General features: G+C 44.3%; 2 protein-coding genes across 2 annotated transcripts; one reads left to right on the forward strand and one right to left on the reverse strand.

Annotated features, from left to right (window-relative positions):
* Positions 1-8,650: 8,650 nt before the first annotated feature.
* Positions 8,651-9,748, reverse strand: LOC120042119 (protein phosphatase 1 regulatory subunit 3D-like). Its single transcript, XM_038986978.1, has one exon. It carries the CDS (start codon positions 9,746-9,748, stop codon positions 8,651-8,653), a length of 1,098 nt encoding a protein of 365 aa, XP_038842906.1.
* Positions 9,749-13,305: 3,557 nt separating this feature from the next.
* pdrg1 (p53 and DNA-damage regulated 1) lies at positions 13,306-36,514 on the forward strand. The gene is made up of 5 exons (XM_038986979.1): positions 13,306-13,535; positions 33,026-33,101; positions 33,348-33,422; positions 34,886-34,966; positions 36,228-36,514. Exons 1-5 carry the CDS (start codon positions 13,458-13,460, stop codon positions 36,308-36,310), a joined length of 393 nt encoding a protein of 130 aa, XP_038842907.1. The 5' UTR covers positions 13,306-13,457; the 3' UTR covers positions 36,311-36,514.
* The last annotated feature ends 35,575 nt before the right edge of the window (positions 36,515-72,089 follow it).

Genomic DNA, 72,089 nt, shown 5'->3' on the forward strand with positions numbered 1-72,089 from the left:
CTGGGGCTGGTCCTGGGGCTGGTTGCTGACTGGCTGGTCCTGGGGCTGGCTGCTGATGGGCTGGTCCTGGGGCTGGCTGCTGACGGGCTGGTCCTGGGGCTGGTTGCTGACGGGCTGGTCCTGGGGCTGGTTGCTGACGGGCTGGTCCTGGGGCTGGTCCTGGGGGTGGTTGCTGATGGGCTGTTCCTGGGGCTGGTTGCTGACGGGCTGGTCCTGGGGCTGGTTGCTGATGGGCTGGTCCTGGGGCTGGTTGCTAATGGGCTGGTCCTGGGTCAATCTCATCCTCTTATTCCAACTCACTGTCAGACTCCAAATTGACAGAGACATGATCCTCATATTCGGAAAATTCTTCACCTTCCAAAGTGGAAGACGTTCCTTCCACACCAGCTTCTCTCTCTGCAAAAATGATTTCTAAGGCCCTCTGAGCAGAGATTATTTTTGCCATACTGATTGATTGTGGTAAGGAGCCACACAAGCAAAGCTATTTATTTGTTGTGTCCCTCCCCCAATATGCACCTGGCTGGGGTAAAGTCTGGGAAAATACTGAATTTTTTAACAATGTATCTAAATAATGTATCTAAATAATGTATCGAGATAATGTATCGAGATAATGTATCGAGATAATGTATTGAGATAATGTATCGAGATAATGTATCGAGATAATGTATCGAGATAATGTATCGAGATAATGTATCGAGATAATGTATTAAAATAACATTGTGCAGGTTCCCGCACGACATTGTGTAGTTTCACACACTACAAAGGGTGAAGAGTGCGAGAACAGTGGGAGACAGAAAGACAGGCAGGTGGACCAGAACACCACATATGTAATATAAATGTGTAGGGGGGGTATAAGAGAAAATGTGTTATTTTACATGTTCTTCACAGAAAATGAGCCAAGGACAATGAGTCTCAGGTTGAAAAAATGATTAATTGTATAATTTTTTTATTTTAGTAAACATTGAAAATGGGTCCCACAGACGCAAACATCACACAAGGTTTAACACCTTTTTGGTTACTACATGATTCCATATGTGTTATTTCATAGTTTTGATGTCTTCACTATTATTCTACAATGTAGAAAATAGTAAAAATAAAGAAAAACCCTTGAATGAGTAGGTGTGTGTCTAAACTTTTGACTGGTAGTGTATATGTTACGCTGGTGCCTAGAATTGTCTACTTGTCTGAGCTGGACAGCTGTTACACTGGTGCCTGTGTAACCGATGTGAAATGGCTAGCTAGTTAGCGGTGGTGGGCGCTAATAGCGTTTCAATCGGTGACGTCACTCGCTCTGAGACCTTGAAGTAGTTGTTCCCCTTGCTCTGCAAGGGCTGTGGCTTTTGTGGAGCGATGGGTAACGATGCTTCGAGGGTGGCTGTTGTCGATGTGTACCTGGTTCGAGCCCAGGTAGGGGCGAGGAGAGGGACGGAAGCTATACTGTTACACCTCAGACAAGTCTTCTTGTCTGAGCTGGACAGCTGTTACACTGGTGCCGGAACAAAAAGTGTGACTAGAGGGGGGTGACCTGTGGAGTTCTGAGGTACCGGAACACATGAGACAAAATCCCCTTTATAATAAAGCATCATGCATATCATCACATTTGCGTGGTGGCATAGAACATGACGTTTTTTTGTGGGTGTCGGATAATTAACGAAGAGGCAACTTGAATTAATTATTTTTTATTTAATTTTCACATTGCAAAAAGTGAAAATAATGTTTCATGCCACGTAAAGGTTCCGGAACAAAACAATCCCAAAAATGGAGAGGTGCCGGATCCTGTTCCGGTAGGAACCGGCTACAAAATAGGCTCAAATGAAGCACTGGTGATCCGGCTTCAAGAAGTAGCGCGCCTAGTGTACATATGAACTGTGTTGACTTTCATACACACGCTGCATTCTCAGGTAGTCACAGACAAGCCTCTGAATTGGTTATTATTTGTATCTACCAATATTATATACATATTTAGCCATTTATTTGAGCTTTTATGTTAGTAGCTAAATCGGCGTTATTTTAAGTTCACTACAATGCAACTCCGCACTTCACCACAGGGTGGCGGCATAGTATAATTTATGAGAGTAGAAGCTCAGCTGCTCCATTTGAGAGGAAACAACATGGTGTGGAGAACATCAGGAGGGAGAGGATGGTGATGACGAGGACAGTTTTTTGGTCTTTTACTGATTGTATGTGCGTGTTTTCACGTGCAGGGGATTGCATTCCTCACTTTGTTTGTGCAAGTAGAATTCAGCAAGGGAGAATGTAAATCAAATCAAAGTTTAGTGGTCACATACACGTAGCAGATGTGATTGCGCGTGTAGCGGAATGCTTGTGTTTCTAGCTCCAACAGTGCAGTAGTATCTAAGGGGGGTGCTCCCTCTGTTGTTTCCTGAAGTCCACGATTAGCTCCTTTGTTCGGTTGACATTGAGTGAGAGGTTATTTTCCTGACACCACTCTCCCCGAGCCCTCACCTCCTCCCTGTAGGCTGTCTCGTTGTTGTTTGTAGTCAGGCCTACTACTGTTGTGTCGTCTGCAAACTTGATGATTGAGCTGGAGGCGTACTTGGCCACACAGTCATAGGTGAACAGGGAGTACAGGAGGGGGCTGAGCACGCACACTTGTGGGGCCCCTGTGTTGAGGGTCAGCGAAGTGGAGGTGTTGTTTCCTACCTTCACCACCTGGGGGGGGGCGGCCTGTCAGGAAGTCCAGAGGCCTGTTGCACAGGTCGGGGCTCAGACCCAGGGCCTCAAGTTTAATGATGAGCTTGGAGGGTACTATGGTGTTGAATGCTGAGCTGAAGTCAATAAACAGCATTCTTACATAGGTATTCCTCTGTCCAGATGGGATAGGGCAGTGTGCAGTGTGATGGGGATTGCATCGTCTGTGGATCTATTGGGTCGGTAAGCAAATTGAAGTGGGTCTAGGGTGTTAGGTAAGGTAGAGGTGATATGATCCTTAACTAGCCTCTCAAAGCACTTCATGATGACAGAAGTGAGTGCTACGGGGCGATAGTCATTTAGTTCAGTTACCTTCGCTTTCTTGGGTACAGGAATAATGGTGGACATCTTGAAGCATGTGGGGACAGCAGACTGGGATAGGGAGAGATTGAATATATCTGTGAACACACAGCCAGCTGGTCTGCGCGTGCTCTGAGGACACGGCTAGGGATGCCGTCTGGGCCACGGAGAAGCAGAGCCCACAGTCCTCGGTAGCGGGCCTTGTCGGTGGCACTGTGTTATCCTCAAAGCCGCCCGTTGAATTGCGACTCCACTTTGTCTCTGTGCTGACGTTTTGCCTGTTTGATTGGGCCTTGTAGGCATTTCAAAAAGTTGAGTAGCAGTGGTCCAATGTTTTAGGAGCACGAGTACTACAGTCAATGTGTTGGTAGTACTTTGGTAGCGTTTTCCTCAAATTTGATTTGTTAAGGGAAATGGTAGTCGCACAAGATACTGACTGGTTTTCTGATCCACACACCTACTTTTTGTTTTTAAAGGTTTCTGTGACCAACAGATGCATATCTGTATTCCCAGTCATGTGAAATCCATAGATTAGGGCCTTATTTATTTCAATTGACTGATTTCCTTATATGAACTGTAACTCAGTAAAACATTTTAAATTGTTCCATGTTGCGTTTATATTTTAGTTTTTAAATTGTTTTTTCCATCCAACATAAACTGATATCAAAATTGATACATTTATGAGGTAAAAATCTAGAAATGTATAGTGTTTTTGCAGTTATAAAACTATCTATAAAACTAGGCACTACATTTTGTTTCAGTAGTTTTATCAGTTTTTGAGCAGTTTGATTAAGTGATTCTTAATTATATTGTTAACATGACAAGAAAATCATATCAAAAGTAAAGTGAATATTGCATTTTGAAAATATATTAGATTGAATATGCATCCAAATTGAAAGAGTGACTTTGTGAATTTGTTTGTTGTTTCAGTCAGTTGAAACTTGATCTGTTTTCATGATCTGATTTGATTGTGGTGATATATCTATATATATGTATATGTCTATGTATATGTATATATCTATGTATATGTATATGTCTATGTATATGTCTATGTATATATATATGTATATGTATATGTCTATATCTATGTATATATCTATGTATATGTCTATGTATATGTCTATGTATATGTATATATCTATGTATATGTATATATTTATATATATATGTATATGTCTATATATATGTATGTCTATATATATGTATATGTCTATATATATATGTCTATATATATGTATATATCTATATATATGTATATGTCTATATATATGTATATATCTATATATATGTCTATATATATGTATATGTCTATATATATGTATATATCTCTATATATGTATATGTCTATATATATGTATATATATATGTATATGTCTATATATATGTATATATCTATGTATATATTTATATATATATGTATATATCTATATATATGTCTATATGTATATATATGTATATGTCTATATATATGTATATGTCTATATATATGTATATATCTTGTCACGGCTCCTCCTCTGCAGTGCAGGGGGCGGTTCCTCCTGCAGGCAGAGGAGGGTCGTTAGTGATTGGAGTCACCTGGGCTCTAAGTATTTAAACTGTCACTAATCACTTCTCTCTCTCTCTCTCTCTGCTCCTCCAGGTATGATCATGTTTTCTTTGTTCCTTTGTAGTTTTGCATAGTTTTCACTCAGTCATATTTACACACACATATTCACGCATCCATGCACTTTACATACACCTTACATTACGATACGTCCACACCTCATTCCTTTTTCTTAGTTTAAAGTTAATAGTTTTGTTTATAATAAAGAACACTTTTAATTGGCCTATACCTGTTGTTCGTGTCCCCTCATTTTTGTCACAGGCTATGAGCCGGCTTGTGACAATCTATATATATTGTGCTGCCATCCTGTTAGAAGGTAACAGATTATTTTATTACAAATGGTTAAGATGGATTTTCATTGTGTTCCATGGTGTTATTTGCCCCCTAGTGGAGCTTTCTGGTACTTAGACTGTACGCAGACAGGAAGTAGAGAATTCGTTCTGCACGCATAGAAGCAGCTAAAAACAACGCTACGGTGCAAGTCTTTCAGTGTAGTTATTTCTTGTCACGCTTCAGCCTTGGAAAATATTTGTTTGTAAGTTCGATTCAAGCATTTAGCTAATGATGATAATCTTGTTATTGATAGAGTTTCTTACATATCAATGTTGGTTGGTTGCATTTACTCACACAAATTGCAATGCTTTTCATGTATGCCGTTAGCTGTATTACTTTGCTCGTCCGTCATGCAAACGAATTGTAAAATATACAATACTGTAGTTTTGTTACCGATTCTAGTGTAATATGCTTTGTTATTCTACATAGATGGTTGTACATTATTAGATTAATGAAAGGAGTTAGTCAATTACCATATGAGTAGCAATTAGCTATATGGTTTGGCATCATGCCAGATGCATGGTACCTTAGCACGTGCTTTGTATTCATGCAACTTCAAATGTATAATGTACAGCTACAGTATGTCGGTCTGAATTGAATACTAAAGTATATTCTTTTCTGTATTTTGCAGTTTTACAACATAAACGTTTTCAATATATTAATTCAAGAAAAGTCACACCTTGGGAGTTTTAGTGAAGACTTAGTTGTTAGCTATCTGTCTAGTTTTGCATGGGAACGCAACTCAAGGGCAGAATATATATGTATATGTCTATATTTATGTCTGTGTATATATATGTCTATGTATATGTCTATATATATATATATGTATATATCTATATATATGTATATGTATATATCTATGTTCCATAATGTAGTTGTAAAAATTGCACCAAATTAAAATAATAATTATTTTAAATGCGCATCTTTGTCTGGTAAATAAAACATTGTATCAATAGGTAAAATAGATATAATCAACACACCCCACAATCCCATCCCAGACCCCTTTGTCTGACTGATGTTACAACCATCAAGTCTGACCATTTGGTCTGATCAAAGAGTAGGACACCCTTTCAAATGGAGACCTCCTCTCAGCCTTGAACTAATCAAATACTAACGCACACGCCACATTAAACACTACATCCACTAGTACTTTATCTCTACACCTGAGAAGTTTCCAGCAAGTCAGCCAAGACAAAATACCTTGGAGAGAAAATGGGTGTTTAGTGCTCAGCCCATAACGATGCTCATAAATAGAGTTACACATTCACCAAAATTCCCAGGTTTCCCTGAGAGAAAAAAAGGGTTTAGAAGATTCCTGGAATTAGGTGAGAATTAACCAGGAAATATAAAATACTAATATATCCACCATAATTAACGTTGTGTGGAACAACAACAACAAATGTATGCAGAGAATGTGGAACAACAACAACAGTAGATGTATTAATAGCACTTGTGCCTCATCTGATCTGGGGGTCGTAGAGCTGTAGGCGTGTGTCATTTCAGACAGTCAGTCGTGGGAATTCAGGTCATCAGCTTGAGCAAATTCTTTTGTGTGTTTACTGGGTTTAAATCTGCTACTACGAAACGCAAATACACTCGTACAACACACTCACATACACACACTCACGTACACACGGTCACGCACAAACAGCATGGGAGAAAGGAAATTCTATATATATATATATAAATAACTAGTTATGTCAGACAGAGTTCCAGGGGGAACATCAGAGCTGAAAGGTGTATATATATATCTCTCGTCAGACAGAGAGAGAGTTCCACACGGCAGAAATGAAATCACTCACTGAATGACCGACGTTACAGGTGAATAGAGCCCAGAGTTGATTATTCCTTTCACACCATGGCTATAATTTAACACATTTGTCGCTAAAAATGTACTGCATATTTGGTAACAAAATGACTTGCAAGTTTAGCGAACCAAACCGTCAGTCCCTAGCTTGCCATTATGAAAATCTAATTCAACAATGTTTTCCAATTCAACTTTAGCTTTCAAAAGCAGCTGAAACACATAACATGTAAGAATGAACTATAGCCATTGATTTCTACCGTGCAAATATACCATGCGTTATAGGGAAATAATGAATGCCCTTCAAGCCAATCAGAAAGCAGTATTCAACAATGTCATGGTATAATGTAATATAATCAGAATATGTCAAACTGAATATTAACAGAATATATAAATGTTTATTAATAAATATGGACACCCAAATCTTATCGGCTGTAGCGAGTGCAGTGACATTAAATCTACTATAGAAACGTGTCAAATGAAAAAACTGGAAGTACACCTTATGAAGCCTTCACATAGCATGCATAAAGGCTTCTTATAGCTTACATAAAGCTTCATAAGCACCACATAGTGCCTTCAGAAAGTATTCATACCCCTTGACTTATTACACGTTTTGTTACAGCCTGAATTCAAAATGGATTCAAGATATTTATTTTCTCTCACCCATCTATACCGCATAATGACAAAGTGAAAAATGTTTTTAGAAATTGTGGCAAATTTATAAAAAATGTAATACATAAATAGCTAATTTACATAAGTATTCATACCCCTGAGTCAATACTTTGTAGAATACTTAAGCTATAAGGCCTGAAGGGGTGTGGTATATGGCCAATATACCACGGCTTAGGCACAACGCAACACAACCCGGAGACACCCTTTAGCCGTGTTATATTGGCCGTATGTCACACACCCTCGAGGTGCCTTATCGTTATTATAAACTGTTTACCAACATAAATAGAGCAGTAAAAATGTCTGTTTTGTCATACCCATGGTATACAGTCTGATATACCACGGCGGTCAGCAAATCAGCATTCAGGGCTCGAACCACCCAGTTTATAATTTGTAATATGCTTTTGTTGGCGATTACAGCTTTGAGTCATCTTGGGTATGTCTGAATCAGCATTGAGTCGTCTTGGGTATGTCTTTATCAGCTTTGAGTCGTCTTGGGTATGTCTTTATCAGCTTTGAGTCGTCTTGGGTATGTCTGTATCAGCATTGAGTCGTCTTGGGTATGTCTTTATCAGCTTTGAGTCGTCTTGGGTATGTCTGAATCAGCACTGAGTCGTCTTGGGTATGTCTGAATCAGCATTGAGTCGTCTTGGGTATGTCTGAATCAGCTTTGAGTCGTCTTGGGTATGTCTGAATCAGCTTTGAGTCGTCTTGGGTATGTCTTTATCAGCTTTGAGTCGTCTTGGGTATGTCTTTATCAGCATTGAGTCGTCTTGGGTATGTCTGAATCAGCATTGAGTCGTCTTGGGTATGTCTGAATCAGCTTTGAGTCGTCTTGGGTATGTCTGAATCAGCTTTGAGTCGTCTTGGGTATGTCTTTATCAGCTTTGAGTCGTCTTGGGTATGTCTTTATCAGCTTTGAGTCGTCTTGGGTATGTCTGAATCAGCTTTGAGTCGTCTTGGGTATGTCTGAATCAGCTTTGAGTCGTCTTGGGTATGTCTGTATCAGCTTTCCCTTCAATTACTTTTACTCTATTTTTTTATTCACCAATGTCTTTAAATACCTTTAATACTATTTTTTAATAAGGACAATGGCTTGTTTCATTTCCTCTTCTATTCCTACAGGCAGATCTGTGTACCGTCAAACCATTTGGCGCCGCTGTGTTGTCTTCCTCCCCATTGACCTCCCCATCGCTCTACAGCTCTGGTTGCCTCCCCCTAGTGGCCAGTCAGGTGTAGTGCACCATGCTGTTCTCACATTCCCGGGGCACAGTGAGTGTGTAGCTGTGACAGGACAGTTTGTAGTTGTTCCCATCGTTGTTGTCCCAGTACTCAGCTCCCGTCACTCTGTAACACACAGCGAACTCCAGCTGGGCTCCAGGCAGCAGGATGAAGGGCGGGACGGGCAGACGGAACCGGAAAACATCCGACTCTGGTCCCTCCATCTGATCCCTGTGGAGGGTAGCCACCCAGCAGGCTCTGGTCTCAGCACTGCTCCTCCAGTTGGTGAAGGAGTAGTGGATCGTCACCTCCTTGTTGAAGGCCAGGTTGAGGACCTGCACCTTGCCGATGATGCCCAGCTCAGAACACAAGACCTGGTCCAGAGAGACGACCTGCTCCACCAGACGCTTAACGAATCCCGGCTGGGAGCCCTTGTTTTCGGGAAAACAAGGTTTGAAATAAGGCAAGGAAAGCTCCAGGGACCGCCCTGAGTTCATCTCAGCGCTCATGAGAAGTCTGGAGAAGACGTGGGCGGGAATCCGAGGCTCCTCTCCGTTGCTGAACACCTTGACTTCCTCCAGCTCCAGCCCCAAGGAGTCCACGAAGCGTACCTGGCGGTCTCTAATTCTCTCGTGGACCGAGGGCAAAGACTGGGCCCTACGTCTTATGATGGGCTGGACGGGAGGGTCACTGGACAGGTTGCGACTGAAAATGGGCTCCTTGGGGGGTGGGGGGCGTGGGCTGGGGGGCCGGATCTTGACAGGGGCCTTGGTTGGCTCTGGTTTGGAGTCCAAGATGTCCGTCACTCGGAGAGTCTTAGTAGTGGTCTGGCATGGGGTCACACTGCTGTAGCCGCTGGTGGTCTGGAGCACACCAAGGGACCATGCCCTATCTCTTCCTATCACACCCGGAGACATCGACTCTGGCCTCCAAGGAGGCACTGCCCTCTGCTCCCCTATCATGCCTGGAGAGACAGCTCTGGGTTTTCCTTTGATGCAAGGAGACACTGTTTTCAGCCTGTCGTTGTCACGAGACCATGTCCTCTCCTTCCCAACGACACAATGAGACACTGCTTTGGGCCTCCCCACGCTGGCCATGCTGCTCATCATCGAAACAGGACTGAACAGACAACACAACACTGTTAATACACTGTTATAGCAGGATAACTAATGTCATCCAGCCTGAAGACTAGGTTATAGGAGAACCAACACAACACAGTCATCTTCTAGTTAAAACTATTAAACTCTACATGCTCACAAATAACATGCTTTGGGAAATAGATTCTATAAGCCCTTAAAATGCATGTAAATATAGCAGCTTAGTCAACGTGGAAACATAGACAATAGATCTGTATGTTTACCTACCCAGTAACAGTATCCCTTAAACAGATAGAACCAAACACCATTCTCTGTTTCACCTGCCTTGTCCTCTGTACTGCTGTCCAGCTGCCTTGTCCTCTGTACTGGTGTCCAGCTGCTGCCTTGTCCTCTGTACTGCTGTCCAGCTGCTGCCTTGTCCTCTGTACTGCTGTCCAGCTGCTGCCTTGTCCTCTGTACTGGTGTCCAGCTGCTGCCTTGTCCTCTGTACTGCTGTCCAGCTGCTGCCTTGTCCTCTGTACTGCTGTCCAGCTGCTGCCTTGTCCTCTGTACTGGTGTCCAGCTGCTGCCTTGTCCTCTGTACTGCTGTCCAGCTGCTGCCTTGTCCTCTGTACTGCTGTCCAGCTGCTGCCTTGTCCTCTGTACTGGTGTCCAGCTGCTGCCTTGTCCTCTGTACTGGTGTCCAGCTGCTGCCTTGTCCTCTGTACTGGTGTCCAGCTGCTGCCTTGTCCTCTGTACTGCTGTCCAGCTTAGCTGATCCTAAGCCCCACCCCCTCTCTCTCTCTCTCTCTCTCTCTCTCTCTGCAGCTTCAATGCATCTCTCTCTCTCTCTCTCTCTGTCTCTCTCTCTCTCTCTCTCTCTCTCTCTGTCTCTCTCTCTCTCTCTCTCTCTCTCTCTCTCTGTCTCTGAGGGGCTTAATTGGCATGGGAAATGTGTTTACATTGCGAAAGCAAGTGAAATAAACAATAAACAAAACAACAAATACCAACAAAGTGAATTAAACAAAACAAAGCTGAAAACAATCAGATAATAACAACGTTTAAAATATTATATTACTAGCGGTTAAAACATGTACTATTACATTTAAAATGTTATATAAACAATGTATAGTGTTGTGACAATGTGCCAATAGTAGAATGTTCGAATGACGGGGGAAATAAATGGGCAGATAAATATAGGTTGGATTTACAACAGTGTTTCTGACCCACTGGTTGACCTTTTCTTGTGGCAGCGGGTCACACATTTTGCTGCTGGGATTGCACACTGCTATTTCACCCAGTAGATATGGAAGTTTATCAAAATTTGATTTGTTTTCGAATTCTTTGTGGATCTGTGTAATCTGAGAGAAATATGTGTCTCTAATATGGTCATACATTTGGCAGCAGGTTAGAAAGTGCAGCTCAGTTTCCACCTCATTTTGTGGGCGGTGTTGCACATAGCCTGTCTTCTCTTGAGAGCCAGGTCTGCCTATGGTGACCTTTCTCAACAGCAAAGGCTATGCTCACTGAGTCTGTATTTAGTCAAGGCTTTTCTTAGCTGTGGGTCTCTCTCTCTCTCTCTCTCTCTCTCTCTCTCTCTCTCTCTCTCTCTCTCTCTCTCTGTCTCTCTCTCTCTCTTTCTCTCTGTCTCTCTCTCTTGCTCTCTCTCTCTGTCTCTCTCTCTCTCTCTGTCTCTCTCTCTCTCTCTCTCTGTCTCTCTCTCTCTCTTGCTCTCTCTCTCTCTTGCTCTCTCTCAGCTTCATTGTCCCCCCTGCAAACACCCTTATGGAGACAAATATTAGGTTTAAATGTCAGGACAAGACCAATTATTTCAGGTTCCTTTTCCAGCAAAATACCATCCTTCCATGTAATTTACAGACCACTGGGTGTAACTGGTGGCTCATACATGGGTTATGAGAGTAACATGAATGCACACTGCAATTTGATTGTGTTTTGTTTAGGATATGCATTGCTTCAGCTTTGATGTGCACAGCCTTTGACATTTGGCTACATGAGCCTCCCATTGGGGTTTCAGGGACGAGTGGAGTGTAGTGTGAACTGTGCTGCTGGTGCATGGACCCAGAGCCAAATAGAAACTATATATAGCAAGTTGTCTGGTTTTTCCCCATGTTCTATAAGAGATGAGTGGATTCGGCTATTATACACACGTTGCTGACAGGTGTATAAAATCGATGCACACAGTCATGCAATCTCCATAGACAACCATTGGCAGTAGAATGGCCCGTACTGAAGAGCTCAGTGACATTCAACGTGGCACCGTCACAGGATGAAACCTTTCCAATCAGTTCGTAAAATTTCTGCCCTGCTAGAGCTGCCCCTGTCAACTGTAAGTGCTGTTACTGTGTAGTGGAAATGTCTAGGAGAAACAACGGCTCAGCCGCGAAGTGGTAGGCCACACAAGATCACAGAATGGGAGTACTGAAGCATGTAGCGCGTAACAATCGTCTGTCCTCGGTTGCAACCCTCTAGAAGCAATGTCAGCACAAGAACTGTTCGTCGCAAGCTTCATGAAATGGGTTTCCATGGCAGAGCAGCCGCATACAAGCCTAAGATCTTCATGGGCAATGCCAAGCGTTGGCTGGAGTGGTGTAAAGCTCGCCGCCACTGGACTCTGGAGCAGTGGAAAAACATGCCCACAAATTTTTTCTGGGCCTGGGCCACACTCATGTCTCCTAAGGTCTGTATTGGTTAGCCGTGTTCTGGCCCGGTTAGCCGTGTTCTGGCCCTCATGTCTCCCAAGGTCAGTTTTGGTTAGCCGTTTTCTCTCCCTCATGTCTACCAAGGTCAGTATTGGTTAGCCGTGTTCTGGCCTGGTTAGCCGTGTTCTGGTCCTCATGTCTCTCAAGGTCAGCATGGTTTTCCCCCTGCCTATGTGGGGGAGCATTAGTCATGGATTTAATCCCGTGCCAGGCCACCCTTGAGTTTCCTGAGGAGAGGGTCCTCGCCACACTTTGCTTGTGTGCCTCCTTGTCCACCAGTATCTGTCTCTTGGTCTCACGTTGTACATCTCTTAAAGTCTTTGCTTATTTGAGCTGTTCTTGCCATAATATGGACTTGGCCTTTTACCAAATAGGGCTATCTTCTGTATACCACACCTGCCTTGTCACAGCACAACTTATTGGCTCAAACACATTAAGAAGGAAATAAATTCCACAAATTAACATTTAACAAGGCACACCTGTTATTGAAATGCATTCCAGGTGACTACATCATGAAATTGGTTGAGAAAATGCCAAGAGTGTGCAAAGCTGTTTGATACTAACACCATGTCTGAGGTGTTCTGTGTTTGATATTAGCACCATGTCTGAGGTGTTATCAAATCAAATCAAATGTATTTATATAGCCCTTCTTACATCTGCTGATATCTCAAAGTGCTGTACAGAAACCCAGCCTAAAACCCCAAACAGCAAGCAATGCAGGTGTAGAAGCACGGTGGATAGGAAAAACTCCCTAGAAATGCCATTCACTGTCTCTGGTCCACACTCCAGTCCAATTGGTGGAGGTAATGCACTTTAAAGTTGGTTGCCAAACCGCCATATGAAATCCACAGAAGAAGAAGAAAATAAACGTATTTGTGTCTTTGGTTCAATGAGAACATATTCATTGATCTTTAGGACTTCAGTCATCCTTTAGGGTCAGTTGTTTTATAATGGGAACATATATGTTGTGAAGTACTTGCTGCACGTAGGACATATTTTTGTTGTAACACACAGCTATCATGGAGGCGGAACGAATTTTACAATATCTGACCCAAGTTGAAGAGGCAGCAGAGGATGTTCTTGCAAACAAACAACAGGTAATGCTTGGTAATTCAAAATACTTTGTACGAACACGGTTACTGTCCATGATGCTAGCTGGCAGACTAATTAAATCGGTTGTAATTTGACCAAACGTTGGCTGGGAAGCTAACTTGCTAGCGAGCCATTGGACTCCCTAACAACACGCCACTTCGATACAAGGGACTTTCCCCCCCTAATTCTCCTAACGTACTACGAAAAAGTCGTAGCTGTATCGAATGGCGTGTTTTTTGGGGAATCACCGGGACATGTTTGGTCGCACCTAGCCTGGGCAACCGCGAGTGGGCTTTATGGAGCTCGGCACTCGGCTCGGCTTGAAATGCACAGCCGGTTATACACTCGTTTTCCCCGGCGACCGTTTTGTACCATAGAGAATGATAGAGGCCTCTAGTGGCCAAAAGGCCGTATTAGCATGGACGGGGCCATTGAGGGCTTCCACCATTTTAATGTAGTCAACTAGGGGAGAAAAGGGGGTAGCTGCAACTCAATATGGCGACTTTTTAGTATGGGAGAGTTCAGGGTTGCCAGGTGTAGCAAGAATTTTAAGCACAATGACCCCCCAAAACTCGACCTGAAAACACGCCCATATGTATTTAATTTTTTGCAGTAAACGTTTTTTTGTGGGGGGGGGGGGGGGGTTCAATTATTTACTTTATTTATTTAACCGTTATTTAACTAGGCAAGTTAGAACAAATTCTTATTTACGATGGCGTGCTATCCCGGCCAAGCCCTAACCCGGTCGACGCTGGGTCAATTGTGCGCCGCCCTATGGAACTCCCAATCATGGCCGGTTGTGATACAGCCTGGAATCGAACTGTAGTGGAGTCTGTAGTTACGCCTCTAGCACTGAGATGCAGTGCCTTAGACCGCTGCTCCACTCAGGAGTTGTCACATTTTATCCAATAAACCCATTTTCCATAATGTTATGGAGCGAATTAATTTGTAAAGATGTAGGCTAAGAAGCAAAATACGTTTTCCATCCAAATAATTTTTATTGCTTAAGAATATGTCTCAAGAGAAAAGATAATTTGCCCTTATTAAACTCACCAAATCATTTTCCATCAATAGATGTCGATTTAACTTGTTTGACTGTTATGATTAAGCCATAAGGCCCAGGGAGATGTGGTATATGGCCAATATACCACGGCTAAGTGCTGTTCTTAGGCCATGTACCACAAACCCCTGAGGTGCCTGATTGCTATGATAAACTGGTTACCAACAGTAAACAAAAAATAGTTTTCGTCAATTCTCAGGCCGACTCTTTTCTCTGTATATATCAATGATGTCGCTCTTGCTGCTGGTGATTCTCTGATCCACCTCTACACAGACGACACCATTCTGTATACTTCTGGCCCTTCTTTGGAGACTGTGTTAACTAACCTCCAGACGAGCTGCAATGCCATACAACACTCCTTTCGTGGCCTCCAACTGTTCTTAAACGCTAGTAAAACCAAATGCATGCTCTTCAACTGATCGCTGCCCGCACCTGCCCGACCGTCCAGCATCACTACTCTGGACGGCTCTGACATAGAATATGTGGACAACTACAAATACCTAGGTGTCTGGTTACTGTAAACTCTCCTTCCAGACTCATATTCCAGACTCATATTAAACATCTCCAATCCAAAATTATTTTGCAACAAAGCCTCTCACTCACGCCGCCAAACATACCCTCGTAAAACTGACTATCCTACCGATCCTCGACTTCTGCAATGTCATTTACAAAATAGCTTCCAATACTCTACTCAGCAAACTGGATGCAGTCTATCACAGTGCCATCCGTTTTGTTACCAAAGCCCCTTATACCACCCACCACTGCGACCTGTATGCTCTCGTTGGCTGGCCCTTGCTACATATTCGTCGCCAAACCCACTGGCTCCAGGTCATCTATAAGTCTATGCTAGGTAAAGCTCCGCCTTATCTCAGCTCACTGGTCACCATAGCAGCACCCACCCGTAGCACGTGCTCCAGCAGGTATATCTCACTGATCATCCCCAAAGCCAACACCTCCTTTGGTCGTCTTTCATTCCAGTTCTCTGCTGCCAATGACTGGAACGAATTTCAAGAATCGCTGAAGCTGGAGACTTATTTTTCCCTCACTAACTTTAAACATCAGCTATCTGAGCAGCTAACTGATCGCTGCAGCTGTACATAGTCCATCTGTAAATAGCCCACCCAATCTACCTACCTCATCCCCATATTGTTTTTATTTACTTTTCTGCTCTTTTGCACACCAGTATTTCTACTTGCACATCACCATCTGCTCATTTATCACTCCAGTGTTAATCTGCTAAATTGTAATTACTTCACTACTATGGCCTAATTATTGCCTTACCTCCTCACTCCTCACGCACACACTGTATACAGACTTTTTTTTTTTCTACTGTATTATTGACTGTTTGTTTATTCCATGTGTAACTCTGTATTGTTGTCTGTGTCACACTGCTTTGCTTTATCTTGGCCAGGTCGCAGTTGTAAATGAGAACTTGTTATCAACTGGCCTACCTGGTTAAATAAAGGTGTTCTCAACTGGCCTACCTGGTTAAATAAAGGTGTTCTCAACTGGCCTACCTGGTTAAATAAAGGTGTTCTCAACTGGCCTACCTGGTTAAATAAAGGTGTTCTCAACTGGCCCACCTGGTTAAATAAAGGTGTTCTCAACTAGCCTACCTGGTTAAATAAAGGTGTTCTCAACTGGCCTACCTGGTTAAATAAAGGTGTTCTCAACTGGCCTACCTGGTTAAATAAAGGTGTTCTCAACTGGCCTACCTGGTTAAATAAAGGTGTTCTCAACTGGCCTACCTGGTTAAATAAAGGTGTTCTCAACTAGCCTACCTGGTTAAATAAAGGTGTTCTCAACTGGCCTACCTGGTTAAATAAAGGTGTTCTCAACTGGCCTACCTGGTTAAATAAAGGTGAAAAATAAATAAAAAATACCCATGGTACACGGTCTGATATACCACAGCTTTCAACCAATCAGCATTCAGGGCTCAAACCACCCAGTTTATAATTGTAAATAAATCCTGTTTGTGTATGTGCATGTTGCATAACTATAGATAAATCCGACAAGAGAGTTTGAGTGATGAAAGTTGGACAGAGGATCTCAATCTCTGTGCAAGACAAACTTCAAACAATGAATGTTAGGCTATTTTCTTGCAATTGTGCCATTTTTACAGTACCAGTCAAAAGTTAGGACACCTACTCATTCCAAGGTTTATATTTTTACTATTTTCTACATTGTAGAATAATAGCGAAGACATCAACACTATAAAATAACACACATGGAATCATGTAGTAACCAATAAAATATACATTTGAGATTCTTCAAAGTAGGCCCCCTTTGCCTTGATGACAGCTTTGCACACTCTTGGCATTCTCTCAACCAGCTTCACGAGGAATGCTTTTCCAACAGTCTTGAACGAGTTCCCACACATGCTGAGCACTTGTTGGCCGCTTTTCCTTCACACTGCGGTCCAACTCATCCCAAACCATCTCAATTCCGGTTATATCTGGTGATTTGTGGAGGCCTGCTTCAAAATACGTACAAACAGAGTACTCATTCGAGAAGTGCCCTCCGTTCTCCGTTTCGCATACTTTGATACTCTGACCCTCCCGTGCTCCAGTTTGCGAGCACAGAGCACGGTAGAAATGCCAGTTTCATTGTGGACTTTTCCCCATAACAGAACGAGGGAGTTCCATGACTTCCATTTCTAATTTCGTCTGGCGCATTCCGTCAGACCCAAGAACTGAGTCAAAAACCCTTCGCTTGATACGGTTCTTCCCATAAGAAATGTTGACATTAGAATGTAGTTTACTTTAAACCACACCCCCTGAGCGAATTTTCTTAAAACAATTTTGTTTTGTCGCCGTTATCAGTTCTAGCACATTCATATGTTGTATGGAGAAAGGGTTGGAAATGAGTGTGTCCGTAATGCCTACCTACAACTGGTAAAAACTGGTCAGACGTGCGTACTGATCTGTCTCCGTGAATCGGCTTCCTGCTGCAGCACTCTCTCTCTCAACCAGTACTCTCAGCGCACACACACACACACCCCTCTGCCCTTCCGCGCACACACACACACACACACCCCTCTGCCCTTCCGCGCGCACACACACACACACACCCCTCTGCCCTTCCCCCCACACACACACACACACACACACACCCCTCTGCCCTTCCCACACACACACACACACACACACACACCCCTCTGCCCTTCCCCACACACACACACACACACACACACACACACACCCCTCTGCCCTTCCCCACACACACACACCCCTCTGCCCTTCCCCACACACACACACACACACACACACACACACCCCTCTGCCCTTCCCCACACACACACACACACCCCTCTGCCCTTCCCCACACACACACACCCCTCTGCCCTTCCCCACACACACACACACACACACACACACACACACACACACCCCTCTGCCCTTCCCCACCCCTCCCTCCCTCCCTCCCTGCCTGCCTCCCTGCCTCCCTCCCTCAGTAACAGCCTGCTAACTGCCTGATAGTCAGCAGCAGGTCACGGTAATATATATATATTATATAAAATGCCATGGCAGCGCGGTGTTATAGGCCAACAATCTGCAACCAATATATTTTCACCCGCAACAGCGTTTTCAAAAGTAGCCACATTCTTCTGGAAAACCACGGAAATGGCAACCGAAGAAAAGGAGTGGGTGTGGGGAAGGAGTGGGAGTGGGTGTGGGGAAGGAGTGGGTGTGGGTTTGGGGAAGGAGTGGGTGTGGGGAAGGAGTGGGTGTGGGTGTGGGGAAGGAGTGGGTGTGGGGAAGGAGTGGGTTTGGGGAAGGAGTGGGTGTGGGGAAGGAGTGGGTGTGGGGAAGGAGTGGGTGTGGGGAAGGAGTGGGTGTGGGGAAGGAGTGGGTGTGGGGAAGGAGTGGGTGTGGGGAAGGAGTGGGTGTGGGGAAGGAGTGGGTGTGGGTGTGGGTTTGGGGAAGGAGTGGGTGTGGGGAAGGAGTGGGAGTGGGTTTGGGGAAGGAGTGGGAGTGGGTTTGGGGAAGGAGTGGGTGTGGGGAAGGAGTGGGTGTGGGGAAGGAGTGGGTGTGGGGAAGGAGTGGGTGTGGGGAAGGAGTGGGTGTGGGGAAGGAGTGGGAGTGGGGAAGGAGTGGGAGTGGGTGTGGGGAAGGAGTGGGTTTGGGGAAGGAGTGGGTGTGGGGAAGGAGTGGGTGTGGGGAAGGAGTGGGTGTGGGGAAGGAGTGGGTGTGGGGAAGGAGTGGGTGTGGGGAAGGAGTGGGAGTGGGTGTGGGGAAGGAGTGGGAGTGGGTGTGGGGAAGGAGTGGGTGTGGGTTTGGGGAAGGAGTGGGAGTGGGTGTGGGGAAGGAGTGGGAGTGGGTGTGGGGAAGGAGTGGGTGTGGGTTTGGGGAAGGAGTGGGTGTGGGGAAGGAGTGGGTGTGGGGAAGGAGTGGGTTTGGGGAAGGAGTGGGTGTGGGTGTGGGGAAGGAGTGGGTGTGGGGAAGGAGTGGGTTTGGGGAAGGAGTGGGTTTGGGGAAGGAGTGGGTGTGGGGAAGGAGTGGGTGTGGGGAAGGAGTGGGTGTGGGGAAGGAGTGGGTGTGGGGAAGGAGTGGGTGTGGGGAAGGAGTGGGTGTGGGTGTGGGTTTGGGGAAGGAGTGGGTGTGGGGAAGGAGTGGGAGTGGGTTTGGGGAAGGAGTGGGAGTGGGTGTGGGGAAGGAGTGGGTGTGGGGAAGGAGTGGGTGTGGGGAAGGAGTGGGTGTGGGGAAGGAGTGGGTGTGGGGAAGGAGTGGGTGTGGGGAAGGAGTGGGAGTGGGGAAGGAGTGGGAGTGGGTGTGGGGAAGGAGTGGGTTTGGGGAAGGAGTGGGTGTGGGGAAGGAGTGGGTGTGGGGAAGGAGTGGGTGTGGGGAAGGAGTGGGTGTGGGGAAGGAGTGGGTGTGGGGAAGGAGTGGGAGTGGGTGTGGGGAAGGAGTGGGAGTGGGTGTGGGGAAGGAGTGGGTGTGGGTTTGGGGAAGGAGTGGGAGTGGGTGTGGGGAAGGAGTGGGAGTGGGTGTGGGGAAGGAGTGGGTGTGGGTTTGGGGAAGGAGTGGGTGTGGGGAAGGAGTGGGTGTGGGGAAGGAGTGGGTGTGGGTGTGGGGAAGGAGTGGGTGTGGGGAAGGAGTGGGTTTGGGGAAGGAGTGGGTTTGGGGAAGGAGTGGGTTTGGGGAAGGAGTGGGTGTGGGGAAGGAGTGGGTGTGGGGAAGGAGTGGGTGTGGGGAAGGAGTGGGTGTGGGGAAGGAGTGGGTGTGGGGAAGGAGTGGGAGTGGGGAAGGAGTGGGTGTGGGGAAGGAGTGGGAGTGGGGAAGGAGTGGGTGTGGGGAAGGAGTGGGTGTGGGGAAGGAGTGGGTGTGGGGAAGGAGTGGGTTTGGGGAAGGAGTGGGTGTGGGGAAGGAGTGGGTGTGGGGAAGGGGAAGGAGTGGGTGTGGGGAAGGAGTGGGTTTGGGGAAAAGCGTTCTGTTATAGTTTAGCCGGTTTTCATTGAGTTGTTTTTTGTCTTCAGTTTTCCACGCAACTACCAGTGGTGGAAAAAGTGTGCAATTATCATAAAAGTAAAGATTCCTTAATAGAAAATGACTCAAGTAAAAGTGAAAGTCACCCAGTAAAATACTACTAGAGTCAAAGTATTTGGTTTTAAATATACTTAAGTATCAAAAGTAAATGTAGTTGCTAAAATATACCCAAGTCTCAATAGTAAAAGTACTAATCATTTAAAATTCCTTATATTAAGCAAACCAGATGGTACAATTTTCTTGTTTTTAATTATTATTCTTTTTACAGATAGTCAGGGTCACACTCCAACACTCAGACATAATGTGAAAACAAAGCATGTGAGTCTGCCAGATCAGAGGCAGTAGGGATGTTCTCTGTTTAGTGAGTCCTCCAGATCAGAGGCAGTAGGGATGTTCTCTGTTTAGTGAGTCCTCCAGATCAGAGGCAGTAGGGATGACCAGGGATGTTCTCTGTTTAGTGAGTCCTCCAGATCAGAGGCAGTAGGGATGACCAGGGATGTTCTCTGTTTAGTGAGTCCTCCAGATCAGAGGCAGTAGGGATGACCAGGGATGTTCTCTGTTTAGTGAGTCCTCCAGATCAGAGGCAGTAGGGATGTTCTCTGTTTAGTGAGTCCTCCAGATCAGAGGCAGTAGGGATGACCAGGGATGTTCTCTGTTTAGTGAGTCCTCCAGATCAGAGGCAGTAGGGATGACCAGGGATGTTCTCTGTTTAGTGAGTCCTCCAGATCAGAGGCAGTGGGGATGACCAGGGATGTTCTCTGTTTAGTGAGTCCTCCAGATCAGAGGCAGTAGGGATGACCAGGGATGTTCTCTGTTTAGTGAGTCCTCCAGATCAGAGGCAGTGGGGATGACCAGGGATGTTCTCTGTTTAGTGAGTCCTCCAGATCAGAGGCAGTAGGGATGACCAGGGATGTTCTCTGTTTAGTGAGTCCTCCAGATCAGAGGCAGTAGGGATGACCAGGGATGTTCTCTTGATAAGTGTGTGAATTTGACAATGTTCCTGTCCTGCTAAGCATTCAAAATGTATCGAGTACTTTTGGTTGTCAGGCAAAATGTATGGAGTAAAACGTTTTTTTTTAGGAATGTAGTGAAGTAGAAGTAAAAGTTGTCAAAAATATAAATAGTAAAGTACAGATTCCCCCAAAAAACTACTGAAGTAGTACTTTAAAGTATTTTTACTTAAGTAGTTTACACCGCTGGCAACTACCATACATTAAGCCACCGTACCGCGAGAGTTGGGACTTCTGTTTTGAAGCCAGTCTTATTTCACTGTTAATTTTACACAAATGATTGTAAATGTTCAGTTATAAAACTAAAGATTTTTTTATTATAAGTACTGATGGTGGGTGAACTGTTGCTTCATGAGTTGTATGCATGTTCTTACTGTGGCTATAACCCTGATACTTGGTAGTTACTTCTCAAGCTGTTCCTGGACAGTCGTGCTGTAACCCTGATACTTGGTAGTTACTTCCCTAGCTGTTACTGGACAGTCGTGCTGTAACCCTGATACTTGGTAGTTACTCCCCTAGCTGTTCCTGGACAGTAGTGCTGTAACCCTGATACTTGGTAGTTACTCCCCTAGCTGTTACTGGACAGTAGTGCTGTAACCCTGATACTTGGTAGTTACTCCCCTAGCTGTTCCTGGACAGTAGTGCTGTAACCCTGATACTTGGTAGTTACTCCCCTAGCTGTTACTGGACAGTAGTGCTGTAACCCTGATACTTGGTAGTTACTTCCCATGCTGTTCCTGGACAGTAGTGCTGTAACCCTGATACTTGGTAGTTACTCCCCTAGATGTTACTGGACAGTCGTGCTGTAACCCTGATACTTGGTAGTTACTCCCCTAGATGTTCCTGGACAGTAGTGCTGTACCCTGATACTTGGTAGTTACTCCCCTAGCTGTTCCTGGACAGTAGTGCTGTAACCCTGATACTTGGTAGTTACTTCCCTAGCTGTTCCTGGATAGTAGTCCTGTAACTAGGCAAGTTAGAACAAATTCTTATTTACGATGGCGTCCTATCCCGGCCAAGCCCTAACCCGGTCGACGCTGGGCCAAAGAATCCACAGAATAAGACTACTACGTAGATACTTCCAACTCCGGTTGCCGGATAGTAGTGCTTGTCAAGCGGGTGCGAAGGGCACTGTGTCCCGGTGTTGTTGTAGTTCAACCCTCCACGTTGACTGTATGTGTCAAGGTGACATCTCCATGGTTATCAATATGAGTTATTTCTTGTGTAGGCTTCTATCCTACTTGTAATATAATCATGGGGGGGACAAATGGCCACGTTAGCTAACGCCGGCGACACAGCCGTGGTATCACGGTCCTGTCTCATGTCAACATGCATGTTCATACAATGCCGGTGCACTGGACGCCGGCTTATCGACTCGCCGCGCAGCCCAATCAGACACGCAAAACGGTATTGCGGCAACAAATCTGCCCAATTAGCTGATTCGCTTTCAATACACCATCTCCTTTCAACACACCCACTCGCCCATACTCCAGTCACCATATTGGGGGACAGCTACCCATACTCCAGTCACCATATTGGGCTGTAGTACCCATACTCCAGTCACATTGGGCTGTAGCTACCATACCCAGTCACCATATTGGGCTACAGCTACCCATACTCCAGTCACCATATGGGCTGCAGTACCCATACTCCAGTCACCCATATTGGGGGACAGCTTACCCATACTCCCAGTCACCATATTGGGGGACAGCTACCAATACTCCAGTCACCATACTGGGCTGCAGCTACCCATACTCCAGTCACCATATTGGGCTGCAGCTACCCATACTCCAGTCACCATATTGGGCTGTAGCTACCCAGACTCCAGTCACCATATTGGGCTGTAGTACCCAACTCCAGTCACCATATTGGGCTGTAGCTACCCATACTCCAGTCACCATATTGGGCTGTAGCTACCCATACTCCAGTCACCATATTGGGCTGTAGCTACCCATACCCAGTCACCATATTGGGGGACAGCTACCCATACTCCAGTCACCATATTGGGCTTAGCTACCCATACTCCAGTCACCATATTGGGCTGTGATAGCTACCCATACTCCAGTCACCATATTTGGCGGAGCTACCCATACTCCAGTCACCATATTGGGTGCAGCTACCCATACTCCAGTCACCATATTGGGGGACAGTACCCATACTCCAGTCCCCATATTGGGGGACAGCTACCCATACTCAGTCACCATACTGGCGCAGCTACCATACTCCAGTCACCATATTGGGCTGTAGCTACCCATACTCCAGTCACCATATTGGGGGACAGCTACCCATATCCAGTCACCATATTGGGGTGTAGCTACCCATACTCCAGTCACCATATTGGGCTGCAGCTACCCATACTCCAGTCACCATATTGGCTGCAGCTACCCATACTCCAGTCACCATATGTGCTGTAGCTACCCATACTCCAGTCACCATATTGGGCTGTAGACTACCCATACTCCAGTCACATATGGGACTGTAGCTACCCATACTCCAGTCACCATATTGGGGGACAGCTACCCATACTCCAGTCACCATATTGGGGGACAGCTACCCATACTCCAGTCACCAATTGGGACAGCTACCATACTCCAGTCACCATATTGGGGGACAGCTACCCATACTCCAGTCACCATATTGGGGGACAGCTACCCATACTCCAGTCACCATATTGGGGGACAGCTACCCATACTCCAGTCACCATATTGGGGGACAGCTACCCATACTCCAGTCACCATATGGGCTGCAGCTACCCATACTCCAGTCACCATATTGGGGGACAGCTACCCATACTCCAGTCACCATATTGGGGGACAGCTACCCATACTCCAGTCACCATATTGGGGGACAGCTACCCATACTCCAGTCACCATATTGGGCTGCAGCTACCCATACTCCAGTCACCATATTGGGCTGCAGCTACCCATACTCCAGTCACCATATTGGGCTGTAGCTACCAATCTCCAGTCACCATATTGGGCTGTAGCTACCCATACTCCAGTCACCATATTGGGCTGTAGCTACCCATACTCCAGTCACATATTGGGCTGCAGCTACCCATACTCCAGTCACCATATTGGGCACAGCTACCCATACTCCAGTCACCATATTGGGCTGCAGCTACCTATCCCAGTCACCATATTGGGCTGCAGCTACCCATACTCCAGTCACCATATTGGGCTGCAGCTACCCATACTCCAGTCACCATATTGGGCTGTAGCTACCCATACTCCAGTCACCAATTGGCTGTAGATACCATACCAGTCACCATATTGGGCTGCAGCTACCCATACTCCAGTCACCATATGCTGTAGCTACCCATTCCAGTCACCATATTGGGCTGTAGCTACCCATACTCCAGTCACCATATTGGGGGACAGCTACCCATACTCCAGTCACCATATTGGGGGACAGCTACCCATACTCCAGTCACCATATTGGGGGACAGCTACCCATACTCCAGTCACCATATTGGGGGACAGCTACATACACCAGTCACCATACTGGGCTGCAGCTACCCATACTCCAGTCACCATATTGGGCTGCAGCTACCCATACTCCAGTCACCATATTGGGGGACAGCTACCCATACTCCAGTCACCATATTGGGGGACAGCTACCCATACTCCAGTCACCATATTGGGGGACAGCTACCCATACTCCAGTCACCATATTGGGCTACAGCTACCCATACTCCAGTCACCATATTGGGCTGCAGCTACCCATACTCCAGTCACCATATTGGGCTGTAGCTACCCACTACTCCAGTCACCATATTGGGCGTGTAGCTACCCATACTCCAGTCACCATATTGGCTGTAGCTACCCATACTCCAGTCACCATATTGGGGTAGCTACCATACTCCAGTCACCATATTGGGCTGTAGCTACCCATACTCAGTCACCATATTGGGGGACAGTACCCATACTCCAGTCACCATATTTGGCGAGCTACCCATACTCCAGTCACCATATGGGCTGCAGCTACCCTATATCCAGTCACCATATGGGCTGCAGCTACCCATACTCCAGTCACCATATTGGGCTGTAGCTACCCATACTCCAGTCACCATATTGGGCTGATGCTACCCATACTCCAGTCACCATATTGGGCTGTAGCTACCCATACTCCAGTCACCATATTGGAGGACAGCTACCCATACTCCAGTCACCATATTGGGGGACAGCTACCCATACTCAGTCACCATATTGGGGGACAGCTACCCATACTCCAGTCACCATATGGGGGACAGCTACCCATACTCCAGTCACCATACTGGGCTGCAGCTACCAACTCCAGTCACCATATTGGGCGACAGCTACATACTCCAGTCACCATATTGGGCTGTAGCTACCCATACTCCAGTCACCATATTGGGCTGTAGCTACCCATACTCCAGTCACCATTTGGGCTGTAGCTACCCATACTCCAGTCACCATATTGGGCTGCAGCTACCTATACTCCAGTCACCATATTGGGCTGCAGCTACCCAGACTCCAGTCACCATATTGGGGGACAGCTAACCATACTCCAGTCACCATATTGGGCTGTAGCTACCCATACTCCAGTCACCATATTGGGCTGCAGCTACCTATACTCCAGTCACCATATTGGGCTGCAGCTACCCAGACTCCAGTCACCATATTGGGCTGTAGCTACCCAGACTACAGTCACCATATTGGGCAGCAGCTACCCAGACTCCAGTCACCATATTGGGCTGTAGCACCCATACTCCAGTCACCATATTGGGCTGTAGCTACCATAATCCAGTCACCATATTGGGCTGCAGCTACCATACTCAGTCACATATTGGGGTAGCTACCCATACTCCAGTCACCATATTGGAGGACAGCTACCCATACTCAGTCACATATTGGGGGACAGCTCTACATACTCCAGTCACCATATTGGGGGACAGCTACCCATACTCCAGTCACCATATTGGGGGACAGCTACCCATACTCCAGTCACCATACTGGGCTGCAGCTACCCATACTCCAGTCACCATATTGGGGGACAGCTACCCATACTCCAGTCACCATATTGGGGGACAGCTACCCATACTCCAGTCACCATATTGGGGGACAGCTACCCATACTCCAGTCACCATATTGGGGGACAGCTACCCATACTCCAGTCACCATATTGGGCTGTAGCTACCCATACTCCAGTCACCATATTGGGCTGTAGCTACCCATACTCCAGTACCATATTGGGTGTAGCTACCCATACTCCAGTCACCATATTGGGCTGTAGCTACCCATACTCCAGTCACCATATTGGGCTGTAGCTACCCATACTCCAGTCACCATATTGGGGGACAGCTACCCATACTCAGTCACCATTTGGGCAGTACCATACAGCACCATATTGGGCTGTAGCTACCCCTACTCCAGTCACCATACTGGGGGAAAGCTACCCATACTCCAGTCACCATATTGGGGGACAGCTAACCATACTCCAGTCACCATATTGGGGGACAGCTACCCATACTCCAGTCACCAAATTGGGCTGTAGCTACGCATACTCAGTCACATATTGGGTGTAGCTACCCATACTCCAGTCACCATATCGGGGGACAGCTCCCATACTCCAGTCACCATATTGGGGGGACAGCTACCCATACTCCAGTCACCATATTGGGCTGCAGCTACCCATACTCCAGTCACCATATTGGGCTGCAGCTACCAATACTCCAGTCACCATACTGGGCTGTAGCTACCCATTCTCCAGTCACCATACGGGGCTGTAGCTACCCATACTCCAGTCACCATACGGGGCTGTAGCTACCCATACTCCAGTCACCATATTGGGGGACAGCTACCCATACTCCAGTCACCATACTGAGCTGCAGCTACCCATACTCCAGTCACCATATTGGGGGACAGCTACCAATACTGCAGTCACCATACTGGGCTGCAGCTACCCATACCAGTCACCATATTGGGGAACAGTACCCATTCTCAGTCACCATACTGGGGGACAGCTACCAATTCTCCAGTCACCATACTGGGGGACAGCTACCCATACTCCAGTCACCATATTGGGGAACATCTACCCATACTCCAGTCACCATACTGGGCTGTAGCTACCCATACTCCAGTCACCATACTGGGCTGTAGCTACCCATACTCCAGTCACCATACGGGGCTGTAGCTACCCATACTCCAGTCACCATATTGGGGGACAGCTACCCATACTCCAGTCACCATATTGGGGGACAGCTACCCATACACCAGTCACCATACTGGGGGACAGCTACCCATACCCCAGTCACCATACTGGGGAACAGCTACTCATACACCAGTCACCATACTGGGCTGCAGTTACCCATACTCCAGTCACCATATGGGGAACAGCTACCCATCTCCAGTCACCATACTGGGGACAGCTACCCATTCTCAGTCACCCTACTGGGGGACAGCTACCCATACTCCAGTCCCCATATTGGGGAACATCTACCCATACTCAGTCACCATATTGGGCTGTAGCTACCCAACTCCAGTCACCATATTGGGCTGTAGCTACCCATACTCCAGTCACCATACGGGGCTGTAGCTACCCATACTCCAGTCACCATATTGGGGACAGCTACCCATACTCCAGTCACCATATTGGGGGACAGTGACCCATACTCCAGTCACCATACTGGGCTGCAGCTACCCATACTCCAGTCACCATATTGGGGGACAGCTACCAATACTCCAGTCACCATACTGGGCTGCAGCTACCCATACTCCAGTCACCATATTGGGGAACAGCTACCCATTCTCCAGTCACCATACTGGGGGACAGCTACCCATTCTCCAGTCACCATACTGGGGGACAGCTACCCATACTCCAGTCACCATATTGGGGAACATCTACCCATACTCCAGTCACCATATTGGGCTGTATCTACCCATACTCCAGTCACCATATTGGGCTGCAGCTACCCATACTCCAGTCACATATATGGGCGTAGCTACCCATACTCCAGTCACCATATTGGGCTGTAGCTACCCATACTCCAGTCACCATATTGGGCGTGTAGCTACCCATACTCCAGTCACCATATTGGGCTGTAGCTACCCATACTCCAGTCAGCATATTGGGGGACAGCTACCATACTCCAGTCACCATATTGGGGGACAGCTACCCATACTCCAGTCACCATATGGGGGACAGTACCCATACTCAGTGCCAATTGGGGGACAGCTACCCATTACTCCAGTGACCAATGGGGGACAGCTACCCAATACAGTCACCATATGGGCTGTAGCTACCCATACTCCAGTCACATATTGGGGCTGCAGCTACCCCTACTCCAGTCACCATATTGGGGGACAGCTACCCATACTCCAGTCACAGCATATTGGGCTGCAGCTACCCATACTCCAGTCCACCATATTGGGGCGACTAGCCTACCATACTCCAGTCACCATATTGGGGGACAGCTACCCATACTCCAGTCACCATATTGGGCTGTAGTACCCATACTCCAGTCACATATTGGGCTGCAGCACCATACTCAGTCACCCTATTGGGCGCAGCTACCCATACTCCAGTCACCATATTGGGAGCAGCTACCCATACTCCAGTCACCATAGGGGGACAGATACCCATACTCCAGTCACCATATTGGGGCGACAGCTACCATACTCCAGTCACCATATGGGGGAAGCTACCCATACTCCAGTCACCATATTGGGGGACAGCTACCCATACTCCAGTCACCATATTGGGGGACAGCTACCCATACTCCAGTCACCATATTGGGGGACAGCTACCCATACTCCAGTCACCAATTGGGGCTGTAACTACCATACTCCAGTCACCATATTGGCTGTAGCTACCCATACTCCAGTCACCAATATGGGCGGTAGCTACCCATACTCCAGTCACCATATTGGGGACAGCTACCCTAACTCCAGTCACCATATTGGGGACAGTACCCATACTCCAGTCACCATATGGGACAGCTACCAATTCTCCAGTCACCATATGGGGGACAGCTAACCCATTCTCCAGTCACCATACTGGGGGACAGCTACCCATACTCCAGTCACCATATTGGGGAACATCTACCCATACTCCAGTCACCATATTGGGCTGTATCTACCCATACTCCAGTCACCATATTGGGCTGCAGCTACCCATACTCCAGTCACCATATTGGGCTTAGTACCATAATCCAGTCACCATATTGGGGGACAGCTACCATACTCCAGTCACCATATTGGGGGACAGCTACCCATACTCCAGTCACCATATTGGGCTGCAGTACCCATACTCCAGTCACCATATTGGGGACAGCTACCCATACTCAGTCACCATATTGGGCTAGCTACCCAACTCAGGCACCATATGGGGGACAGCTACACATACTCCAGTCACCATATTGGGGGACAGCTACCCATACTCAGTCACCAATTGGGCTGCAGCTACCCATACTCCAGTCACCATATTGGGGAACAGCTACCCAACTCCAGTCACCATATTGGGCTGTAGCTACCCATACTCAGTCACCAAATGGGCTGCAGCTACCCATACTCCAGTCACCATTAGGCTGTAGCTACCCATACTCCAGTCACCATATTGGGCTGTAGCTACCCATACTCCAGTCACCATATTGGGGGACAGCTACCCATACTCCAGTCACCATATTGGGGGACAGCTACCCATACTCCAGTCACCATATTGGGGGACAGCTACCCATACTCCAGTCACCATATTGGGGAACAGCTACCCATACTCCAGTCACCATATTGGGGGGACAGCTACCCATCTCCAGTCACCATACTGGGGGACAGCTACCCATACTCCAGTCACATATTGGGCATCTACCCATACTCCAGTCACCATATTGGGCTGTATCACCATACTCCAGTCACATATTGGGCTGCAGCTACCCATACTCCAGTCACCATATTGGGTGTAGCTACCCATACTCCAGTCACCATATTGGGGGACAGCTACACATATACCCAGTCACCATATTGGGGGACAGCTACCCATACTCCAGTCACCATATTGGGTGAGCTACCATACTACCAGTCACCATATTGGGGAACAGCTACCCATACTCCAGTCACCATATTGGGCTGAGCTACCCATACTCCAGTCACCATATTGGGCTGTAGCTACCCATACTCCAGTCACATATTGGGGACGCTACCCATACTCCAGTCAGCATATGGGGGACAGCTACCATACTCCAGTCACCATATTGGGGGGACAGCTACCCATACTCCAGTCACCATATTGGGGGACAGCTACCCATACTCCAGTCACCATATTGGGGGACAGCTACCCATACCAGTCACCATATTGGGGACAGCTACCCATACTCCAGTCACCATATTGGGCTGAGCTACCCATACCTCAGTCACCAATTGGGGGACAGCTACCCATACTCCAGTCACCATATTGGGCTGTAGCTACCGCATACTCCAGTCACCATATTGGCGTGAGCTACCCATACTCCAGTCAGCATATTGGGCAGCAGCTACCCATACTCCAGCACCCATATTGGGCCGCAGCTACCCAACTCCAGTCACCATATTGGGCAGCAGCTACCCATAGTCCAGTCACCATATTGGGCTGAGCTACCCATACTCCAGTCACATATTGGGGCACAGCTACCCATACTCCAGTCACCATATTGGGGGACAGCTACCCATACTCCAGTCACCATATTGGGCAGCTACCCATACCCAGTCACCATATTGGGGTACAGCTACCCATACTCCAGTCACCATATTGGGGGACAGCTACCCATACTCCAGTCACCATATGGGGCTGCAGCTCCCATTCACTCCAGTCACCATATTGGGGACAGCTACCCATACTCCGTCACCTATTGGGCTGTAGCTACCCATACTCCAGTCACCATATTGGGCTGTAGCTACCCATACTCCAGTCACCATATTGGGGGACAGCTACCCATACTCCAGTCAGCATATTGGGGGACAGCTACCCATACTCCAGTCCCATATTGGGGGACAGCTACCCATACTCCAGTCACCATATTGGGGGACAGCTACCCATACTCCAGTCACCATATTGGGGACAGCTACCCATACTCCAGTCCACCATTTTGGGCAGCAGCTACCCATACTCCAGTCACCATATTGGGCTGCAGCTACCCATACTCCAGTCACCATTTTGGGCAGCAGCTACCCATACTCCAGTCACCATATTGGGCAGCAGCTACCCATACTCCAGTCACCATATTAGGCTGTAGCTACCCATACTCCAGTCAGCATATTGGGCAGCAGCTACCCATACTCCAGTCACCATTTTGGGCAGCAGCTACCCATACTCCAGTCACCATATTGGGCTGCAGCTACCCATACTCCAGTCACCATTTTGGGCAGCAGCTACCCATACTCCAGTCACCATATTGGGCAGCAGCTACCCATACTCCAGTCACCATATTAGGCTGTAGCTACCCATACTCCAGTCAGCATATTGGGCAGCAGCTACCCATACTCCAGTCACCATATTAGGCTGTAGCTACCCATACTCCAGTCACCATATTGGGCTGCAGCTACCCATACTCCAGTCAGCATATTGGGGGACAGCTACCCATACTCCAGTCACCATATTGGGGGACAGCTACCCATACTCCAGTCACCATATTGGGCTGTAGCTACCCATACTCCAGTCACCATATTGGGGGACAGCTACCCATACTCCAGTCACCATTTTGGGCAGCAGCTACCCATACTCCAGTCACCATATTGGGCTGCAGCTACCCATACTCCAGTCACCATTTTGGGCAGCAGCTACCCATACTCCAGTCACCATATTGGGCAGCAGCTACCCATACTCCAGTCACCATATTAGGCTGTAGCTACCCATACTCCAGTCACCATTTTGGGCAGCAGCTACCTATAATTGCAACTGGGTTGGGACTTACAATTTCATTGGTTGATCCCTCCTGGTGAACCTGTTAGTCATCTCCAACCAGGTCATCAGGAGGGATCAGCCAATCGTGAAGAAGAAAAAAATGGACTACTTCAAAATGGAGATGCTGTAAATGTATAGATACAAATATGAGTCCTCTATCTCTATGGTTCGCACATAAAACATTCTCCATTCAGGCTGCAAAGGCTTACATTTTCTCCTTAACTAGATTTGAATGGCGAGAAGGTAGAAAAAACCCTGGATATGGAGAACCATAAAGCCCACAGCCGGCTATGGAGAACCATAAAGCCCACTAGCGGCTATGGAGAACCATAAAGCCCACTAGCGGCTATGGAGAACCATAAAGCCCACTAGCGGCTATGGAGAACCATATAGCCCACTAGCGGCTATGGAGAACCATATAGCCCACTAGCAGCTATGGAGAACCATAAAGCCCACTAGCGGCTATGGAGAACCATAAAGCCCACTAGCGGCTATGGAGAACCATAAAGCCCACTAGCGGCTATGGAGAACCATAAAGCCCACTAGCGGCTATGGAGAACCATAAAGCCCACTAGCGGCTATGGAGAACCATATAGCCCACTAGCGGCTATGGAGAACCATATAGCCCACTAGCAGCTATGGAGAACCATAAAGCCCACTAGCGGCTATGGAGAACCATAAAGCCCACTAGCGGCTATGGAGAACCATAAAGCCCACTAGCGGCTATGGAGAACCATAAAGCCCACTATAGGCTTCCCAGGCTAGGTCGCACCCAGGCAGCGCGTGCCTCTAGCTAGCTATGGAGAACCATAAAGCCCACTATAGGCTTCCCAGGCTAGGTCGCACCCAGGCAGCGCGTGCCGCTAGCTAGCTATGGAGAACCATAAAGCCCACTATAGGCTTCCCAGGCTAGGTCGCACCCAGGCAGCGCGTGCCGCTAGCTAGCTAGTTTTTTTTCTTACTCTCCATTTTCCACACATCCACTCGGTGTCACTATGTAATACAGTTAACACACCTACCTCTGTGTTCATGTGTCTGTTTGTTAGATCGTGGATCTGGACACGAAGCGGAATATGAACAGGGAAGCGTTGAATGCTCTGAAACACGAGATGGCATCGGAAGGTGGGTGCAGAATAATGACAGTTTGGAACTCTTATTCAAAGATGAATAAAACTCAAAAGGCACTTCCTCCCTCTTTGATACAATTAAAAGTCACAGAGGCAGAGCTGTGGACAATGACGACATTTCATATTAGTCTTTCTAAATAATTATTCATGTTACATTATCTCTCAGAAAAAAGTCTATATTTAAATATGAATCGCCGGCAATTTAATCTCTTCTTATCCTTTTTTTTTTTTGTACATGCAGAAAAAGTGAAGGTTTGCTTTGGAAACATGTTCATCACGTTCCCCAAAGCGAAGACTAAAGAGATGATACAGAGAGGTAAGAGCTTGTTCACGCTCAGCTCTGTAATGTCTGTTTAATGACTGTGAAGCAGGATACCGGTCTCTGTATGTCTGTTTAATGACTGTGAAGCAGGATACCGGTCTCTGTATGTCTGTTTAATGACTGTGAAGCAGGATACCGGTCTCTAATGTCTGTTTAATGACTGTGAAGCAGGATACCGGTCTCTGTATGTCTGTTTAATGACTGTGAAGCAGGATACCGGTCTCTGTAATGTCTGTTTAATGACTGTGAAGCAGGATGCCGGTCTCTGTAATGTCTGTTTAATGACTGTGAAGCAGGATACCGGTCTCTGTAATGTCTGTTTAATGACTGTGAAGCAGGATGCCGGTCTCTGTATGTCTGTTTAATGACTGTGAAGCAGGATACCGGTCTCTGTAATGTCTGTGAAGCAGGATACCGGTCTCTGTAATGTCTGTTTAATGACTGTGAAGCAGGATGCCGGTCTCTGTATGTCTGTTTAATGACTGTGAAGCAGGATACCGGTCTCTCTAATGTCTGTTTAATGACTGTGAAGCAGGATGCCGGTCTCTGTAATGTCTGTTTAATGACTGTGAAGCAGGATGCCGGTCTCTGTAATGTCTGTTTAATGACTGTGAAGCAGGATACCGGTCTCTGTAATGTCTGTTTAATGACTGTGAAGCAGGATGCCGGTCTCTGTATGTCTGTTTAATGACTGTGAAGCAGGATACCGGTCTCTGTAATGTCTGTGAAGCAGGATGCCGGTCTCTGTATGTCTGTTTAATGACTGTGAAGCAGGATACCGGTCTCTGTAATGTCTGTTTAATGACTGTGAAGCAGGATACCGGTCTCTGTAATGTCTGTTTAATGACTGTGAAGCAGGATACCGGTCTCTCTAATGTCTGTTTAATGACTGTGAAGCAGGATGCCGGTCTCTGTATGTCTGTTTAATGACTGTGAAGCAGGATACCGGTCTCTGTAATGTCTGTTTAATGACTGTGAAGCAGGATACCGGTCTCTCTAATGTCTGTTTAATGACTGTGAAGCAGGATGCCGGTCTCTGTATGTCTGTTTAATGACTGTGAAGCAGGATGCCGGTCTCTGTAATGTCTGTTTAATGACTGTGAAGCAGGATACCGGTCTCTGTAATGTCTGTTTAATGACTGTGAAGCAGGATACCGGTCTCTGTATGTCTGTTTAATGACTGTGAAGCAGGATACCGGTCTCTCTAATGTCTGTTTAATGACTGTGAAGCAGGATGCCGGTCTCTGTATGTCTGTTTAATGACTGTGAAGCAGGATGCCGGTCTCTGTAATGTCTGTTTAATGACTGTGAAGCAGGATACCGGTCTCTGTAATGTCTGTTTAATGACTGTGAAGCAGGATACCGGTCTCTGTATGTCTGTTTAATGACTGTGAAGCAGGATACCGGTCTCTGTAATGTCTTGTTTCGTCTGTCGTGTGTTGGGTTTCTCTGACCAGACCAGCAGCAGCTAGACAATGAGATCAACAACCTTCGCCAAGCCCTTAAAGACAAACTGAACCGACTCAATGAACTGCAAGGTAAAATCATTACGTAACGTCATCAACCATGCTTCCTTAAGGCTGTAGTACTGTAGTACAGTAACAGTACAGGGCCCGGTTTCCCAGAAGCATCTTAAGGCTAAGTTCATTTCATCATAGAACCACAGGATCCTATGGTTTTAATGATGCACTTAAGCCTTAACATGCTTTTGGAAAACCGGGCCCTGATCAGTAATGTATCCTTCAACAATGCCTAATGTTAGGCTGCATTACCTCCTTCAACAATGCAGATTACCTCCTTTAACAATGCATAATGTTAGGCTGTATTACCTCCTTTAACAATGCATAATGTTAGGCTGCATTACCTCCTTCAACAATGCAGATTACCTCCTTTAACAATGCATAATGTTAGGCTGCATTACCTCCTTCAACAATGCATAATGTTAGGCTGCATTACTTCCTTCAACAATGCATAATGTTAGGCTGCATTACCTCCTTTAACAATGCATAATGTTAGGCTGCATTACCTCCTTCAACAATGCATAATGTTAGGCTGCATTACCTCCAACAATGCATAATGTTAGGCTGCATTACCTCCTTCAACAATGCATAATGTTAGGCTGCATTACCTCCTTCGACAATGCATAATGTTAGGCTGCATTACCTCCTTCGACAATGCATAATGTTAGACTGCATTACCTCCTTCAACAATACATAATGTTAGGCTGCATTACCTCCTTCAACAATGCATAATGTTAGGCTGCATTACCTCCTTCAACAATGCATAATGTTAGGCTGCATTACCTCCTTCAACAATGCATAATGTTAGGCTGCATTACCTCCTTCAACAATGCATAATGTTAGGCTGCATTACCTCCTTCTACAATGCATAATGTTAGGCTGCATTACCTCCTTCTACAATGCATAATGTTAGGCTGCATTACCTCCTACAATGCATAATGTTAGGCTGCATTACCTCCTTCAACAATGCATAATGTTAGGCTGCATTACCTCCTTCAACAATGCATAATGTTAGGCTGCATTACCTCCTTCGACAATGCATAATGTTAAGCTGCATTACCTCCTTCAACAATGCATAATGTTAGGCTGCATTACCTCCTTCGACAATGCATAATGTTAGGCTGCATTACCTCCTTCGACAATGCCTAATGTTAGGCTGCATTACCTCCTTCAACAATGCCTAATGTTAGGCTGCATTACCTCCTTCAACAATGCATAGTTAGTCTGCATTATCTTGTGATGTGGATAGTGTTGTAAAGACTTGTGTTTGTGTTTCCAGGGAAACCGGAGCTGACAGGATACAACCTGTCTCCTCTTTCCAATGTCGAGGTGAAGGCCATCAACCACCTGATGAAGAGATGAGGTTAGGGTTTTAGATGGGGTCTGACCCAATGGCGGCTGGTGGTAATTTATATTGGAGGCTCTGGAACAGAATTACTGGAACAGTATCAAACACATGGTTTCAGAAGGAACAACATATCCTAAACCCAACATGGACCCTCAACAGTGGGAGACTAAGATAGAAATGTTTTAGTCAAATATTATAATAAATATATATAAACGCAACATGTAAAGTGCTGGTCCCGTGTTTCATGAGCTAAAATAAAAGATTCCAGACATTTTCCATATGCACACATTTCTTTACATCCCTGTTAGTGAGCATTTTCCTTTGCCCCAATAATCCATCCACCTGACAGGTGTGTTTATATCAAGAAGCTGATTAACTTCACTAGGGTATGTGGGACGGTAGCGCCCCACCTAGTCAACAGCCAGTGAAACTGCAGGGCGCCAAATTCAAATACAGAAATACTAATTAAAAAAATTCAGAAAACAAAACATATTTTACAGGTTTAAAGATTAACTTCTTGTGAATCCAACCACGGTGTCAGATTTAAAAAATGCTTTACGGCGAAAGCATACCTTACGATTATTTGAGAACATAGCCCACTAGACAAATCATAACAAACAGTAACCAGCCAAGTAGAAGAGTTACACAAGTCAGAAATAGAGATAAAATGAATCCCTTACCTTTGATGATCTTCATATGGTTTCACTCAGCAGACATTCATTTACTCAATAAATGTTCCTTTTGTTCGATAAAGTCTCTTTATATCCAAAAAAACTCAGTTTTGTTTGCGCGTTTTCTTCAGTAATCCACAGGCTCAAACGCAGTCAAAACAGGCAGACAAAAAAATCTAAATTCTATCCGTAAAGTTCATAGAAACATGTCAAACGATGTTTATATTCAATCCTCAGGTTGTTTTTAGCCTAAATAATCGATAATATTTCAACCGGACAATAACGTCGTCAATATAAAAGGTAAATAAGAAAGGCACAGTCTCGGTCGTGCGCATGAAAAAGCTCTGTGACACTTTAGGGTCCACTCATTCAGACTGCTCTTACTTCTTCATTTTGCAGAACACAAGCCTGAAACAATTTCTAAAGATTGTTGACATCTAGTGGAAGGCATAGGAACTGCAATTTGAGTCCTAAGTCAATGGATACTGTAATGGCATTGAATAGAAAACTACAAAACTAAAAAAAGAAAATACTTCCTGAATGGATTTTTCTCAGGTTTTCACCTGCCAAATCAGTTCTGTTATACTCACAGACACTATTTTAACAGTTTGGAAATTTTAGAGTGTTTTCTATCCAAATCTACCAGTTATATGCACATCATATCTTCTGGGCCCGAGTAGCAGGCAGTTTAATTTGGGCATGCTATTCATCCAAAATTCCAAATGCTGCCCCCTACCCTAGTGAAGTTAAACAACATGATCATTACACAGATGGCTCAGAATACATGAGAGGAAAAAGAAATGGAGGAACTTATTCCAGAAAGATCCAGTGTAATATATTATAAAAATAAAGCAAACTGGATGGAATATGGGGAAAAATGCACCAAATTATTATTTTTAAATCTTCAGCATAGAAATGCTACCAAAAAGAATTTACTGAAACTTGTTACAAATGACAGAGTCACCCATGATTCACCAAATTATATTTTGAAAGAGGAAGAAAAGTACTTTAAGCATATGTTTTCATTTCAGTCTCCTCCATCTCCTCTAACCGATGTTAATTGTTTTTTCTATTTATAATGTAAAATGAACAGCTGTACAGAAAGACTCCTGTGAGGCCAAATTACAGAGGAGGAACTTCTTGATGCAATTCAAGCCTTTGAGGCTGGGAAAACTCCAGGGCTGGATGGCATACCGGTGGAAGTATACCAAACTTTTTTTGATATACTCAGAGGACTGTTATTTGCATGTTTTAACCACTCCTATATAAACGGTAGATTATCAGATACTCAACAAGAAGCTCTGTTTTCATTATTACTGAAACAGGATACAAAGGGTAAATATAAAGATCCAGTACATAAAAAAAAATTGGAGGCCCCTTAACACTCCAGTGTTGTGATGCAAAAATCCTATCAGAATGTACAGAGCATAGAATTAGAAAGGTATTGTTGGACATTATTCATTCTAATCAGACAGGTTTTTTACATGGACAAATCTGGGAAATCAGGCCTGCTATTCATAGCTGACTTTGAAAAGGCTTTTGATAAAGTACGATTTGAAGGTTATATATAAATGCCTGAACCATTTGAAATTTTGGAGAATCTCTTATAAAATGGGTTAAAGTTATGTACCAGAGGTGTAAAATAGTAAATAATGGCTACTTCTCAGAAAGTTTTAAATTGTCAAGAGGAGTAAAGCAAGGTTGTCCACGATCGGCATATTTATTTATTATGCCCATAGAAATGTTAGCTATTAAAATCTGATCCAACAATAATATCAAGAGGTTAAAAATCCAGGGCTTAAAAAAAAAGGTTTCATTGTAAACTGGTGATTTTATGTTTTCTTTTAAATCCACAATTAGAATCCCTCCACGGCCTCATAGAGGATCTAGATACTTTTAGAATTAGAATCCCTCCACAGCCTCATAGAGGATCGAGATACTTTTAGAATTAGAATCCCTCCACAGCCTCATAGAGGATCGAGATACTTTTAGAATTAGAATCCCTCCACAGCCTCATAGAGGATCGAGATACTTTTAGAATTAGAATCCCTCCACAGCCTCATAGAGGATCTAGATACTTTTAGAATTAGAATCCCTCCACAGCCTCATAGAGGATCTAGATACTTTTAGAATTAGAATCCCTCCACAGCCTCATAGAGGATCGAGATACTTTTAGAATTAGAATCCCTCCACAGCCTCATAGAGGATCTAGATACTTTTAGAATTAGAATCTCTCCACGGCCTCATAGAGGATCGAGATACTTTTAGAATTAGAATCCCTCCACGGCCTCATAGAGGATCTAGATACTTTTAAAATTAGAATCCCTCCACAGCCTCATAGAGGATCGAGATACTTTTAGAATTAGAATCCCTCCACGGCCTCATAGAGGATCTAGATACTTTTAGAATTAGAATCCCTCCACGGCCTCATAGAGGATCTAGATACTTTTAGAATTAGAATCCCTCCACAGCCTCATAGAGGATCGAGATACTTTTAGAATTAGAATCCCTCCACAGCCTCATAGAGGATCGAGATACTTTTAGAATTAGAATCCCTCCACAGCCTCATAGAGGATCGAGATACTTTTAGAATTAGAATCCCTCCACAGCCTCATAGAGGATCTAGATACTTTTAGAATTAGAATCCCTCCACAGCCTCATAGAGGATCTAGATACTTTTAGAATTAGAATCCCTCCACGGCCTCATAGAGGATCGAGATACTTTTAGAATTAGAATCCCTCCACAGCCTCATAGAGGATCTAGATACTTTTAGAATTAGAATCTCTCCACGGCCTCATAGAGGATCGAGATACTTTTAGAATTAGAATCCCTCCACGGCCTCATAGAGGATCTAGATACTTTTAAAATTAGAATCCCTCCACAGCCTCATAGAGGATCGAGATACTTTTAGAATTAGAATCCCTCCACAGCCTCATAGAGGATCTAGATACTTTTAGAATTAGAATCCCTCCACAGCCTCATAGAGGATCTAGATACTTTTAGAATTAGAATCCCTCCACAGCCTCATAGAGGATCTAGATACTTTTAGAATTAGAATCCCTCCACAGCCTCATAGAGGATCGAGATACTTTTAGAATTAGAATCCCTCCACAGCCTCATAGAGGATCTAGATACTTTTAGAATTAGAATCTCTCCACGGCCTCATAGAGGATCGAGATACTTTTAGAATTAGAATCCCTCCACGGCCTCATAGAGGATCTAGATACTTTTAAAATTAGAATCCCTCCACGGCCTCATAGAGGATCGAGATACTTTTAGAATTAGAATCCCTCCACGGCCTCATAGAGGATCTAGATACTTTTAGAATTAGAATCCCTCCACGGCCTCATAGAGGATCTAGATACTTTTAGAATTAGAATCCCTCCACAGCCTCATAGAGGATCGAGATACTTTTAGAATTAGAATCCCTCCACAGCCTCATAGAGGATCGAGATACTTTTAGAATTAGAATCCCTCCACAGCCTCATAGAGGATCGAGATACTTTTAGAATTAGAATCCCTCCACAGCCTCATAGAGGATCTAGATACTTTTAGAATTAGAATCCCTCCACAGCCTCATAGAGGATCTAGATACTTTTAGAATTAGAATCCCTCCACGGCCTCATAGAGGATCGAGATACTTTTAGAATTAGAATCCCTCCACAGCCTCATAGAGGATCTAGATACTTTTAGAATTAGAATCTCTCCACGGCCTCATAGAGGATCGAGATACTTTTAGAATTAGAATCCCTCCACGGCCTCATAGAGGATCTAGATACTTTTAAAATTAGAATCCCTCCACAGCCTCATAGAGGATCGAGATACTTTTAGAATTAGAATCCCTCCACGGCCTCATAGAGGATCTAGATACTTTTAGAATTAGAATCCCTCCACGGCCTCATAGAGGATCTAGATACTTTTAGAATTAGAATCCCTCCACAGCCTCATAGAGGATCGAGATACTTTTAGAATTAGAATCCCTCCACAGCCTCATAGAGGATCGAGATACTTTTAGAATTAGAATCCCTCCACAGCCTCATAGAGGATCTAGATACTTTTAGAATTAGAATCCCTCCACGGCATCATAGAGGATCTAGATACTTTTAGAATTAGAATCCCTCCACAGCCTCATAGAGGATATAGATTCTTTTAGAATTAGAATCCCTCCACAGCCTCATAGAGGATCTAGATACTTTTAGAATTAGAATCCCTCCACGGCCTCATAGAGGATCTAGATACTTTTAGAATTAGAATCCCTCCACGGCCTCATAGAGGATCGAGATACTTTTAGAATTAGAATCCCTCCACGGCCTCATAGAGGATCTAGATACTTTTAGAATTAGAATCCCTCCACGGCATCATAGAGGATCTAGATACTTTTAGAATTAGAATCCCTCCACAGCCTCATAGAGGATATAGATTCTTTTAGAATTAGAATCCCTCCACGGCCTCATAGAGGATCTAGATACTTTTAGAATTAGAATCCCTCCACGGCCTCATAGAGGATCTAGATACTTTTAGAATTAGAATCCCTCCACAGCCTCATAGAGGATCTAGATACTTTTAGAATTAGAATCCCTCCACGGCCTCATAGAGGATCTAGATACTTTTAGAATTAGAATCCCTCCACGGCCTCATAGAGGATCTAGATACTTTTAGAATTAGAATCCCTCCACGGCCTCATAGCGGATCTAGATACTTTTAGAATTAGAATCCCTCCACGGCCTCATAGAGGATCTAGATACTTTTAGAATTAGAATCCCTCCACGGCCTCATAGAGGATCTAGATACTTTTAGAATTAGAATCCCTCCACGGCCTCATAGAGGATCTAGATACTTTTAGAATTAGAATCCCTCCACGGCCTCATAGAGGATCGAGATACTTTTAGAATTAGAATCCCTCCACAGCCTCATAGAGGATCTAGATACTTTTAGAATTAGAATCCCTCCACGGCCTCAGAGGATCTAGATACTTTTAGAATTAGAATCCCTCCACGGCCTCATAGAGGATCGAGATACTTTTAGAATTAGAATCCCTCCACGGCCTCATAGAGGATCTAGATACTTTTAGAATTAGAATCCCTCCACGGCCTCATAGAGGATCTAGATACTTTTAGAATTAGAATCCCTCCACGGCCTCATAGAGGATCGAGATACTTTTAGAATTAGAATCCCTCCACGGCCTCATAGAGGATCGAGATACTTTTAGAATTAGAATCCCTCCACGGCCTCATAGAGGATCGAGATACTTTTAGAATTAGAATCCCTCCACGGCCTCATAGAGGATCGAGATACTTTTAGAATTAGAATCCCTCCACAGCCTCATAGAGGATCTAGATACTTTTAGAATTAGAATCCCTCCACGGCCTCATAGAGGATCTAGATACTTTTAGAATTAGAATCCCTCCACGGCCTCATAGAGGATCTAGATACTTTTAGAATTAGAATCCCTCCACGGCCTCATAGAGGATCTAGATACTTTTAGAATTAGAATCCCTCCACGGCCTCATAGAGGATCTAGATACTTTTAGAATTAGAATCCCTCCACGGCTTCATAGAGGATCGAGATACTTTTAGAATTAGAATCCCTCCACGGCCTCATAGCGGATCTAGATACTTTTAGAATTAGAATCCCTCCACAGCCTCATAGAGGATCTAGATACTTTTAGAATTAGAATCCCTCCACAGCCTCATAGAGGATCTAGATACTTTTAGAATTAGAATCCCTCCACAGCCTCATAGAGGATCTAGATACTTTTAGAATTAGAATCCCTCCACGGCCTCATAGAGGATCTAGATACTTTTAGAATTAGAATCCCTCCACAGCCTCATAGAGGATCGAGATACTTTTAGAATTAGAATCCCTCCACAGCCTCATAGAGGATCTAGATACTTTTAGAATTAGAATCCCTCCACGGCCTCATAGAGGATCTAGATACTTTTAGAATTAGAATCCCTCCACGGCCTCAGAGGATCTAGATACTTTTAGAATTAGAATCCCTCCACGGCCTCATAGAGGATCTAGATACTTTTAGAATTAGAATCCCTCCACGGCCTCATAGAGGATCTAGATAATTTTAGAATTAGAATCCCTCCACGGCCTCATAGAGGATCTAGATACTTTTAAAATTAGAATCCCTCCACGGCCTCATAGAGGATCTAGATACTTTTAGAATTAGAATCCCTCCACGGCCTCATAGAGGATCTAGATACTTTTAGAATTAGAATCCCTCCACGGCCTCATAGAGGATCTAGATACTTTTAGAATTAGAATCCCTCCACGGCCTCAGAGGATCTAGATACTTTTAGAATTAGAATCCCTCCACGGCCTCATAGAGGATCGAGATACTTTTAGAATTAGAATACCTCCACGGCCTCATAGAGGATCTAGATACTTTTAGAATTAGAATCCCTCCACGGCCTCATAGAGGATCTAGATACTTTTAGAATTAGAATCCCTCCACGGCCTCAGAGGATCTAGATACTTTTAGAATTAGAATCCCTCCACGGCCTCATAGAGGATCGAGATACTTTTAGAATTAGAATCCCTCCACGGCCTCATAGAGGATCTAGATACTTTTAGAATTAGAATCCCTCCACGGCCTCATAGAGGATCGAGATACTTTTAGAATTAGAATCCCTCCACGGCCTCATAGAGGATCGAGATACTTTTAGAATTAGAATCCCTCCACGGCCTCATAGAGGATCGAGATACTTTTAGAATTAGAATCCCTCCACGGCCTCAGAGGATCTAGATACTTTTAGAATTAGAATCCCTCCACGGCCTCATAGAGGATCTAGATACTTTTAGAATTAGAATCCCTCCACGGCCTCATAGAGGATCTAGATAATTTTAGAATTAGAATCCCTCCACGGCCTCATAGAGGATCTAGATACTTTTAGAATTAGAATCCCTCCACGGCCTCAGAGGATCTAGATACTTTTAGAATTAGAATCCCTCCACGGCCTCATAGAGGATCGAGATACTTTTAGAATTAGAATCCCTCCACGGCCTCATAGAGGATCTAGATACTTTTAGAATTAGAATCCCTCCACGGCCTCATAGAGGATCTAGATACTTTTAGAATTAGAATCCCTCCACGGCCTCATAGAGGATCGAGATACTTTTAGAATTAGAATCCCTCCACGGCCTCATAGAGGATCGAGATACTTTTAGAATTAGAATCCCTCCACGGCCTCAGAGGATCTAGATACTTTTAGAATTAGAATCCCTCCACGGCCTCATAGAGGATCGAGATACTTTTTCTAACCTTTCTGGATTACAACCAAGTTATGATCAGTGTACTATATTACGTATTGTATCGCTGAAAAATACAACTTTTACATTACCGTATAGTTTACCAATAAAATGGTCTGACGGGGATGTGGACATTATCAGTATTCATATCCCGAAATAAATGAATGATCTCACTCCAATAAATTGTACTAGACAGTTAGCAAAAAATGTATACGATTTTGCTACCGTGGAAAGGAAAATACCTGTCTATTTGTGGAAAAATCACCCTGATTAACTCTTTAGTCATATCCCAGTTTACCTATTTGCTTATGGTCTTGCCTACAGCTAGCGAACAGTTATTTACATTATATAAGAAAAATACTCAATTTTATTTGGAAACGCAAGCAAGACAATATTAAACAGGCCTATTTATATAACGAATATGAATTCAGAGGGCAGAAATGATTAAATATTAAAGCATTAGACCCTCACTAAAGGCCTCAGTCACACAAAAGCTATACTGAAATCTGAACTGGTTCTCTAGCAGATTAGTAAGAAAGGCTCACCCCATGTTCAAGAATGTCCTTTTTCCCTTTATTCAGATTACAACCTCTCCCTTTATTCAGATTACAACCTCTCCCTTAATTCAGATTACAACCTCTCCCTTTATTCAGATTACAACCTCTCCCTTTATTCAGATTACAACCTCTCCCTTTATTCAGATTACAACCTCTCTCTTTATTCAGATTACAACCTCTCCCTTTATTCAGATTACAACCTCTCCCTTTATTCAGATTACAACCTCTCCCTTTATTCAGATTACAACCTCTCCCTTTATTCAGATTACAACCTCTCCCTTTATTCAGATTACAACCTCTCCCTTTATTCAGATTACAACCTCTCCCTTTATTCAGATTACAACCTCTCCCTTTATTCAGATTACAACCTCTCCCTTTATTCAGATTACAACCTCTCCCTTTATTCAGATTACAACCTCTCCCTTTATTCAGATTACAACCTCTCCCTGTATTCAGATTACAACCTCTCCCTGTATTCAGATTATAATCTCTCACTTTCAGTTATTTGAAAAGAAAATCATCTCCCAAATATCGTTATTTTTTAAACAATCCTCAGAAAGTTGGTTGCAATTTAAATTAAATCCACCAGAAAAACAACAGAACAAATAATACAACAAATATTGTGGTTAAACTCAAATATACTAATAGATTAAAAACAAAACAATTTTTATTTTTATTATATTATTATTATTATTTTTTTTTAAAGGTATTTTTGTAAATAATATAAATAGGACTGGTGGAGTTGTCACACATGCATCTAACAAAAATAAATGGAAATGTCTGCTCTACCCACAATTACAACCAACTAATTGTCGGCCCTGCATTAAAGATGGCCCTGCGTTAAAGACGGCCCTGCGTTAAAGACGGCCCTGCGTTAAAGATGGCCCTGCGTTAAAGATGGCCCTGCGTTAAAGATGGCCCTGCATTAAAGACGGCTCTGCATTAAAGACGGCCCTGCATTAAAGACGGCCCTGCATTAAAGACGGCCCTGCATTAAAGACGGCCCTGCATTAAAGACGGCCCTGCATTAAAGACGGCCCTGCATTAAAGACGGCCCTGCATTAAAGACGGCTCTGCATTAAAGACGGCTCTGCATTAAAGACGGCTCTGCATTAAAGACGGCCCTGCATTAAAGACGGCTCTGCATTAAAGACGGCCCTGCATTAAAGACTAAAGAAAATTGTGATATATAAAGAAGTATACCGTTCTCATTTAAGGACAAACAAAATGACAGCTGTGTAACATAACATAATAATAATATAGATTGCAAAATAGTTTGAGATTTTCAACGTACTGATTCCATGGCACATGGTTTATGAACTGATACGACACCAGATTCAAAACCTAGAATTTTTCAAATAAAATGATTGTAAAAATGTATTGCATATATATATATACACATATATATATATATATACACTGCTCAAAAAAATAAAGGGAACACTAAAATAACACATCCTAGATCTGAATGAATGAAATATTCTTATTAAATACTTTTTTCTTTATATAGTTGAATGTGCTGACAACAAAATCACACACAAATTATCAATGGAAATCAAATTTATCAACCCATGGAGGTCTGGATTTGGAGTCACACTCAAAATTTAAAGTGGAAAACCACACTACAGGCTGATCCAACTTTGATGTAATGTCCTTAAAACAAGTCAAAATGAGGCTCAGTAGTGTGTGTGGCCTCCACGTGCCTGTATTGACCTCCCTACAACGCCTGGCATGCTCCTGATGAGGTGGCGGATGGTCTCCTGAGGGATCTCCTCCCAGACCTGGACTAAAGCATCCGCCAACTCCTGGACAGTCTGTTGGTGGATGGAGCGAGACATGATGTCCCAGATGTGCTCAATTGGATTCAGGTCTGGGGAACGGGCGGGCCAGTCCATAGCATCAATGCCTTCCTCTTGCAGGAACTGCTGACACACTCCAGCCACATGAGGTCTAGCATTGTCTTGCATTAGGAGGAACCCAGGGCCAACCGCACCAGCATATGGTCTCACAAGGGGTCTGAGGATCTCATCTCGGTACCTAATGGCAGTCAGGCTACCTCTGGCGAGCACATGGAGGGCTGTGCGGCCCCCCCAAAGAAATGCCACCCCACACCATGACTGACCCACCGCCAAACCGGTCATGCTGGAGGATGCTGCAGGCAGCAGAACGTTCTCCACGGCGTCTCCAGACTCTGTCACGTCTGTCACGTGCTCAGTGTGAACCTGCTTTCATCTGTGAAGAGCACAGGGCGCCAGTGGCGAATTTGCCAATCTTGGTGTTCTCTGGAAAATGCCAAACGTCCTGCACGGTGTTGGGCTGTAAGCACAACCCCCACCTGTGGACGTCGGGCCCTCATACCACCCTCATGGAGTCTGTTTCTGACCGTTTGAGCAGACACATGCACATTTGTGGCCTGCTGGAGGTCATTTTGCAGGGCTCTGGCAGTGCTCCTCTTGCACAAAGGCGGAGGTAGCGGTCCTGCTGCTGGGTTGTTGCCCTCCTACGGCCTCCTCCACGTCTCCTGATGTACTGGCCTGTCTCCTTGGTAGCGCCTCCATGCTCTGGACACTACGCTGACAGACACAGCAAACCTTCTTGCCACAGCTCGCATTGATGTGCCATCCTGGATGAGCTGCACTACCTGAGCCACTTGTGTGGGTTGTAGACTCCGTCTCATGCTACCACTAGAGTGAAAGCACCGCCAGCATTCAAAAGTGACCAAAACATCAGCCAGGAAGCATAGGAACTGAGAAGTGATCTGTGGTCACCACCTGCAGAACCACTCCTTTATTGGGGGTGTCTTGCTAATTGCCTATAATTTCTACCTGTTGTCTATTCCATTTGCACAACAGCATGTGAAATTTATTGTCAATCAGTGTTGCTTCCTAAGTGGACAGTTTAATTTCATAGAAGTGTGATTGACTTGGAGTTACATTGTGTTGTTTAAGTGTTCCCTTTATTTTTTTGAGCAGTGTATATATTTCACAAAATATATTTATTTCACAAAAGTTCTGAACCTATATACACGTTTTACGGACACAGTATGTTTTACATTAGTTATCTTGTTATTAGTTGTTATTATTCCCACCCTTCAGCTCCATTCAGCCCCTCCCATCTATCTCTTAACACCATCCATATTGGATTTCTATTTGCCAGATATTTTTCAACTGTGATGTTTCACAAAAGTTCTGAAACTTTTTATTCTTATAGTTTCTACAGATTGTAAATTAAAGATAACATTTTTTGCTAAAAGTATTATTATATTATTGATTGACTATGACTTTTCAGCTCACCCAGTATTGCTATCTGCAGCGTTAGCTCCAGGTAAATGTTGATATTCTTCATTCCTGGACTTGTGACCAAAAAAAAACTACCTACATACGGACAGTACCAAAAGAAATGAGCTAATGATTCTGTCTCTTCGCAGCAAAATATTTGATACACCGCCGATTTTGCAGGTTTTCCTACTTACAAAGCATGTAGAGGTCTGTCATTGTTATCATAGGTACACTTCAACTGTGAGAGACGGAATCTAAAACAAAAATCCAGAAAATCACATTGTATTCATGCATGCATGTATTTCCAGTACCAGTCATGTCTGGACACACCTATTCATTCCTGTGTTTTTCTTTATTTTTACAATTTTCTACATTGTAGATTAAAAGTGAAGACATCAAAACTCTGAAATAACACATTTTCTGAATTGTCTGACGTTCACGTCTTGAAGTAATGATGGACTGTCGTTACGCTTTGCTTATTTGAGCTGTTCTTGCCATAATATGGACTTGGTCTTTTACCAAATAGGGCTATCTTCTGTATACCACTCCTACTGTGCCTTATCACATCACAACTGATTGGCTCAAACATATTAAGAAGGAAAGAAATTCCACAAATAACTTTTAACAAGGCACACCTGTTAATTGAAATGCATTCCAGGTGACTACCTCATGAAGCTGGTTGAGAGAATGCCAAGAGTGTGTAACGCTGTCATCAAGGCTGGTGGCTACTTTGAAGAATCTGAAATGTAAAATATATTTTGATATATGTAACACTTTTTTGGTTACTACATGATTCCATATGTGTTATTTCATAGTTTTTATGTCTTTACTATTATTCTACAATGTAGAAAATAGTAAAAATAAAGAAAAACCCTTGAATGTGTAGGTGTGGGGGGTTGGAAGTGATGCAGACAATTACATTGATGGAAGCTACAACCTATCTGCTATATTAAAGCTGATCTACCCCTAAAAGCAAAAAAACAAACAAAATAAATATGTATTTACACAGGTGAACCTTGTGCTATGGACAATAAAAGGCTACTCTAAAATGTGAAGTTTTGTCACGTAACACAATGCCACAGATGTCTCAAGTTTTGAGAGTGTGCAATTTGCATGCCAACTGCAGGAATATCCACCAGAGCTGTTGCCAGAGTAATTAATATTAATTTCTTTACCATAATACCGTCTCCAATGTCGTTTTAGAGAATTTGGCAGTACGTCCAACCGGCCTCACAACCGCAGACCACGTGTAATCACGCCAGCCCAGGACCTCCACATCTGGCTTCTTTACCAGTGGGATCGTCTGAGACCAGCCACCAAACAGCTGATGAACCTGAGGAGTATTTCTGTCTGTAATTAAACCCTTTTGTGGGGAACAAACTCATTCTGATTGGCTGGGCTTGTCTCCCCACCCATGGCTGCCCAGTCATGTGAAATCCATAGATTTATTTCAATTGACTGATTTGTTGAAATTTTTGCGTGTTAGGTTAATATTTTTGTTCAGCTGGATATTTGATTCCCATCTTCTTCCATTATCCATTTTTTTTTTTATTCATTAGAGAATAACCAGCCGTGTTCAATTTTCTTACATTCTGAATGTATTATCTTGTGGACAAAGTCAACTGTTCTTCCCTTGCTCTGTTGTATAGTCATCTGTTGCTACCAGCAGGTGGCGGTATGTCTCAGTGAATGGCCTTACAGGTGTTTTTAGGGAGCTTCCACATGGCGTAGATACGCCACAACTACCTGGTACCAAATGAATCTCTGAAAACCCATCAGTGCTTGTCTTTGTTGTTTTACAGTACAGGTTACAGTCATGGATGTGTTTTATATTGAAGAATCATTTGTCTGTGTATTCGGTATATGCAGTGGGTTTATATAATGGAGTCATGGATGTGTTTTATATTGAAGAATCATTTGTCTGTGTATTCGGTATATGCAGTGGGTTTATATAATGGAGTCATGGATGTGTTTTATATTGAAGAATCATTTGTCTGTGTATTCGGTATATGCAGTGGGTTTATATAATGGATCTCAACGCTGTACTTTCATACTTTTCACATAAATAATGTTAATGTCAGAGCTGATTATTTGAGGTCAGCTGGTGTGTGTGGGGGGGTAGGAACTTCCCCTGGGAGAGGGGGGGCAGAAACTTCCCCTGGGAGAGGGGGGGGGGCAGTCACATGGCAGACTGGCATGGTGGCACAGTAACTTTCTATCCGGGGGTAGCGTCTGCCATGGTACAGTAGCTTCCTGTTGTTGCGTGTTGTGGCACCGAGGACTGGCACCGGGCCAGAATGATAAACACCTGGTACATCCCATAAAACACTGCACCAGTTCATTTTGTAAACTGACTCATGGCTCTCTTGACTCAATGGGACTCAATGATCAAATAGAGGTGAAATTAAAAACGGGACGATGTCTGGGAAGATGGGAGTTGTAGGAGAATATGTTCAATATGAATAAGTCATGTCCAGACACAAGAAGGATTGCGTGATTCACGCATACATGTTCAGTAGTTGACCGACTACCATGAACTACTACCATGGATCCACCATGAGGTGTCATATTACCACATTCTTAAGCCAAGTGAACAAACAGATCACCGACCATCTCGAGTCCCACCGTACCTTTTCCGCTATGCAATCCGGTTTCCGAGCTGGTCACGGGTGCACCTCAGCCACGCTCAAGGTGCTAAACGATATCATAACCGCCATCGATAAAAAAACAGTACTGTGCAGCCGGTATTCATCGACCTGGCCAAGGCTTAGGACTGTCAATCACCGCATTCTTATCGGCAGACTCAACAGCCTTGGTTTCTCAAATGACTGCTTCGCCTGGTTCACTAACTACTTCTCAGATAGAGTTCAGTGTGTTAAGTCGGAGGGCCTGTTGTCCAGACCTCTGGCAGTCTCTATGGGGGTGCCACAGGGTTCAATTCTCGGGCCGACTCTTCTCTGTATACGTCAATGATGTCGCTCTTGCTGCTGGTGATTCTCTGATCCACCTCCACGCAGACGACACCATTCTGTATACATCTGGCCCTTCTTTGGACACTGTTAACTAACCTCCAGACGAGCTTCAATGCCATACAACACTCCTTCCGTGGCCTCCAACTGCTCTTAAATGCAAATAAAACTAAATGCATGCTCTTCAACCGATCGCTGCCCGCACCTGCCCGCCCGTCCAGCATCACTACTCTGGACGGCTCTGATTTGGAATATGTGGACAACTACAAATACCTGGGTGTCTGGTTACTGTAAACTCTCCTTACAGATTCACATAAGCATCTCCAATCCAAAATTAAATCTAGAATCGGCTTCCTATTTCACAACAAAGCATCCTTCACTCATGCTGCCAAACATACCCTCGTAAAACTGACCATCCTACCGATCCTCGACTTCGTTGATGTCATCTATAAAATAGTCTCCAACACTCTACTCAGCAAACTGGATGCAGTCTGTCACAGTGCCATCCGTTTTGTCACCAAAGCCCCATATACTACCCACCACTGCGACCTGTATGCTCTCGTTGGCTGGCCCTCGCTTCATATTCGTCGCCAAACCCACTGGCTCCAGGTCATCTATAAGTCTTTGCTAGGTAAAGCCCTGCCTTATCTCAGCTCACTGGTCACCATAGCAGCACCCACCCGTAGCACGCGCTCCAGCAGGTATATTTCACTGGTCATCCCCAAAGCCAATTCTTCCTTTGGTCGCCTCTCCTTCCAGTTCTCTGCTGCCAATGACTGGAACGAACTACAAAAAACAGAGGCTGGAGACTCATATCTCCCTCACTAACTTCAAGCATCAGAGCAGTCAGAGCAGCTCACAGATCACTGCACCTGTACATCTGTAGCCCATCTGTAAACAGCCCATCTATCTACCTACCTCATCCCCAACTGTATTTATTTATCTTGCTCCTTTGCACCCCAGTATCTCTACTTGCACATTCATCTTCTGCATCTATCACTCCAGTGTTTAATTATTTTGCCACAATGGCCTATTTATTGCCTTACCTCCCGTATCTTACCTCATTTGCACTCACTGTATATAGACTTTTCTACTGTATTATTGACTGTATGTTTGTTTATTCCATGTGTAACTCTGTGTTGTTGTTTGTGTCGCACTGCTTTGCTTTATCTTGGCCAGGTCGCAGTTGTAAATGAGAACTTGTTCTCAACTGGCCTACCTGGTTAAATACCCCTATCTTACCTAGTTAACCTCTCCTCTATCTTACCTAGTTAACCTAGCCTCTCCTCTATCTTACCTAGTTAACCTCTCCTCTATCTTACCTAGTTAACCTAGCCTCTCCTCTATCTTACCTAGTTAACCTCTCCTCTATCTCACCCACCCCACAGAACGTCCCCACCCCACTGTCACAGAACATCCTCACCCCACTGTCACAGAACATCCTCACCCCACTGTCACAGAACGTCCTCACCCCACTGTCACAGAACATCCTCACCCCACAGAACGTCCTCACCCCACAGAACATCCTCACCCCACTGTCACAGAACATCCTCACCCCACTGTCACAGAACGTCCCCACCCCACAGAACGTCCTCACCCCACAGAACGTCCTCACCCCACTGTCACAGAACGTCCTCACCCCACTGTCACAGAACGTCCTCACCCCACAGAACGTCCTCACCCCACTGTCACAGAACGTCCTCACCCCACACAACGTCCTCACCCCACAGAACGTCCTCACCCCACTGTCACAGAACGTCCTCACCCCACTGTCACAGAACATCCTCACCCCACTGTCACAGAACATCCTCACCCCACTGTCACAGAACGTCCTCACCCCACTGTCACAGAACGTCCCCACCCCACAGAACGTCCCCACCCCACAGAACGTCCTCACCCCACAGAACGTCCTCACCCCACTGTCACAGAACGTCCTCACCCCACTGTCACAGAACATCCTCACCCCACTGTCACAGAACATCCTCACCCCACTGTCACAGAACATCCTCACCCCACTGTCACAGAACATCCTCACCCCACTGTCACAGAATGTCCTCACCCCACTGTCACAGAACGTCCTCACCCCACTGTCACAGAACATCCTCACCCCACAGAACGTCCTCACCCCACAGAACATCCTCACCCCACTGTCACAGAACATCCTCACCCCACTGTCACAGAACGTCCCCACCCCACAGAACGTCCTCACCCCACAGAACGTCCTCACCCCACTGTCACAGAACGTCCTCACCCCACTGTCACAGAACGTCCTCACCCCACAGAACGTCCTCACCCCACTGTCACAGAACGTCCTCACCCCACACAACGTCCTCACCCCACAGAACGTCCTCACCCCACTGTCACAGAACGTCCTCACCCCACTGTCACAGAACATCCTCACCCCACTGTCACAGAACATCCTCACCCCACTGTCACAGAACGTCCTCACCCCACTGTCACAGAACGTCCCCACCCCACAGAACGTCCCCACCCCACAGAACGTCCTCACCCCACAGAACGTCCTCACCCCACTGTCACAGAACGTCCTCACCCCACTGTCACAGAACATCCTCACCCCACTGTCACAGAACATCCTCACCCCACTGTCACAGAACATCCTCACCCCACTGTCACAGAACATCCTCACCCCACTGTCACAGAATGTCCTCACCCCACTGTCACAGAACGTCCTCACCCCACAGAACGTCCTCACCCCACTGTCACAGAATGTCCTCACCCCACTGTCACAGAACGTCCTCACCCCACTGTCACAGAACATCCTCACCCCACTGTCACAGAACGTCCTCACCCCACTGTCACAGAATGTCCTCACCCCACTGTCACAGAACGTCCTCACCCCACAGAACGTCCTCACCCCACTGTCACAGAATGTCCTCACCCCACTGTCACAGAACGTCCTCACCCCACAGAACATCCTCACCCCACTGTCACAGAACATCCTCACCCCACTGTCACAGAACGTCCTCACCCCACTGTCACAGAACATCCTCACCCCACAGAACGTCCCCACCTCACTGTCACAGAACGTCCACTGTCACAGAACATCCTCACCCCACAGAACGTCCCCACCTCACTGTCACAGAACGTCCACTGTCACAGAACGTCCTCACCCCACAGAATGTCCTCACCCGACTGTCACAGAACGTTATTTTTCTGGTCAGCTGAGATACTGCCAGTCTGGATTTGTTGTAGTCTTACGGTTAAGAGTCAGTCCTCTCTCCTCTCGAACATGTATGTAGGCTCAGGCTGTTATCATGGTCAGTCCTCTCTCCTTTGTCCTCTGGGTCGCTGCGCTCAGGCTGTTTGTTGCTCCATACACAAGGATGTGAAAGGGGGATTCCTAGTCGGTTGTCCCAACTGAACTGTGTCTTCCACATTTAACCCAACCCCTCTGAATCAGAGAGGTGCGAGTGGGCTGCCATAATCAACATCCACGTCTTTGGCGTTCGGGGAACAGTGCTTAGGGGCAGAACGACCGATTTTTACCTTGTCAGCTCGGGGATTCGATCTGGCAACCTTCCGGTTACTGGCCCAACCCTCTAGCCACTAGGCTACCTGCTGGTTACTGGCCCAACGCTCTAGCCACTAGGCTACCTGCTGGTTACTGGCCCAACGCTCTAGCCACTAGGCTACCTGCCGATACATCAGTGGTCACCTGAATACATCAGTGGTCGCTGATGTTTTTCACACCTGAAAGGGTAGGGTCTGACAGAATGCATTCTGGAACACCACTGGAGCTGAAGTGATACCAAAGTTCAAACATGTATACCTTCTCAGTCCTAGATGAGTTGTGACTGTGTTGATGTACAGCACATATGTCAGAGTCAAGGCCCGCGGGCCACATCCGGCCCGCGAGAAGGTTTTTTACGGCCCCTGGGATGATCTTGATTTATTATTAGAACCGGCCCGCAGACCGCAGCAAGCCGGCAGCCCGCAGATCTTTTACACGCACCAATACTACATTTCCCACAATGCAACGGTGACGCACCGAGCAGTAGGCTGCTTCATTTCAATATTTATTGGCACAGCAGTCGTCAGCATCACAGTAAAATTAACTTTCAGATACCCATCAAAAATGGCAAAACGGAAGGTGGACACTGAGAACCGGGGGTTTCAAACAAGGTGGGAGTCGGAGTATATGTTCACGGAGGTAGCTGGAAAACCTGTGTGTCTTCTGTGTGGAGAAAGTGTGGCGGTACTGAAAGAGTATAATCTGAGACGACATTATGAAACGAAACACGCGGACAAAAACAAGAATATGGACATGGAACAAAGGCTACAAAAGGCAGAGGAATTAAAACGAGGCCTCAAATCTCGACAGGCTCTGTTCAAAAAAGCCAAATCACAAGGCCAGGCTGCTGTCAAGGCCAGTTTTATTTTGGCAGAAGAGATCGCTAAATCAGCCCGGCCATTTACGGAGGGGGATTTCATCAAAAACTGCATGATTAAAGTTTGTGACGAAGTTTGCCCAGAAAAAAGGCAACTCTTTTTAAATGTGAGTCTGAGCAGAAACACCATTGCCGTAGGTTTTCAGTAGGTTCAATTAGGTTCACTAGACTATATGCGTCATTTAAAAATTTTTCAATGAACATTCGAACAGTCCGGCCCTCGGCTTGTAGCTAAATTTTTTATTTGGCCCTCCGTCCATTTGACTTTGACACCCCTGATGTACAGTGACTTCAGAAAGTGTTCATACCCCTTGACTTATTCCCTCCCCCCCCAAAAATTGGGTTTCAGCCTGAATTCAAAATGGATTAAATGACATGTTTTTCTCACCTGTCTACACACAATAACCTATAATGACAAGTTGAAAACATGTTTCTAAATGAAATACAGAAATATTTCATTTACATAAGTATTTACACCCCCTTAGAAGCACCTTTGGCAGCGATTACAGCTGAGAGTCTTTCTGGGTAAGTCTCTAAGAACGTTCCACACCTGGATTGTGCAACATTTGTCAATTATTCTTTTCAAAGTTCTTCAAGTTCTGATCATTGTTAGACTACAGTTTTCAGGTCTTGTCATAGATCTTCAAGCAGATTTAAGTCAAAACTGTAACTAGGTCACTCATGAACATTCACTGTCTTCTTGGTAAGCAACTTCAGTGTAGATTTGGCCTTATGTTTTCATTCAAAGACTCATTCATGGTCACTCTTACTGACAGTTGTGGCTGCTTTGTGTGATATATTGTTGTCTCTACCTTCTTGCCCTTTGTGCTGTTGTCTGTGCCCAATAATGTTTGTATCATGTTTTGTGCTGCTACCATGTTGTGTTGCTACCATGTTGTGTTGCTACCATGTTGTTGTCATGTTGTGTTGCTACCATGTTGTGTTGCTACCATGTTGTGTTGCTACCATGTTGTGTTGCTACCATGTTGTGTTGCTACCATGTTGTGCTGCTGCCATGTTGTGTTGCTACCATGTTGTTGTTATGTTGTGCTGCTACCATGTTGTTATGTTGTGCTGCTGCCATGTTGTTGTTATGTTGTGTTGCTACCATGCTGTGTTGTCATGTTGTGCTGCTACCATGTTGTGTTGCTACCATGTTGTTGTTATGTTGTGTTGCTACCATGCTGTGTTGTCATGTTGTGTTGCTACCATGTTGTGTTGCTACCATGTTGTTGTTATGTTGTGTTGCTACCATGCTGTGTTGTCATGTTGTGTTGCTACCATGTTGTTATTTTGTGCTGCTGCCATGTTGTTGTTATGTTGTGTTGCTACCATGCTGTGTTGTCATGTTGTGCTGCTACCATGTTGTGTTGCTACCATGTTGTTGTCATGTTGTGCTGCTACCATGTTGTGTTGCTACCATGTTGTTGTTATGTTGTGTTGCTACCATGCTGTGTTGTCATGTTGTGTTGCTACCATGTTGTTGTCATGTTGTGTTGCTACCATGTTGTTGTTATGTTGTGTTGCTACCATGTTGTGCTGCTGCCATGTTGTGTTGCTACCATGTTGTTGTTATGTTGTGCTGCTGCTATGTTGTGTTGCTACCATGTTGTTGTTATGTTGTGTTGCTACCATGCTGTGTTGTCATGTTGTGCTGCTACCATGTTGTGTTGCTACCATGTTGTTGTCATGTTGTGTTGCTACCATGCTGTGTTGTCATGTTGTGCTGCTACCATGTTGTGTTGCTACCATGTTGTTGTTATGTTGTGTTGCTACCATGTTGTTGTTATGTTGTGCTGCTACCATGTTGTTGTCATGTTGTGTTGCTACCATGTTGTTGTTATGTTGTGCTGCTACCATGTTGTTGTCATGTTGTGCTGCTACCATGTTGTTGTCATGTTGTGTTGCTACCATGTTGTTGTCATGTTGTGTTGCTACCATGTTGTTGTCATGTTGTGCTGCTACCATGTTGTTGTTATGTTGTGTTGCTACCATGTTGTTGTCATGTTGTGTTGCTACCATGTTGTTGTTATGTTGTGTTGCTACCATGTTGTATTGTCATGTGTTGCTGAAATGCTATGTTGTTGTCTTAGGTCTCTATGTAGTGTTGTCTCTCTTGTCGTGATGTGTGTTTTGTTCTATATTTTTATTTTATTTTTAATCCCAGGCCCCGTCCCCGCAGGAGGTCTTTTGGTAGGCCTTCATTGTAAATAAGAATTTGTTCTTAACTGACTTGCCTGGTTAAATAAAGGTTAAATGAAATTGTCTTGCTGAAAGGTGAGTTCATCTCTGTGTCTGGTGGAAAGCAGACTGAACCAGGTTTTCCTCTAGAACTTTCCCTGTGCTTAGCTACATTGCATTTATTTTTTTATCCTGAAAAATTCCCCAGTCCTTAACAATTACAAGCATACCCAGACACCACTATGCTTGAAAATATGGAGAGTGGTACTCAGGAATGGGTTGTGTTGGATTTGTCCCAAATATAACACTTTATATTCAGAACCATAAGGTAATAGCTTTGCCACCATTTTTTGCAGTATAACTTTAGTTCCTTGTTGCAAACAGGATGTACGTTTTGGTATATTTGTATTCTGTACAGGCTTAATTATTTTCAATGTCAATTAGGTTCATATTGGGGAGTAACTACAATGTTGATCCATCCTCAGTTTCTATCCTATCACAGGCATTAAACTCTGTAACTATTTTAAAGTCACCATTGGCCTCATGGTGAAATCCCTGAATGGTTTCCTTCCTCTCCAGCAACTGAGTTAGGAATGACGCCTGTATCTTTGTAGTGACTGGGTTTGTTGATACACCATCTAAAGTGTAATTAATAACTTCACCTTGCTCAAAGAGATATTCAATGTTTGCTTTCTATATTTTTACCCATCTACCAATAGGTGCCCTTCTTTGCAAGGAGTTGGACAACCTCCCTGGTCTTTGTGGTTCAATCTGTGTTTGAAATTCACTGCTCGACTGAGGGACCTTACAGATAATTGTATGTGTGGGGAACAGAGATGAGGTAGTCATTCAAAAATCATATTAAACACTATTATTACACAGAGTGAGTCCATGCAACTTATTATGTGACTTGTTAAGCACATTTTTACTCCTGAACTTATTTAGGCTTGGACGATCATGCGACTTCCCCTTGACCATCATGAAACGTCCCCTTGTGGTCATTGAATGTCCCAACTTTGAGAGAAAAAAAACCCTACTTTGTATCAGAGTTGTCTCTTTTGAAATTTAAGACGGGCTATTCATATTCGTGAGGTAGATGAATTTGAAATACCTTCGCCATTGAATTCAGGCGGTTGACGACAACACTTTATAACAGAGTTGTGCCTGTTCACAATCGTATCTGCTCCCCATTGGCTAGAATGGTCCCACCTGATATCGCTTCCGCCCACTTGCCTTCCGTCTTTGAGGACATGTTTTTCCATTGTTAGAGCGATCACTCGACCATCTTGTCAATATAATAGATCATCTTTGAGCATGCTCTGACATTCATAGGGGTGGTGCTGGTGGGGACACGTCAGGAGGTGTGGGCGCTTGGCTATGCAGACGGGGGGGGTTCATGCCATTAAAGAAAGAGTGATTTTAAGTTATTACGTGATTGGTTTAAGTTATTACGCTACCGATTATCTTTTTATTAACCACTTTATAATGTGATAATCAACGCATAATGTAACAATAATTATTTCATTATTACATTATGTGCAAAAACGTTATTACATCATGCATCAGCATATGTACTACATTATCAGCATTTGTACGTTATAAATGCAAACATTATTACATTATTAGTAGCTAATACATTATTGGTAATGTACTACATTATCAGCATTTAGTACGTTATAAATGCAAACATTACATTATTAGTAGCTACTACATTATTGGTAATGTATTACATTATCAGCATTTAGTACGTTATAAATGCAAACATTATTACATTATTGGTAATGTACTACATTATCAGCATTTAGTACGTTATAAATGCAAACATTATTACATTATTAGTAGCTACTACATTATTGGTAATGTATTACATTATCAGCATTTAGTACGTTATAAATGCAAACATTATTACATTATTGGTAATGTACTACATTATCAGTATTTAGTATGTTATAAATGCAAACATTATTACATTATTGGTAATGTACTACATTATCAGTATTTAGTACGTTATAAATGCAAACATTATTACATTATTGGTAATGTACTACATTATCAGTATTTAGTACGTTATAAATGCAAACATTATTACATTATTGGTAATGTACTACATTATCAGTATTTAGTACGTTATAGATGCAAACATTATTACATTATTAGTAGCTATTACATTATTGGTAATGTAGTACATTATCAGTATTTAGTAAGTTATAAATGCAAACATTATTACATTATTGGTAATGTACTACATTATCAGCATTTAATACATTATAAATGCAAACATTATTACATTATTGGTAGCTATTACATTATTGGTAATGTACTACATTATCAGCATTTAGTACGTTATAGATGCAAACATTATTACATTATTGGTAATGTACTACATTATCAGTATTTATTACGTTATAAATGCAAACATTATTACATTATTAGCAGCTATTACATTATTGGTAATGTAGTACATTATCAGCATTTATTACGTTATAAATGCAAACATTATTACATTATTAGCAGCTACTACATTATTGGTAATGTGCTACATTATCAGTTGCTACTGGGACTATGGTGGTGAATGCTACAATGGTGGGAACGCATCACAAGACAGTGAACATATGAATCATCAGAGTCTACTACGATGAGTGGTCAACTTCTTGTCTGCGTCCCAAATGAGACCCTATTCTCTATATATAGTGCACTACATTTGACCAGAGCTGTGCTCACATACACACACACACACACAATGACTCCTCTCTGTTTGTGAAACACACTGACACTTACTATCAGAGTTACCTTCAAGTAGTGCACTATAAAGGGAAATACGATGACGCTTGGGACTCAGGCGTACAAAAACACGGAAGCCTTTCAGATACCCTCTCTGAACGTAAACACACACACACACACACACTATCTCTTTCTGAGCCCACCACAGTGTATCTCTCACTCTGTGTTTTTTGTTATTCTATTACATTCCCGTCCAAGCCTCTTGGCTCCGGAAGGCCGTTCTCTCTCTCTAGCTGTTGCTGTTGGAGCCGTCTGCCAACTCAAGCAGGCATTGATGTAGAGAAACTATATTATTCCTCACTGGGAGTGTTAGGAAGGGGGTGTCGGTTAGAATCAATATGACAGAAATGTAACCCTATGTCATAGGGTGGCTCTGACTGTTGTCCTCGTGAGCAGCCACAGGGCTTTAGAGGGATTAGCCTCTAGCTTAGCATCTCTGAGGTGATTTGTTTAGTTACAACAGATCCAAAATTGCATCCTGGGAGGTTACAGAGTTAGAGTAAGGTTTATTTACATAATTGTTCGATTTACCGTAAGGGTTAGGTACAGCAGGGTTAGATTTATAGTATAGGGTTAGGTACAGCAGGGTTAGATTTATAGTATAGGGTTAGTTACAGCAGGGTTAGATTTATAGTGCAGGGTTAGTTACAGGAGGGTTTGAAATAAATGTACTTAGAATTAAATAAAAATCAAATCAAATGTATTTATAAAGCCCTTCTTACATCAGCTGATATCTCAAAGTGCTGTACAGAAACCCAGCCTAAAACCCCAAACAGCAAGCAATGCAGGTGTAGAAACGAAGACAGACAGTATAGTCGGCCTTGTTTGTTAATTCTTCTCTAATCCTTTGATGGTTTATATTTGTTTTAACTGGCTCTGTTACACAGGTGATAGACAACCCTCAGAACAGACTCATTTTGTTTGGGGTATGGACGCTAGGTGTTGAAAGCGTTCCACAGGGATGCTGGTCCATGTTGACTCCAATGCGTCCCACAGTTGTGTCAAGTTGGATTGATGTCCTTTGGGTGGTGGACCATTCTTGATATACACACCGGAAACTGTTGAGTGTGAAAAACCCAGCAGTGTTGCAGTTCTTGACACAAACCGGTGCGCCTGGCACCTACTACCAAACCAAAAGGCACTTAAATCTGTTGTCTTGTCCATTCACCTTCTGAACGACACACAAACACAATCCATGTCTCAGTTTGTCTCAAGGCTTAACAATCCTTCTTTAAGTCCCCTTCATCTACCTAGACGTTTTCCACATTTTGTTACTTTACAATGAATGGGTCTGAATACTTTCTGAATGCACTGTATATGTGTGTGTGTTTATATATATATATATATATGTGTGTGTGGGTGTAGGTGTGTTTGTGTGTGTTTATATATATATATATATATATATATATATATATATATATATATATATGTGGGTGTGGGGGTGTGTGCGGGGGTGTGTGGGGGTGTGTGTGTGGGTGTGTGTGTGTGGGTGTGAGTAATTGTCCAACAACATAATAAAGAGCCGTGTTTCCCCCCAGTAGCTTGTTGCCCTGCTGACCTAGGAGGACACACACACACACACGCATACACACACACACACACACACACACACACACACACACACACACACACACACGCATACACACACACACACACACACACGCACGCATACACGCACACACACACACACACCCTATTCCCGGTGATGTACTGCTTACCTGGGAGGACGTTTCCTCCTCTCCTCTCTATTTGTTATTTAAGCAGTCTGAGGCCCTGTTAAATGTTGTTCCAGTTTCCAGAAGACACTTTGCTCAGCAACGTGCATACATCGTCTGTGTAGGAGTGGAGGAATCCTGGTTTTAACTGGTTTCATTGGCTGTTGGAAAACAAATGGATCAAGTGTTGTCTAAACATAATGTATTTTTAAGCCTATGATTTCGTAGTTTGACTATCTGCACTGCTTTTTTTGTATCATAAGGTACTTAGATCGATTAAAAAACCTGTCTCCGTTTACGGGCACGTATTATCTCTGGGGTTTGAAGACATTTACAATCCATAATTTTTTTCTTCTTCATTAATTAGAACAATTTTCTATAATTTTTCTTTCAAATAGATACACCATGACAGCGCAACATACAAGGGGTGGAACAGTGGCAAAGGTACCCACAGGACAAACAGAATAATATTAGTCTGAGGAGAGATTAAATAGCATTAATACAAAATTATACATTTCATTTGTTTTAACCGATCATCCATATTTTAAAATATGGATGATCGGTTAAAACAAATGAAATGTATAATTTTAAGGCAGCAAAATGTGAAGACTGTGCAGTAGGCATGTAGGTCTGTCTCCCAAATGGCACCCTATTCCCTATGTAGTGTACTACCCATAAGGCTCAGGACAAAGGTAGTGCACTATATAGGGAATAGGGTGCTATGTGGTATTGGTAAGCTGACATAGTGACATCCATTGGTCTTAGTAGATGTCATGGGAGTCTGTGTGGATGTCTTCCTGAAGGTCAGAGTTGTGGTCTCACAATTTTATGGGAGTCTGTGTGGGTGTCTTCCTGAGGTCAGAGTTGTGGTCTCACAATTTTATGGGAGTCTATGTTGATGTCTTCCTGAGGTCAGAGTCTCACCTGAGATTTGGTTTGTTAAAAAGAATAGGTCTGACACATCTGTGACCTCCAGTGACCTCTGGATCCCAGTAGATGAGATGTTCTGGGAGCCTGTGTTGATGTCTTCATGAGGCCATAGTTATGGCCTGGGGATGTATCGCTGATGTATGTGTCTCCCTGGGAAGACCTGCAGCTGCCTTTGACGCACACACGCACACAGACACACGCACACAGACACACGCACACAGACACACGCACGAACACACAGACAGCTGTCTGATGTATGCGTCGCCTTGGGAAAACCATCATCCTGCCTGTGGTGATGTAGAGCTTCATAAATAAACCTATAGGAAAACTAAGACATGTAGATACGTAACCTCACAGCTATATATTTCCTGCCCCAGGAGACGACTGACACTGATAAATACTGCTATTCATACAGAGACAGCCACACACGCACACACACACGCACACACACACACACACAGAACACACACACACACGCACGCACACACACACACACACACACACGCACACACACAGAACACACACACACACACACACGCACGCACACAGAACACACACACACGCACACACACAGAACACACACACACACACACACACACACCTCTCCCAGCGATCAGACAGACAGGAGATGAATGTTTCCCTACTGACCCACAGCAGCCAGTACTGAAGCTGAGCTGGCTGCTTGGAAACCATTCACATCTACAGTAAGAATGTATTGGTATCGTTGGCCCTAACATTACGACTATAACTACTGTTACACGAAAATAGGAAAACGAGGAACAAACACATTCTCGCAACTTTAAGGTTGAAGGATATACAATCACACCTTAGCAACGCCAATGAAGCCTCGCTGAAAGCCCCGCCTTCCACAGGTGATAAACGTGAGGCTCGGATTCATTTCTTCATTTTAATATCGCCCCTCACCGAGCCAAAGGAACGTGGGGCGTGGGGCTAACCAGGTGTTGTATTTTGTGTTCTTCTTTCAGGGAACAATAGTTATAGTCATAACGTTACATTCCCTTTTCAGTCGGTCAACTTCGGTTCAACATACGATGGAGAAATATAATCACGCCCCAAACGGATATTAAATGAAAATGGTGAACCACCCTGAATTCACCAGAAGCGGCAGTCTGGTTATTGCGCACACAACACGCTGCCTAGTGACTTTCCCCTGTCCCAGCCGTAAAACACTGTGTGGGTTACACTAGTGCCTAGTAAGGGAATGCCAAAAGTTTGCAAAGCTGTCATCAAGGCAGGCTACTTTGAAGAATCTGAAATATTTGATTTGAACACTTTTTGTTGGTTACTACATGATTCCATATGTGTTATTTCATAGTTTTGATGTCTTCACTATTATTCTACAATGTAGAAAATAGTTTAAAAAATACAGAAAAACCCTTGAATCAGTAGGTGTGTCCAAACTTTTGACTGGTACTGTATGTGTCCATGAGAGTCTCACCTTTCCACATATTAGTGTGTAGCCCAAACTTTTCGGACGCTACAGACAGAAGACAGAAGTTGCCAGATCGGCTGTACCGACTTCAGATGAGTTCCTAGACACTTGTGGGGGTCGTAAAGCAAAACAGAGAACACCATCGTGTTCGTGAGAGTCTTATCTTTCCAAAGAGGTTTGGGCCAAACCGTTTGGATACTACAGGCGATTTTGTGAGAAGACCGATTTTCAGGATGTCTCATGGTCTGAAAAACACCACTCTGTCACCTTTCTCCGAACAGATGCGGAAGTAGTGAATTCAGACGCATTCCCATGCAAAAAAAACTGATATTGCTAGCTAGCTGATATTGCTAGCTGATATTGCTAGCTGATATTGCTAGCTAGCTGATATTGCTAGCTAGCTGATATTGCTAGCTGATATTGCTAGCTAGCTGATATTGCTAGCTAGCTGATATTGCTAGCTAGCTGATATTGCTAGCTGATATTGCTAGCTAACTGATATTGCTAGCTGATATTGCTAGCTAGCTGATATTGCTAGCTGATATTGCTAGCTGATATTGCTAGCTAGCTGATATTGCTAGCTGATATTGCTAGCTAGCTGATATTGCTAGCTGATATTGCTAGCTGATATTGCCAGCTGATATTGCTAGCTAGCTGATATTGCTAGCTGATATTGCTAGCTAGCTGATATTGCTAGCTGATATTGCTAGCTAGCTAATATTGCTAGCTGATATTGCTAGCTGATATTGCTAGCTAGCTGATATTGCTAGCTAGCTGATATTGCTAGCTGATATTGCTAGATGATATTGCTAGCTGATATTGCTAGCTAGCTGATATTGCTAGCTTAAACTGAAGAATTTAAACAATATATTTTATTATGCTAATTCGTTTTTCCGCGGGGTGCGGACATCAACTCTAGGGGGGTTAAAGGATTCTAGTTTGACTGGTAAAAGGTAAAACGTTTGCTTGACGCTATTTTTCGTAATAAAAAAATAGCACAAGACTGAAAGTGCAGAAACAACAATCTAATAAAATCTACGGCAGTTATTGGCAAAAGACATGCTGGTCCCATACAGATGTAAAACAAGCACCATGTGCAAGCATTGTATGGATGATGGCACCGGAAGGGATGGCTGACGTTTATTGGGCTCTTAACCAACCGTGCTATTATACTATTTTGTTAGTTTTTTTGCGTTGTTTGTAACTTATGTACATAATGTTGCTGCTGCCGTCTCTTATGACCGAGAAGAGCTTCTGGACATCAGAACAGCGATTACTCACCTTGAACTGGAAGAGAGGGATTTACTCCAGACACCCAAACAGGCCCTCATCCCCGTCATTCGCAGGAGAAAGAGAGATATCGATGGAGGTTTCACGGGAAGGAGATCAGGGGTGCCCTGTGAGGATCCGGCGACGAGTGGCTAATTAAAAACTGTAATATCTTATGTTTCACCGAGTCGTGGCTGAACGACAACATGAATAACGTACAGTTGGCGGGTTTGTAATACCAACATGTTTTAAGCAGACCACCATAGTCCCTGTGCCCAAGAACACTAAAGTAACCTGCCTAAATGACTAGCGACCCGTAGAACTCACGTCTGTAGCCATGAAGTGCTTTGAAAGGCTGGTCATGGGTCACATCAACACCATTATCTCAGAAACCCTAGACCCACTCCAATTTGCATACCGCCCCAACAGATCCACAGATGATGCAATCTCTATTGCACTCCACACTGCCCTTTCCCACCTGGACAAGAGGAACACCTATGTGAGAATGCTATTCATTGACTACAGCTCAGCGTTCAACACCATAGTGTCCTCAAAACTCACCACTAAGCTAAGGATCCTGGGACTAAACACCTCCCTCTGCAACTGGATCCTGGACTTCCTGACTGGTCGCCCCCAGGTGGTAAGGGTAGGTAACAACAGACATCTGCCACGCTGATCCTCAACACAGGGGCCCCTCAGGGGTATGTGCTTAGTCCCTTCCTGTACTCCCTGTTCACTCATGACTGCACGGCCAGGCACAACTCCAACACCATCATTAGGTTTGCCGATGACACAACAGTGGTAGGCCTGATCACCGACAACGATGAGACAGCCTATAGGGAGGAGGTCAGAGATCTGGCCGGGTGGTGCCAGAATAACTACCTCTCCCTCAACGTAACCAAGACTAAGGAGATGATTGTGGACTACAGGAAAAGGAGGACCGAGCACGCCCCCATTCTCATTGACGGGGCAGGTTGAGTTCTTCAAGTTCATTGGCGTCCATATCACTAACAAACTAACATGGTCCAAGCACACCAAGACAGTCATGATGAGGGCACGACAAAACCTCTTCCCCCTCAGGAGACTGAAAATATTTGGCATGGGTCCTCAGATCCTCTAAAGGTTCTACAGCAGCACCATCGAGAGCATCCTGACCGGTTGCATCACTGCCTGGTATAGTAACTGCTTGGCCTCCGACCGCAAGGCACTACAGAGGGAAGTGCGTACAGCCCAGTACATCACCGGGGCCAAGCTTCCTGCCATCCAGGACCTCTATACCAGGCGGTGTCAGAGGAAGGCCCTAAAAATTGTCAAAGACTCCAGCCACCCTAGTCATAGACTGTTCTCTCTGCTACCGCATGGCAAGTGGTACCGGAGTGCCATGTCTAGGTCCAAGAGGCTTCTAAACAGCTTCTACCCCCAAGCCATTAGACTCCTGAACATCTCATCAAATGGCTACCCAGACTATTTGCATTGCCCCCCCTCTTTTACATTGCTGCTACCCTCTGTTATTATCTATGCATAGTCACTTTAACTCTACCTACATGTACATATTACCTCAATTACCACGACTAACCAGTGCCCCCGCACATTGACTCTGTACCGGTAACCCCTGTATATAGCCTCCACACTGACTCTGTACCGGTACCCCCTGTATATAGCCTCCATATTGACTCTGTACCGGTACCACCCTGTATATAGCCTCCACATTGACTCTGTACCGTAACCCCCTGTATATAGTCTCCACATTGACTCTGTACCGGTACCCCCTGTGTATAGCCTCCACATTGACTCTGTACCGGTACCCCCTGTATATAGCCTCCACATTGACTCTGCACCGGTACACCGTGTATATAGCCTCCACATTGACTCTGTACCGGTACACCCTGTATATAGCCTCCACATTGACTCTGTACCGGTACCCCCTGTATATAGCCTCCACATTGCCTCTGTACCGGTACCCCCTGTATATAGTCTCCACATTGACTCTGTACCGGTAACCCCCTGTATATAGCCTCCACATTGACTCTGTACCGGTACCCCCTGTATATAGCCTCCACATGGACTCTGTACCGGTACCCCCTGTTTATAGCCTCCACATTGACTCTGTACTGGTAGCCCCTGTATATAGCCTCCACATTGACTCTGTACCGGTACCCCCTGTATATAGCCTCCACATGGACTCTGTACCGGTACCCCCTGTATATAGCCTCCACATTGACTCTGTACCGGTACACCCTGTATATAGCCTCCACACTGACTCTGTACCGGTACCCCCTGTATATAGCCTCCACATTGACTCTGTACCGGTACACCCTGTATATAGCCTCCACATTGACTCTGTACCGGTACACCCTGTATATAGCTTCCACATGGACTCTGTACCGGTACCCCCTGTATATAGCCTCCACATTGTTATTTTACTGCTACTCTTTAATTATTCATTACTTTTATGTCTTTATTTATTTATTATTTTAACTGCTTTGTTTGTTAAGAGCCTGTAAGTAGGCGTTTCACTGTAAGCTCTACAACTTTTGTAATCGGCGCATTTGACGAATAAAGTTTGATTTGAATTTAAAATCACTCCCAAGATGGTGTGATCCCAAACGACACCCAACCCAAGGAGGGCACTTCAATAGGGTGAGCCACCAGCTCCCATACAACACGTCCACAATTACAGTTAAATAAGTTGACCTAACTGCCCTCGACCCCTGTGTTTACAGAACACTGCCATTGCCACTGCCAAAATTTTAAAAGAAACATTGAAGGGGATCAAATTCAACAAGGAGAAGTTTTCCTCCCCTCGTCTCTCTTCTGATTACTTTGTTTTCTCGTTATTTCCATAGCTGTGTTTTGGAAACAACTGTTGGAGTGAGTCTACACCAAAGATAATTGTAACGACCCTATCCATTGTAACGACCCTATACATTGTAACGACCCTATACATTGTAACGACCCTATACATTGTAACGACCCTATCCATTGTAACGACCCTATACATTGTAACGACCCTATCCATTGTAACGACCCTATCCATTGTAACGACCCTATCCATTGTAACGACCCTATCCATTGTAACGACCCTATCCATTGTAACGACCCTATCCATTGTAACGACCCTATCCATTGTAACGACCCTATCCATTGTAACGACCCTATACATTGTAACGACCCTATACATTGTAATGAACTGTAGGTAACCCTTTACTGCAGTCCCCTTATGTATGCATTCATAAAACCTTTATAACAGCTACATTTAAGCAATAATAATACTATGGTCCCGCTTTGAATGACGTGCAGCTTATTAAAGCTTTTCATAAAGCCTTCGTAAACACTACATGAACGTGTTACTAATCATCTATAACCGTATGTCATGCTTTATAAAGGGTTCATAAATGTGGTATAACTGTTGTTCCACTGGATGTCATAAGGTGAATGCACCAATTTGTAAGTCGCTCTGGATAAGAGCGTCTGCTAAATGACTTAAATGTAAATGTTAAATGTAATGTAAATGTGTGACGTAACCGTCAATGTCGAATGTGACATAACCCACTATGTCAAATAGGACATAAACCTGTGCTTTATAAAGGGTGGCATAAGCACCGCTTAATAAAGGCCTTATAAATCATATTTATTGTGGCTTCACAAAGCTTTTATAACCCTGTCATGCATTTTGGGAGAGCATTGCAGCGCCAGGATAGTGGGTTTGATTCCCGCGACCACCCATACGTAAAAATGTATTCACTCATTGACTGTAAGTCGCTTTGGATAAAACTGTCTGCTACATTTGATATATGACTCGAAAACATTTCTGTGATGGCCCGATCACATTCCCTCTCGGGTGCATAGTCAATATTGGACCTGACCTCAACTTTCCCCACAATGCTGTGCTTCAGGATGACACACACTCTGAAGTAAAGTCATGCCAAAAACATTGGTAGGGCCATTTAAAACATTGGTAGGGCCATTTAAAACATTGGTAGGGCCATTTAAAACGTTGGTAGGGCCTTTTAAAACATTGGAAGGGCCATTTAAAACATTGGTAGGGCCATTTAAAACATTGGTAGGGCCTTTTAAAACATTGGTAGGGCCATTTAAAACATTGGTAGGGCCATTTAAAATGTTGGTAGGGCCATTTAAAATGTTGGTAGGGCCATTTAAAATGTTGGTAGGGCCATTTAAAATGTTGGTAGGGCCATTTAAAACGTTGCTAGGGCCTTTTAAAACATTGGTAGGGCCATTTAAAACGTTGGTAGGGCCATTTAAAACGGTGCTAGGGCCTTTAAAAACGTTGGTAGGGCCATTTAAAACATTGGTAGGGCCATTTAAAACATTGGTAGGGCCATTTAAAACATTGGTAGGGCCATTTCAAATGTTGGTAGGGCCATTTAAAACGTTGCTAGGGCCTTTTAAAACATTGGTAGGGCCATTTAAAACGTTGGTAGGGCCATTTAAAACGGTGCTAGGGCCTTTAAAAACGTTGGTAGGGCCATTTAAAATGTTGCTAGGGCCTTTTAAAACATTGGTAGGGCCATTTAAAATGTTGCTAGGGCCTTTAAAAACATTGGTAGGGCCATTTAAAACATTGGTAGGGCCATTTAAAACATTGGTAGGGCCATTTAAAACGTTGGTAGGGCCTTTTAAAACATTGGAAGGGCCATTTAAAACATTGGTAGGGCCATTTAAAACATTGGTAGGGCCATTTAAAACATTGGTAGGGCCATTTAAAATGTTGGTAGGGCCATTTAAAATGTTGGTAGGGCCATTTAAAATGTTGGTAGGGCCATTTAAAACGTTGCTAGGGCCTTTTAAAACATTGGTAGGGCCATTTAAAACGTTGGTAGGGCCATTTAAAATGGTGCTAGGGCCTTTAAAAACGTTGGTAGGGCCATTTAAAACATTGGTAGGGCAATTTAAAACATTGGTAGGGCCATTTAAAATGTTGGTAGGGCCTTTTAAAACATTGGTAGGGCCATTTAAAATGTTGGTAGGGCCATTTAAAACGTTGCTAGGGCCTTTTAAAACATTGGTAGGGCCATTTAAAACGTTGGTAGGGCCATTTAAAACGGTGCTAGGGCCTTTAAAAACGTTGGTAGGGCCATTTAAAATGTTGGTAGGGCCTTTTAAAACATTGGTAGGGCCTTTTCAAACATTGGAAGGGCCTTTTAAAACATTGGTAGGGCCTTTTAAAACATTGGTAGGGCCATTTAAAACATTGGTAGGGCCTTTTAAAACATTGGAAGGGCCTTTTAAAATGTCGATAGGGCTTTTAAAACATTGGTAGGACCTTTTAAATTGTTGGTAGGGTCTTTTAAAACGTTGCTAGGGCCTTTTAATAACCCTGTCATGCATTTTGGGAGAGCATTGCAGCGCCAGGATAGTGGGTTTGATTCCCGGGACCACCCATACGTAAAAATGTATTCACTCATTGACTGTAAAAGCTTTGGATAAAACTGTCTGCTACATTTGATATATGACTCGAAAACATTTCTGTGATGGCCCAATCACATTCCCTCTCGGGTGCATAGTCAATATTGGACCTGACCTCAACTTTCCCCACAATGCTGTGCTTCAGGATGACACACACTCTGAAGTGAAGTCATGCCAAAAACATTGGTAGGGCCATTTAAAACATTGGTAGGGCCATTTAAAACGTTGCTAGGGCCTTTTAAAACATTGGTAGGGCCATTTAAAACATTGGTAGGGCCATTTAAAACATTGGTAGGGCCATTTAAAATGTTGGTAGGGCCATTTAAAACATTGGTAGGGCCATTTAAAACATTGGTAGGGCCATTTAAAATGTTGGTAGGGCCATTTAAAACGTTGCTAGGGCCTTTTAAAACATTGGTAGGGCCATTTAAAACGTTGGTAGGGCCATTTAAAACGGTGCTAGGGCCTTTAAAAACGTTGGTAGGGCCATTTAAAATGTTGCTAGGGCCTTTTAAAACATTGGTAGGGCCTTTTAAAACATTGGTAGGGCCTTTTAAAACATTGGTAGGGCCATTTAAAATGTTGGAAGGGCCTTTTAAAATGTCGATAGGGCTTTTAAAACGTTGGTAGGACCTTTTAAATTGTTGGTAGGGTCTTTTAAAATGTTGCTAGGGCCTTTTAAAACATTGGTAGGGCCTTTTAAAACATTGGTAGGACCTTTTAAAACGTTGCTAGGGGTCTTTTAAAACGTTGGTAGGACCTTTTAAAACGTTGATAGGGCCTTTTAAAACATTGATAGTCTTTTAAAACGTTGCTAGGGGTCTTTTAAAACGTTGCTAGGGGTCTTTTAAAACGTTGCTAGGGGTCTTTTAAAACGTTGCTAGGGGTCTT

The sequence above is a fragment of the Salvelinus namaycush genome, unplaced genomic scaffold (assembly GCF_016432855.1).
Source record: "Salvelinus namaycush isolate Seneca unplaced genomic scaffold, SaNama_1.0 Scaffold618, whole genome shotgun sequence".
NCBI classification, from domain to species: Eukaryota; Metazoa; Chordata; class Actinopteri; order Salmoniformes; family Salmonidae; genus Salvelinus; species Salvelinus namaycush.

Coding starts and splice junctions, on each gene's coding strand:
- pdrg1 (XM_038986979.1), top strand. CDS start 13,458: ATGGAGGCGGAACGAATTTTACAATATCTGACCCAAGTTGAAGAGGCA. Junction 13,536..33,025: donor TTCTTGCAAACAAACAACAG/GTAATGCTTGGT, acceptor TCTGTTTGTTAG/ATCGTGGATCTGGACACGAA. Junction 34,967..36,227: donor CCGACTCAATGAACTGCAAG/GTAAAATCATTA, acceptor TTGTGTTTCCAG/GGAAACCGGAGCTGACAGGA.
- LOC120042119 (XM_038986978.1), bottom strand. CDS start 9,748: ATGAGCAGCATGGCCAGCGTGGGGAGGCCCAAAGCAGTGTCTCATTGT.